At 37.9% G+C, this 72,089-nt stretch overlaps 1 protein-coding gene and 1 long non-coding RNA gene across 2 annotated transcripts; both read left to right on the top strand.

Annotated features, from left to right (window-relative positions):
- The first annotated feature begins 2,465 nt into the window (after positions 1–2,465).
- Positions 2,466–16,309, top strand: LOC122489976. Its single transcript, XR_006299056.1, has 3 exons — positions 2,466–2,477; positions 14,665–14,670; positions 16,191–16,309. It is a non-coding gene; the product is annotated as an uncharacterized LOC122489976 (long non-coding RNA).
- Positions 16,310–45,992: 29,683 nt separating this feature from the next.
- TMEM244 (transmembrane protein 244) lies at positions 45,993–71,848 on the top strand. The gene is made up of 6 exons (XM_043592310.1): positions 45,993–46,274; positions 61,198–61,283; positions 62,830–62,903; positions 66,368–66,493; positions 68,051–68,095; positions 69,879–71,848. The coding sequence occupies exons 1-6, from the start codon at positions 46,242–46,244 to the stop codon at positions 69,971–69,973; spliced, it is 459 nt and encodes a 152-aa protein (XP_043448245.1). The 5' UTR covers positions 45,993–46,241; the 3' UTR covers positions 69,974–71,848.
- Positions 71,849–72,089: the final 241 nt, after the last annotated feature.

The raw sequence follows: 72,089 nt of genomic DNA, 5'->3' as shown, positions 1-72,089 counted from the left end.
CAGGTGGAGGGAAGGCCTTTATTTTGACACAACCTGGCAGCTAGAGAGGGGGTATAAATACCCTGACTTCCTTTCTCTCCCACACTTGATTTCCTGCTGATATCTCCCTTTAGCTGAACTTAGCTGGAAGCCTTTGGTCAAAGACTCCAAAGGACTCCAAAGGGACTCCATTTGTAAAGTCTATATGATTCAACTTTCTGGGGCACAAAACATGGTGGGGAAAGGTGGAGAGTGGGTCTTGAAGGTCAGGCAGAAGATATCCAGCATATCCCAAATGGTTCTAATGAAGAGATATTTAATGAGACCACTTAGAGAAATTTTAGTGAGGTTAAGAGACAGAAGAGATGGTAGAGTGTGGAACATGAAGTGGAAATAGTGTTATTGGAGCTCAGTGAGTATTGTAGTCATTGTATTTAGGGAAGGGGTGAACCATCATTTTAGGAAAATTCAGTCCTTGTCAAGGATGTGGCCCTGAAGCAACCAGGAAGTAGAGAAAGAATACTCTGGTCTCTCCTATTCTTGAGTCTCTTGCCAGTGCCCCCCACTGACCCAGCCCAACCAGAAACCAACCAGGAAGAGACCAGCATGTAAAAAAAAGTCCCACAGGGGTCAGCTTCCCAAGACACAGAGCAATGCCAGGAAGGTTGGGAAATGCAACTGAGGAAGAACAATTAACACAACACCCCGATAATATAAATTATTCCCTCTATTTTATCATCTATCTCTTCTTTTCTTTGGAAATTATTCATTCACTTGTACTGAAAAAATATTCGCTGAGTACCTATTATGTGCCAGCCACTCTTCTTAGCTCTTAGAGATAGAATATGAAAAAGACAAGCAGGGTCTTAGAGTTATGAGAGTTTATTATACAGTGGAAGAGACAAAGAAAATGAACAAATAATAAAACAATATATATAAAATAATTTTAGATGGTGATAGGTGCTAGGAAGGCAACATGATGCACTGGGAGTGAAATGATGCTTTAGATGTGGGGGAGGGCATGTCTCAGAGAAGGGGTCATTTGAGCTGAGACTAGATGATAAAAAAGAGCCACGTAAGGAGCCACAGAGGGAAAAACATTCCAGGCAGAGTGAAGAGCAAGTGCAAAGACTGAGGAAGGTGGGATAAGTTTGATATGTTCAAGGATCAGAGAAGAAGACACTAGCTGGAGCACAAAAGTAGAATTTACCGTTATGAGGGAGGCAGGGGCCAAATCAAGGAATGCTTTGTAGGCCATGGTAGGTAAACACAAAGCAAAGCTACTAGGAGGCATATTGTATCATAGGGGCATGTTCTGATTTAGATCCTAAGAGATGTCTCCATCTGCTCTGTGGAGAATGGACTGGGGGGAGGACAAGAAGGTGGGGAGAAGAGCAGCAAGACTGGAAGCAAGGGAACAAGTTAGGAAGCTATTACAGGAGTCCTCGTGGAGAATGGTAAGTGGAAGTAATAAACTGTGATTGTATTTGGGTTTATTTTGGAGGGAAAGACATCAGAATTATAGATTGGATTGGATTATAGATTGGATATAAGGGGCAAAAGAATGGAAGTACACCTGAATTATTCCTAAGCTTTTGGTTTGAATAAATAAGTGCAGGACTCTGCACTTACTGAGCTGGGAGAGGTATCAAGAGTCCCCACTTAGAAACGTCTACACAGACATAAACACACATTCCAATATCCCTCGGCTCACATCTCTATAGTTATGGCTGTCTCCTTTTTCTCCTTCCCATTCAACTTCTTAAAACATGTTTTCTATATCCACTGGTTCCATTCCCTTTGTCTCCTCTTAATGCTTGCACGCATGATGATTGATCAACATTCTCTTTCCTAATATCTTTGTGCCACTAATGCAGAGGACACAGATTAATTTTAGGGTTTTGGATTATTGGATGGCTGTGGTGACTGATCTTAACTATCAAGGATTGCTACTACACCACAAGGGGTGGAACAAGTACGTCTGGGATGTAGGCGATCCTCTAAGGGTACCTCTGAGTACTCCCATATCCTGTGATCAAGTCAATGGAAAATTAAATCAACCCAATACAGGCAGGATTTCTCATGGGCCAGACCCTTTAGAAATGAAGGTTTGAGTCACCCAACAGGCAAGGAACCATGAAGTGCTTGATGAGGGCAGAAAGAAGAGAGAATGGGGACTGGAAGAAGGTAGTTATACATACCTGCTATGACCATGTGCTCAGTTGCAGAAACAAGGACTGTAATAGTTTTAAGTACTTCTTCCTTGTTTTAATTTTTTCCCCTTTACCATTCCTCTACCACCTAAAATAAAATGTATTGATAGTAATTAACCTTACATCCCAGTATTAAATGATAAGATATCAAAGGAAGAGTGGGGCTTAGCTGGAAGAGGTATTACCCAAAGGTAGAAAAAGGGCTTTGCATTACCTTTTGGGAAAAGAATCCACGTGTCTTTTTGTTGCATAGGGAATATTTGCATTAGGTTAGGTAGAAGCATGGTTTTATTTGTAAGATGACCATGACCAAACAAGGGACATATGGATGCCACCTTGGTAAAAAGTAGATCATGGTAGCTTTGTATACTTTAACTTAGTTAAGATGGAACTAGAATTTCTCAGAATTCCCTTTTCTGTGTGGTTCTGATTTAGCATTGTTCAGAAGAGAAACTTGCGGGAGATTTAGAAGATAGACGTGGAGCTGCAGCCATTGTGTATCTCTCTGAAGGTCAGTGTTCAGCACCAGGCACTGTGGCAATTCACACACATCGTCACTGCTCCGCTAGCTCACTTTGTGTGGGGCAACACCTAAACCCGTTGACCCTCCAGCCCCTGCCAGATCGCCTCCTTCAGTTTTTCCAAGTGCATGTGTATCTCTATGGTGAAGGGGCTAGCTTCTCTTGCAGGTCTTCCACTACACAGAGGTCGCGCGTGGTGAGGAACAGACTCAGATTCTGGTTTGTCTTTGCTGTCGTCCGCATCCATCTTTCCTTCCTGACAGCTAGGCTGGCCAACCCAAAACAATTTTTTGGCTTAACGCTAAACCCAGAGACACTGGCCTGCTTAGACCACTCCATCAGCTTCCATATTGCATAGGATCTAATCTCCATAATAAATCACTCATAATGGCTCTGCTTCTCTGGTCAAGCCCAGAACTGTAAATCCTGTATGTCTGGGCATTTTTTTGAAAAACCCAGAAACAATCTAGGTTCATGCAACACGTTTGGTTGTCATGTATCTTTAGTCTCATAAATTTAAAGTAGTTCTTCAATCCTCATCCCCGTTGTCCTCCTTCTCCTCTTTCATGACATTGACATTTTTGAACTTGACCTTTTGAAGAACCTGGGCCAACTGTTTTATAAATCCTCAGTGTGGATAGGTTATTGTTTCCTCGTAATTAGGTTAAGGTTTTTGGCAGGAATACTGTAGGAGAGGTGATGTTTTCTCCTCAGTGTTCACCTCAGAACACACTTGATTCAGTGTCTCATTATTGTAGATGTCAGGTTTGATCTCTTCATTAAGGTGATGTCTGCCAGATTTCACCTTTGAAAAGGTAACTTTTCCCTTTGAAATTAATAAATAACCTACTGGATAACATTATAAAATTGTATGCACATCCTGTTCTCTGGTAATCTTTCACCTAATGATGTTGGTATCCATTGGTGATCACTTACTACTGTGGAGGTTACAAAAGAGTGACTTCAAATTCTATCATTTAAAAAAATTAGAATTCTAATTTGGCATTCTTTTGTAAAGAAGAGCTTTCCATTCTCACCCTTATTTTTAAATATTTTTGCTATCAGCCTGGAGTTAAAGATTTTTTTTAATGCCCTCCATTATTATCTGTCATTTTTTCATCTTGTGTTCAAAATTGTTGAAACTGTAACCAGAAGGTGATCCTTTAAATGAGTCATTGTGTTCACTAATATTCTACAAATTTCTTGAAGAGAGTGTATGCATCTTTTAACATATTTAATTCTAAATTCTTATGTTTTTTATTATTTAAATTATATCTTTAAAATTCACTTTAATATGATTATTGCAGATATGTAGTCATATAGCATAAGTTTTGTATATTTAGTTTGTATTCATTAATCTTGTTACATTCTCATTAATTTTAATAAATTATATCTAGATTATTTTGGGCTTTCTGTTTACTCAACTATATTGTATGAAAATAATGACACTGGTGTTAGTTCTTTCTAATACTTCTATATTATCTTCATTTTTGTCTACTTGTACTGGTTAAAACATCCAATAAGATGTTAAATAGAGGTAGTGCCAGCAGGAATTTTCATCTTATCCCCAGTTTCAAAGAGAAAGATATTAATATTTCATCATTAGAAATTTCTGCTGTAGGCTTTGGTTGATGCCTTCTACTGTATTAATGAATTTCACTTTTATTAATAGTTTGTCAAGTGGCATTAATATACGTATATACATATATATGTATATATATGCATATATATATGTATATATACATATATAAATATAAATGAATGCTGGATATAATTAAATATTTTTAAATCTATTAAAATACTCATGATTAGTCTTCAATCTGTTATTTCTGATAAATTGTATTTACTTCCTAGTGCTAAAAAAATATAACTCTTATAGGTTAAACTTCACTTATTTATGATCTATTATCTTTTTAAAGATTTTTCTAACTATGTTCGTGAGTTGAATTGACCTTTAATTTTCCTTTCTGGTAGTGTGCTGGTCAGGTTTTTATATGAAGTTTATGTAAGCCTACTAAACTGCTTTGGGGAATCTCTTTCATATACAAAAATGTGTGAAGATGAAAATGATTTCTTCTTTGAACATTTGATAGAACTCATAATAAAAGTCATATGTATCTGGGGGATTTTTTGTGTGCGTATGTGGAAAGGTCTTTATTGCTTCACATTTGTTAGACGAACTGTATATGAGAACTATTTAAGTTTTCAATTTCTTCTCTAGTCAATTTTAATAAGATGCATTTGTCTAACATGTTAAGTGCATTGGCATAATTTGTTTATAATATTTTCTCATTAACTTTTTGATGTATCTAGTAATGTTTCCCTCTTCATTCCTGATAGTAATAATTTCTTAATTCTCTCTCTCTCTCTCTTTCACACACACACACATTCACATTCACATTCAGTGGTATCAGAGTTTTGACTGTTTAAACTTTTTGAAGAACCAATTTTTGGTTAAATTGGCCCTCTTTATGTTTTATATTTAATTAATTTCTGTTCTTATCTTTATTATATTTGTCCTCCATTTTTTGAATTTATTTTGCTGGATTATGTCTAACATCTTGTAAAGTGTTAAACTTCAGCCCCCCTTTTTTTCTAATATTCACACTTAAGGTTATAAATTTTCTTCTAAGAACAACTTAAAAAATTTTTTTTAATATTTATTTTTGAGACAGAGAGACAGACAGACAGAGTGTGAGCTGGGGAGAGGCTGAGATAGAAGGAGACACAGAATCCAAAGCAGGCTCCAGCCTCTGAGCTGTCTGCACAGAGCCCGACACAGGGCTCAAACTCACAAACCATGAGATTATGACCTGAGCAGAAGTAAGATGCTTAATGGACTGAACCACCCAGACGCCCCAAGAACAACTTCAATTACATTTTACAAGAGTTAGTTACAAGTGATCCATGGGTTAATTTGAAGTATATTTCTTAATTTATAATCATGGGAATATTTTACATATACTTTTTATTTTTTTTTAATTTTTTTTTAACATTTTATTTATTTTTGAGACAGGGAGAGACAGAGCATGAACAGGGGAGGGTCAGAGAGAGGGAGACACAGAATCTGAAACAGGCTCCAGGCTCTGAGCTGTCAGCACAGAGCCCGACACGGGGCTCGAACCCACGGACTGCGAGATCATGACCTGAGCCGAAGTCGGCCACTTAACCGACTGAGCCACCCAGGCGCCCCTACATATACTTTTTTAAAAAATGATGTTTAGTTCAATTGTGTGTGATCAGAAAATATGCTATTATTTCAGCCCTTTAAAATGTGATGAAATTTGTTTATGGCTTCATATATGATCAATTTTTGAAAATGATTCATTTGTGCTTAAAAAGACTGCGTATTTAAGTGGTTGAATTTGTTCCTTAGGTCAATTTTACTAATCTTATTTTTCAAATCTTATATAATCTTACTTGTTTCTTTTATCAGTTGTTAAGAAGTGAATTAAAATCATGCACTATAATTATTGATTTCTCTTTGTATTTCATTTAATTTTTGTTTAGAATAATGGAGTCTGAAGTTCTATTATAAGTTGAAGGCCAATACAAAATTGTTATACCATCCTGGCAAGTGAAACTTCATAATAAATATGAAGTAATCATCTTTTCTCCAGTAATGCATTTTGCCTTAAGATTTATAGTGTAAGTACTTCCATGATTTCTTTTTTGTATCTCTTCTTTTTCAATATTTTGTGTATATATATTTGAGTTACGTTCATTACAAACATCATGCGGTTGTATTTTTTGTTTTTCTGACAATCTTTGTCCTTTGGCCCATTTAGTCCAGTTATGTTTAATATAGTTACTGCTGATATACCTGGTGTAAACCTAGCATCTTATTTTGTACTTCCTATTTGCCTCACCTATTTTTTTTTTTTAGTTTATTTATTTATTTTGAGAGAGAAGAGAGAGCACGAGCAAATAGGGGAGGGACAGAGAGAGAGGGAGTATCCCAAGCAGGCTTGGCATTGTCAGCACAGAGCCCCACACGGGGTTCAAAACCACAAACTGTGAGATCTGGACCTGAGCCAAAATCAAGAGCCCCACACTTAACTGACTGAGCCCTCCAGATGTGCCTGTCCCCCCTATTCCATTTACTTTTTCTCTTTCCCTGTTTGCGTTGGGACTGGTTGTGCGAAAGTGTGTGTGTCTAAACCACTCACTTTTAAATTACGTGTTTGAAATTTATTCCCTATTTTCCTCTTTCTTTAATGGCTGCCCAGAAATTTTAAACTGTGTGGTTAAAATTGACAAAAAAGGTGATCACTGCTTTTACCTTCCTTTCAGACAATCCACAATCTTTAGAACATGCTAACTCAGTTCATGCCATCCTGATCCATGCATTTTAGTTATCATTGTTTTTTACTTTTACCTTTTAAAAATTCCACTGTTACTATTATCATTATTATTTTATACTGTCAATGTTTACATGGACTTACATATTTACCTTTATCTACATTCTTTATTCTTTGAAAAAAAAATTTTAATGTTTACTTATTTTTGAGAGAGAGAGAGAGACCGAGTGCAAGTGGGGGAGGGTGAGAGAGAGAGGAGACCCAGAATCTGAAGCAGGCTCCAGGCTCTGAGCTATGAGCTGTCAGCACAGAGCCCAACGCAGGCCTTGAATTCACGAACCGTGAGATCATGACCTGAGTGGAAGCCAGATGCTTAACCAACTGAGCCATCCAGGTGCCCTTCTTTATTCTTTTTAGTATCTGGGTCTATTTTCCCGCTGCCTGAAGAATTTTTTTTTTTTAGCAAATGTCTACTGGTAGCAAACTGACCCAGCATTTGTATGAAAATGACTCTATTTTGCCTTTGTTCTTAAAATATATTTTCACTGGGCTTAGGCTAAAAATTACTTTCTTTCAGCATATTGAAAATATAATTTCTTAGTTTTTAGCTTCTACTGTTACTGTTAGAAAATAGTCTACTATTTTTCTTTGGAGGTAACCTAATGGCCCTCAAAAGATCATGTCTACCCAGAACCTCAGAATGTGACCTCATTTGGGAACATGGTCTTTGCAGATGTAATACATTCAGAATCTCAAAACAGAATCATCCAGGATTTAGGGTAGGCCCTACATCTAGTGAGGTTTGTCGTTAAAAGAAGAGGAGAGGACACACAGAGACACAGACAGGAAGACGTCATGTGAAGCAGAAGGCAAAGATTGGAGTGATGCCACTGCAAGCCAAGGAATGCCACAGGTTGCCAACAAGCACCTGAAGCTAGGAGAGAGGCATGAAACAGATTCTCCCTTGGTGATTCTGGAAAGAATCAACCCTACCAACACTTTGATTTCAGCCTTCTGATTGCTTTAACAATTGTTTTTCCTTGTCTTTGCTGTTCTATAGCTTCACTGTGATATATCTAACTATGGGCTTCTTTTGACTTATCCTGCTTGGAATTCACTGGGTTCTTTGAACATCCAGGGTTCCCCTTTTTTGTTTTTGTTTTTTTCCTGGACGTTCCTTATTCATTTATTGTCTTTTCAGTGTTTTAAAGAAATGTTTTAAAAATAGTTTTTCCAGAAGTTTCGATGGTTTTTAGTAGGAGAGTTGTATAATTCACCCAGCTTGGCTTTGTACCAGGAAAAGATATCTGCCAGAGTAATCTTCTAATAACCAAATCTGATCATGTCAATATCCTGCTTAATATTCTCTAATGGCCATTTATTATCCTTAGGATCAAATCTCAAATCTCACAGCCGACCCTGGTGATCATGCGTGTGTCTAGCTCTTTGTTCTCCTGGAACATTCTCTCCCTGTGGTGTTATTGCAGGGATTGTTCCCACTGTAGGGAATTATTTCTGTCCTCTCTGTTGTGATTCCCCCAGCTAAATCTTTGTCATAATATTTCATTTTTTAATATTAGGATTCCAGGGGACATGAAATGCTTTATCAAAGGAATTAAGAATAACTGGTAGAGTTAATATTTCAGGGCAGAAATTTTTTTTTCTCTATTTCTCACATCACACCATGCAAATATGATTATTTCTACTTCGTTTGGTGCAGTTCTTTTCAATGCATATTTATTGAGAACTCTATATAACAAGTACTGGCAGAAACTGGAGGTTCAAAAATGAATATGACACAATCCTTTCATCTCAAGGACTTCACAATTAGGTGGGGAACACCGATGATAAGAAAATGATTTTAATATATTTTTACTACATAAAGGTCTGCAGAGAGAGTTATGGATGCCCAGAAGAGGGGAACCCAGTCAAGCCTGAGATTTCAGGGAAGGCTTTCTCAAAACCTTTCCACCTGGCTCTGTGCAGTTTAGGGTCCCTAGAATCCAGCGTGTTGAAAGGTACTTTTAGAACTAAGGATGACTTTGTCCTTTGGAGAGACCATGATCATTCATAACTTAATTTAGCCAAGAGCTTTCTTTTTACACACAATAACTAATGAGTTGTCCATTCTGTCTCAAAAGGGCAACTTGTAAAATAATGATATTAAGTCTATTGACTGGGAAGTGGACTTTGATAAACTTGTAAAGCAAAGCCCCCTTCATCTATCTCAGGAAAGAACACTCTCCTGACAATAGAGCAGTAACCTTCAAATTGAGGTTTGTGTACACCTGGGAGCACCTGGAAACTTCCCAAGGCCTATATAAAATCCTGTGATTCTAAGGAAATCAATTTCCTGATCTTCAACTTCCATATGTATGCTCCCTTAAAACTGCTAACATTGTCCTCTGTGTTTTTCCATTTTCTACGTCTCCTTTTATAATCCCCCATGAACCACTTTCCTGAGCTGAATTGTACTGTATTGTATTTGCCTTGGTTGAACAAACTTCACTGACAAAAAAGAACGAGAACAATTCCAAATATTGGTGATGGTGTTGAGAGAGTGAGTAATTCAAATCATTGGTTCCAAATGAGAAGTTCTTTTTTAAATTTTTTAAATTAAAATTCAATGAGAGTCTGAGTTCTTAACCAATAGATGATTAAAAATTAATTTTTGATGATAGATCGCTATAGATTTTTGTTATGTAACTCAAAAGGAGTTCAAAGAATTGAATAACAGGGCCATAACAAATTCCTTCCAGTTCCATCAACTTATTTAGATGAGCTGTGTTTCTCAGTGCTTACATCTGTAATAATGAAACTTGGAAATATAATTTTTTATTTTAATAATAAGTAATAGTCATACATAGATATAGCCTCACTTATCTCATTAAAAGATGTATTTCCAATTTTTTTTTTACGCTTAATGCATATTTATCAAGGTTTATAATAAATGCTGTGTGGGTCAATTGTACGCTAAAAATCATAATGCTAACTCAATCCACGTGAAATTTTTAACAGAGTCTCTGTTCACAGAATTTTAAAATTCAAATTATGTACATAAAGTGTTAGAGAATAATACAAGACTTTCAAGCATAAATATGCATCATAAATATATATGTTAAAATTCTCATGAAAGAATTAGAAATATGTTTTGAAAAAGAAAAGAAAGATTTAAAATGTCTTACATTTGAGGGATGCCTGGCTAGCTTAGTTGGTAGAGCATGCGACTTTTTTTTTTTTAAGAACTGAATGATTTTAGTTAGTTTCAAGTTTTCATTTCAATTCAAGTTAGTTAACATCTAGTGTGATATTGGTTTCAGGAATAGAACCCAGTGATTCATCACTTTCATACAGCACCCAGTGCTCATCCCAACAAGTGCCCTCCTTAATACCCATCACAATTTAGCCCATCCCCCTGCCCACCTCTTATAATTTGCCTCCCTCTCTGTTTTTATATTATTTTTCCTTCCCTTCCCCTATGTTCATCTGTTTTGTTTCTTAAATTCCACATATGAGTAAAATCATATGATATTTGTCTTTCTCTGACTGACTTACTTCGCTTAGCATAATACATTCTAGTTCCACCCACATTGTTGCCAATGGCAAGATTTCATTATTTTTGGTCGCTGAGTAATATTGCATTGTATATAGTAAAACCTTGGTTTGCAAGTATAATTCATTCCGAAAACATGCTTATAATCCAAAGCACTTGTTTATCAAATTGAATTTCCCCATAAGAAATAGTGGAAACTCAGATGACTCGTTTCACAACCCCAAAATATTCATATAAAAATTATTACAATACTGTAAAATAATACAAAATAATAAAATACAAAATATAAAGGAAAATAAGCAATTAACCTGCACTCACCTTTGAAAACCTTTGTGGCTGATGTGAGGGAGACGAGAGAGAAGAGGGTAATTGTGTAAGATGACTTTTACTATCACTAATGAATCACTGCTATCTACTGGCTCAATGGAATCTTTCTTTTTGTGAAACTTCAACAAGTAACTTACCCAATGCCAGTTGCTTTGCCTCCTTTTGAAGATTTCATGGAAATGTGATGTTGGATTGTCATTAAACAGATTCATCACTTGCACTGCTACGGCCTTATTTGGGTGCTGCAAAATTTTGCATTGTTTCCCACATTTTACACATCTCCCTAATCTCATTTGAAGTGAGGGATTCTTCTGCCCTTTTCTCCTCCTCTTCTGCAGATGAGATCTCCTCCATAGCCTCTTGCTGTTGCTCGTGATGTAGATCTATCAGTTTGTACTTCTCAATGATTTCCTACTTAACTTCCACCATAATCATCTCCTTCTTACTGCCTTTCTTTTCAACCTTTTTTCTGCATGGGGGCCATTGCATATGCTGCACGAATGTTAACTATAGTATATTATTAATAAACTCTTGTCATATACCATATTTAATGTAACCAGCAATAAGGCAGCAGAGGAAAGGGTCTAGCCTGACCTAGAAAGACACAAAGCATTCCTAAGCTTATTCATATATGGAAAAGCAAGAGACTGTCCATAGGTGCTTTGAAGTGACAAAAATACATTCGTGCCAGTTGTGGGCACCTCCCAACATTCTGAAAAGTCATTGATTTCTGCCAAACACCGTGGCCCGAGACAGAGCATCTGAGTGTGGGAGATGGTCACCCACAATCCTGCAGAGAGAAAGAAAGAGAAGAACCATTGACTCAGTTGTGATCATGTGACATTCAGCATCATGTCACATGACACTACTCATATTCAAGACATCACTAATTTAACAAGTTAAACTTTATTAGAAAGGTTTCCTCATCTTGTGGAACACTCACAGAACAAATTATTCACAATCCAAGGTTTTACTGTATATACCACATCTTCTTTATCCATTCATCACTTGGTGGACATTTGGGCTCCTTCTATAATTTGGCTACTGTAGATAATGCTGCTATAAACATCAGGGTGAATGTGTACCTTTGAAACAGTATTTTTGTATCCTTTGAGTAAATATCTAGTAGTACAATTACTGGATGTAGGGTGTTCTATTTTAACTTTTGAGGAACCTCCATACTGTTTTCCAGAGTGGCAGGCATGTGACTCTTGGTAGCAGGGTCTTGAGTTCAAGACCCATATTGGGTGTGGAGCCTATTAAAAAATAATAAAAATAAAATCATTTCTTTAAAAAATTAAAATACAATGCCTTATATTTGAAGGGAGACCTTGTTTATATTTCTTTACATTTATATGGGTAGATGAAATTGCTTTGATGAAAAAAATTATATTGAATACAATTAAAAGAGCAAAGTAACTTATTTTAAAATGCGAATGTTCTCAACCTACAGGTATTATATTGTCTGCCCTTTAAATTTTTTCTTGATCTTTATTTATTTTTGAGAGAAAGAGAGAGGCAGAGTGCGAGTGGGAAAGAAAGAGAGAGAGAGGGAGACACAGAATCAGAAGCAGACTCCAGGCTCCAAGCTGTCAGCACAGAGTCCGATGTGGGGCTCAAATTCATGAACCACAAGATCATGATCTGAGCCGAAGTCAGACGCCCAACTGACTCAGTCACCCAGGCACCCCTATTCTCTGCACTTTAAAAAACGTATAATATCCAATAGAATAAAAAGAATTTTAAAACATTTGAAAGGATAATGTACAGTATGATGATTATAGTTAATAATGCTACATTGTATATTTGAAAGCTGCTAACAGAGTAGATCTCAGAAGTTCTCATCTCATACCAGTGGCCAGAGCACACACATGGTCAAGCTTAAGATCAGTAAGATGGAAACAAATCACTGTCTTATAAGAAAGGAAAAATATTTGGGAGCAATTATATAATCTACCACAATTATACAACTTGTTAGTAGTTGTGCTAATATTCAAACATGGCAGTCTAGTACCAATGTCTACATTATTCAACATAACATCCTATTTTTCCTATTTCCAAGAGGGTTGAATCAAATGGTGGAAGAAAAATCCCAACAGGACTCCTCTCCTATATCCAACATGGTATAAAAACTGAGAACTACGTAGAATCCATGAAGTCAGATAAGAAGCCCTAGGACACCTCAAGGTCATTCAGGGCTATAGTGTTCCATCATCAATGTGTCTTCAACCACAGGGAGATGCCTTACCTAGAGAGCACAGATGAGTTAAATAGTAAATGCCCATGTGCTAGTTCCACAGTAAGGACAAACGTTAGATGCAAGGTGAAGTATATGTTATCCTCATTCTCCTAAAAAATTTTTTTCACTCAATTTTTCACAAAGTACATTTGTTACTCTTTGCACCATTATGCTTATGTTTCCAGGAAGATGTTATTAACAATGCATAGAGGATACTGTATTAACTGTATATTTTTTCACTGTCTAGTATAATATGCATATATGATAGTGTATTTATAATTTTCTCTTTTGTATAATTCTATGTGTAGGTTGTTTGCCACCTAGTGGCAGATGTTTTCAACTCAAACATTAATATTCATGACCAATTTTAATTAGTTTGACAGTGTGTTGTTTTTTTTAAGGAAATATTCTAAAGTCATAAAATGTTTAAAACTGTTAACAATGACACTATTCTGCTCTAGCAAACATTAAAAAAATACCTTGCAAATTTGGTTCATATTTAATCCTTGACAATGACAGATGAGGCCATGTATTCAGAAGCCATTTCCTGTTACAAGAAGAATGTAGAGAATGATAAAATGGACATTTAAATTTTTAGCAAATAATGCTATGATATTCCTTGGATGTTCTGTTTTTCACTCAATATTACTTAGCAAAATGTACACACTCAGTCGCAATACTCATTGATTTATCATATGCACATTTTGCCCTGTGTGACTCAAATTTCATGGTTGTTCCTATTTGACTGTGTAATGCAGTCAAAATCTCATAAAACTCTGGGCAGCAGAGTTGGAAAAATTCTCACAAAATTGCAAATAAAAGTGAAGTATTAATTCATATCAATTAGACGCAAAAATTAGAATCTGGCTGATGAATATTTGGCAAGGGGGAGGAGCCAAGATGGTGGAACAGCATGGAGGTTTTTTTGTGTGTCTCGCGCCCGTGAAATACAGCCAGATCAACACTAAACCATCCTGCACACCTAGAAAACTGATTTGAGGATTAAGACATAATCTGCACAACCTGAACCACAGAACTCAGCAGGTACGCGGTGTGGAGAGGTGAATGGGGGGAGAGAGAATCTGTGGAGGGCAGGGAACTGTTTTTGTGTGTGGAGAGAAGACAGAGACGGGGGGTGGGGGAGTGGAAAGGGGAGTATGAGAAAAGCTGCTGTAGAGAAAGTGTAGAGCCCCCAAAAGCTGCTGTAGAGAAAGTGGAAAAGTGGAAATAGCCGCAGGGACTGAACTAAAAAGGGAGAAAGGAGAAAGGGGAAAGGGGAGGGTTTAAATTCCATTAAGACTATAAAAAGGGGAGCACAGAGTCTGAGAATCTGCAGCTTGATACCTGGCGGTGCTCTGGTGTGAAGGGTGAATCCCCAGGAGCAGAGTGAAGTCCAGGGTCTTCAGGCCACACGGGAAGAGGCGGTTCTCCTGCTGGGAGGACTCCCCACAGGCAAAGGCATCAGTGGACCTGGGAGAACAGCCACATTCGCTGGTGCTGGAACAAGGTTAAGGGTGAAGCCTGGTGCCAGATGTGTGTTGAGATTTTCCATAATCCCTGAAACGCTGCTGCTACACGATTGTGTGAACTTTTTCTGGGATGGACTGGCACCCAGCCACAGTCTCTGGGCATTGGCAGCAGCATGGTCCTGCAAACGTTGCTGGGTGCGGCTGGCACCTGGACATTGCTTGGTGAGACCCTCCCACAGAGGGTCAGAATGGGTCAAAGCCACGATCACTCAGAAGTAAGGGGTCAGGAAAAACAGCCACATATAAGATAAAACTCAGGAGCAAGGTGCTGGCAACCTGACGGCTTGGTCATGGACAGTATAAAAGTGGGAGGTGGATGGATGCTGGAGACAAAGGACAGGTGGGCGATTGCTGATCGGGGAGAACAGAGCTCCGACACTAGAGACTGGGTAGGTGGGTAACGGCATTTTCATCCCTCCCACACATGCACACACATACCTACAAGCACCACAACAATCCACCCCAGTAAGCTAAGCTGTGCCATCTAGTGGAGAACGGAGCTGTTACACTAAGCCCTGCTCAAATGGGCAAACCTTGCTCTTCAGGAACACCACAAGTTTCTCTGCCTGCTTAGTTTACAGACTACAAAGTGCTTAATAGGTTGACTTCTAGGGGAAAATAATGTAAATTCAATCATATTTCAGTATGTTCACTGGTCCATCTATTCCATTTTCCTTTTTTTCTTTTTTGTTTCTTTTCTTTTTCTTGAATACAGAAAGAGAAAAAAATATTTTTATTTTCCATTTTTATTAAAAAGATTTTTCTTTAATTTTTTATCTACTATATTTTTTACTTTTTTGTAAATTTTTAAATTCTATTTCACTTCCATCATAGCATTTTATTCTATTTCATTGTATTCATTATTTCAAATTTTCAAATGTTTTCCTTTTTTTCCCCCTTTTTCCTCTAATCTCTCAAGCCCCTTTCAACACCCAGACCAAAACACACCTAGGATCTAGCATCATTTATTTGATTTGTGTGTGTGTGTGTGTGTGCTGTTTTTAGTTTCTTATTTTTTTTAATTTTAATTGCTTTTACCACATTAATTCCTTTTTTTCCTTCAAAATGATGAAACAAAGGAATTCACCCCAAAGGAAAGAGCAGGAAGTAATGAGAGCCAGGTACTTAACCAACACCGATACAAGCAAGATGTCTGAACAAGAATTTAGAATCACGAAAATAAGAATACTAGCTGGGGTCAAAAATAGATTAGAATCCGTTTCTGTGGAGATAAAAGAAGTAAAAGCTAGTTAGGATGAAATAAAAAATGCTACAACTGACCTGCAATTTCGAATGGATGCACGGTGGCAAGGATGGATGAGGCAGAGCAGAGAATCAGCATTATAGATGACAAACTTATGGAGAATAATGAAGCAGAAAAAAAGAGGGAGACTAAGGCAAAAGAGCACGATTTGAGAATCAGAGAAATCGGTGACTCATTAAAAAGGAACAACATCAGAATCATAGAGGTCCCAGAGGAGGAAGAGAGAGAAATAGGAGTAGAAGGGTTATATGTGCTTATATATAGGCAAATCACAGCAGAAAAGTTTCCTAACCTGGAGAAAGACACAGACATCAAAATCCAGGAAGCACAGAGGACTGCCAACAGATTCAACAAAAACCCACCATCAACAAGGCATATCATAGTCAAATCCACAAAATACTCAAGCAAGGAAAGAATCATGAAAGCAGCAAGGGAAAAAAGTCCTTAACCTACAAGGGAACACAGATCAGGTTTGCAGCAGACCTATCCACAGAAACTTGGCAGCCCAGAAAGGAGTGGCAGGATATATTCAATGCGCTGAATCAGAAAAATATGCTGCCAAGAATTCTTTATCCAGCAAGGCTGTCATTCAAAATAGAAGGGGAGATTAAAAGTTTCCCAGACAAACAAAAATTAAAGGAGTTTGTAACCACTAAACCAGCCATGCAAGAAATTTTAAGAGGGATTCTGAGGGGAGAAAAGATGAAAATAAGTAAGCAAGTAAATAAATAAAGACCCAAAGCAACAAAGACTAGAAAGGCCCAGAGAAAACCAACAGACACTCCAACTTTACAAGAAACATAATGGCAATAAATTCATATGTTTCAGTACTCACTCTAACGTCAATGGACTAAATGCTCCAATCAAAAGACCCAGGGTAACAGAATAGATAAGAAAACAAGATCCATCTATATGCTGTTTACAAGAGACCCACTTTAGACCTAAAGACACCTTCAGATTGAAAGTAAAGAGATGGAGAACTGTGTATCATGCTAATGGTCAACAAAAGAAAGCTGGAGTAGCCATACTTAGACAACCTCGACTTTAAAATAAAGACTCTAACAAGAGATGAAGAAGGGCAGTATATCATAATTAAGGGCATATATATCATATATATATAATATATAATTATATATAATCATATATCATTATATCTATCTACCAAGAGGACCTAACAATTGTAAACATTTATGCTCCAAATGTGAAACATCCAAATATATAAATCAATTAATTGCAAACATAAAGAAACTCATTGATAACAATACCATAATAGCAGGGGACTTCAACACCCCACTTACAACAATGGACAGATCATTTAATCATAAAATCAACAAGGAAACAATGACTTTGAATGACACACTGGACCAGATGGACTTCACAGATATATTCAGGACATTTCATCCCAAAGCAGCAGACTATACATTCTTCTCCAGTGCACATGGAACATTCTCCAGAATAGATCACATACTGGGACACAAATCAGCCCTCAACAAGTCCAAAAAGATCAAGATCATATTGTGCATACTTTCAGACCATAACACTATGAAACTCGAAATCAACTACAAGAAAAAATGTGGAAAGATAACAAATACTTGGAGACTAAAGAACATCCTGCTAAAGAATGAATGGGCTAACCAAGAAGTTAAAGAGGAAATTAAAAAGTACATGGAAGCCAATGAAAATGATAACACCACAGCCCAAAACCTCTGGGACACAGCAAAGGCAGTCATAAGAGGGAAGTATATAGCAATCCAGGCTTTCGTAAAGAAGGAAGAAAGGTCTCAGATATACAACCTAACCTTACATCTTAAGGAGCTGGAAAAAGAACAGCAAATAAAACCCAAAACCAGCAGAAGACAGGATAATAAAGATTAGGGCAGAAATCAATGCTATTAAAACCGAAAACAAAACAAAACAAAACAAAACAAAACAGTAGAACAGATCAATGAAACCAGAAGCTGGTTCTTTGAAACAATTAACAAAATTGATAAACCACTAGCCAGTTTAATAAAAAAAAAAAAAGGAAAGGACCCAAATACATAAAATCAAGAATGAAAGAGGAGAGATTACAACCAACACAGCAGAAATAAAAACAATAATAACAGAATATTATGAGCAATTATATGCCAATAAAATGGGCAATCTGGAAGAAATGGACAAATTCCTAGAAACATATACACTACCAAAACTGAAATAGGAAGAAATAGAAAGTTTGAATAGACCCGTAACCAGTAAGGAAATCGAATTAGTAATAAAAAAAAAAAACCTCCCAAAAAACAACAGTCCAGGGCCACATGGCTTTCCAGGGGAATTCTACCAAACATTTAAGGAAGAGTTAACACCTATTCTCTTGAAGCTGTTCCAGAAAAATACAAATGGAAGGAAAACTTCCAAACTCTTTCTAGGAAGCCAGCATTACCTTGATTCCAAAACCAGACAGAGGCCCCACTAAATATGAGAACTATAGACCAATTTCCCTGATGAACATGGATGCAAAAATCCTCAACAAGATATTAGCCAACTGGATGTAACAATACATTAAAAAAATTATTCACCACGACCAAGTGGGATTTATGCCTGGGATGCAGGGTTGATTCGATATCTGCAAAACAATCAATATGATTCATCACATCAATAAAAGAAAGAACAAGAACCACATGATCTTCTCAATAGATGCAGAGAAAGAATTTGACAAAATACAGCATCCTTTCTTGATAAAAACCCTCAAGAAAGTAGGGATAGAAGGAACATACCTCGAGATCATAAGAGCCATATATGAAAGACCCAATGCTAATATCATCCTCAATGGGGAAAAACTGAGATTTCCCCCTAAGGTCAGGGACATGATAGGTGTGTCCACTCTCACCACTGCTATTCAACATAGTATTGGAAGTCTTATCCTCAGCAATCAGACAACACAAAGAAACAAAAGGCATCCAATTCAGCCAGGAGGAGGTCAAACTTTCACTCTTCGCATATGCCATGATACTCTATATGGAAAACCCAAAAGATTCTACCAAAAACCTGCTAGAACTGATCCATGAATTCAGCAAAGTTGCAGGATATAAAATCAATGCACAGAAATCAATTACATTCCTATACACCAACAATGAAACAACAGGAAGAAATCAAGGAATCGATCCTATTTACAATTGCACCAAAACCTATAAAATACCTAGGAATAAATCTAACCAAAGAGGTGAAAAATCTATACACTGAAAACTATAGAAAGCTTATGAAAGAAACATAAGAAGACACAAAAAATGGAAAAATATTCCATGCTCATGGATTGGAAGAACAAATATTATTAAAATGTCGATACTACCCAAAGCAATCTACATGTTTAGTGCAATCCCTATCAAAATATCACCAGCATTCTTCACAGAGCTAGGACAAACAATCCTAAAATTTTTGTATGGAACCAAAAAAGACCCCAAATAGCCAGAGCAATCCTGAAACAGAAAACCAAAGCTGGAGGCATCATAATCCTGGACTTCAAGATGTATTGCAAAGCTATAATCATCAAGACAGTATGGTACTGGCACAAAAACAGACACTCAGATCAATGGAACAGAATAGAGAATCCAGAAATGGACTCACAAATGTATGGCCAACTAATCTTTGACCAAGCAGGAAAGAATATCCAATGGAATAAAGACAGTCTTTTCAGCAAGTAGTCCTGAGAAAACAGGACAGCAACATGCAGAAAAATGAACCTGGACCATACACATAAACAAACTCAAAATGGCTGAAAGACCTAAATGTAAGACAGGAAGCTATCAAAATCCTCGAGAAGAAAGCAGGCAATAACCCCTTTGACCTTGGCCTCAAGAACTTCTTACTCAACATGTCTCCAGAGGCAACAGAAACAAAAGGAAAAATGAACTACTAGGACCTCATCAAAATAAAATCTTCTGCACAGCGAAGGAAACAATCAGCAGAACCAAAAGGCAACTGACAGAATGGGAGAAGATATTTGCAAATGACATATCAGATAAATGGTTAGTATCCAAAATCTATAAAGAACTTATCCAACTCAACATCCAAAAAATAAATAATCCAGTGAAGAAATGGGCAAAAGACATGAATAGACATTCTTCCAAAGAAGACATCCAGATGGCCAACAGACACATGAAAAAATGCTCAACATCACTCATCATCAGGGAAATACAACTCAAAACCACAATACCACCTCATACCTGTCAGAATGGCTAACATTAACAACTCAGGCAACAACAGTTGTTGGCGAGGATGTGGAGAAAGAGGACCTCTTTTGCACTGCTGGTGGGAATGCAAGCTGGTGCAGCCACTCTGGAAAACAGTATGGAGTTTCCTCAAAAAATTAAAAATAGAACTACCCTACGACCCAACAATTACACTACTAGGTGTTTATCCAAGGAATACAGGTATGTTGTTTCGAAGGGGCACATGCACCCCAATGTTTATAGCAGCACAATCAATAATAGCCAAAGAATGGAAAGAGCCCAAATGACCATCAATGGATGAATGGATAAAGAAGATATAGTACACACACACACACACACACACACACTGGAGTATTACTCGGCAGTCAAAAAGAATGAAATCTTGCCATTTGCAACTATGTGGATGGAACTAGAGGGTATTATGCTAAGCGAAATTAGTCAGAAAAGACAAATATCATATGACTTCACTCATATGAGGACTTTAAGACACAGAACAGATGAACACAAGGGAAGGGAAGAAAAAATAATATCAAAATAGGAAGGGGGACAAAACATAAGAGACTCTTAAATATAGAGAACAAACAGATTGTTACTGGAGGGGTTGTAGGAGGGGGGATGAGCTAAATGGGTAAGGGGCATTAAAGAATCTACTCCTGAAATCACTGTTGCACTATATGCTAATTTTGATGTAAACTAAAAAAAAAGAAATATTAAAAATATGAATAATGAAAAAAAAATTTGGGCCAGAATGTGGTATCAGGGATGCCTGTCTGGCTCAGTCAGAAGCACATGTGACTCTTGATTTCTGGGTTGTGAGTTCAAGTCCCATGTTGGGTGTAGAGATTACTAAAACTAAATAAATTAATAGAAACTTAAAAAAGAGAGAGTGTGGTATCATATAAAGTCTCACGAATCAGTTGTGGAAACGTAGAGTAGTGGGTAGTCATTGAGACCAGCTATCTGACAACAAATCTATCACACAGATCCATAGGGACGTACAAGAAGACGATCATCACAGTGCTGTTTGTACAGATAGGAACCTGAATGATTTCTAGATGTCTCTCACCGGGCGAGTGAATAGGCAAAAAATGAATGAATTTTCACCATGAACTGCTACACAGCAGTTAAAAGTAACAGCTAAGTGTATTCAGCAACATAATGAATCTTAACAGTGTGGAGGGGACAAGTTAAGACAGAAAGAAATTATGCAACAGAAACTGTTTTGTAAATTAAAATAGTCGATATAAAACAATCCAATCCACAACTTAGACAAATGTAAAATTCCCCAAATTTGTTTAGTGTATTTGAATACTTCAGAATGGTTGGACACGGGAAATGAAATTGGGAAGTGGATATAGAAGAGAACAAGTGAAAGAAGGAATTGATAACCAACCTAAGGAGAAAGGACCTTGTGGGGTTCAATGAAGATAATGTACTTTAAACGGAGGGCTCACTGCTGACAAAGATCAGCTCAGTCTCTGAACACGAGGCCCAAATAACAATGACAACGTGCCAAATTTAAGAATCAAATATAAAAGTATTTTTTTTAACACAAAAACTTTTTTCCTAAGCAAAGGAGATATTTCTCCCAGAGAAAGGAGATACATACTTTAGCTGGATGACTTTTGTGTGGTGCTCACTGTAAACACCCTGAAGTTATTTATGTTTCAGGCTCACTGGGCTTTCAGATTTTGACTATAGTTGTGAAATGGACAAAGTTTTGAGCTTCAGTGCAACAGTGTGATACAAATCCTTGGCAGGGTGTTAGTGGGAAGAGAGTAAAAGAGAACAAAGATAAAAATAGAGATATTTAAGGAGAGAAATCGTTGAGGTCAGCATTTCTCAAATTTGGTGAGTTCCCTCTCCCCTAGGAAACCCATGCTGGGCTCACTCCCTAGAAAAAGATGTTGCTGTCAGGACATCACCTCCTCGTCACTGCGCAGACTCATCGTGAACATGAGCGCATTACAGCCTCAGAGGTTTCCTACGCCAAACAAATAAATCTGTTGACTTCCCCCACCTCAGTATTTCTCAGGCTCCCTTGACTAGGGACGTTTTTGTGTCTATAAAAGAAAGCCATCAACATCCGCCAAGTATGCCTTCCACAGCCAGTTGGGAAAATAGTAGTTCAGCTGACTCCCTACCATCATCACTCTATTTTAACCTGTATTCTTCATTTCAGCAGTCTCTGTCATGCCGGTAACATACCAATTTCTTTCAAAATACACATACACAATGGCCAAAGTAGTACATGCTTACGAAAACATTTTGAATGATAGACAAGCAGGTTTTGTTTCAAAGCTGAGATCCTACCATGCATCCGGCACTGTACCTCACTTTTTCCATTCAGTAATAGATCTCAGACACTGCACCCTCCTCAGTATATTTGCATTACATATGTTGTGTTTTTTCAAAAATCCACCGAGTATTCCAGAGGAGGGATATACATGGGGCCTGAGGGCAGGCTTTAGTACTAGGTCGGGGGAACAGGGCACACTCAGCCCTCACATATAACCCATTACGGTAAGAAGCATGCTAAGGGGTGTAGGTACCTGGCCTGTGTGAGGGAATCAAGAGGCAGTTTTAAACACAGGTAGGGTGATGGTAAGGCTCTAGAAAAGGAAACAGAATAAGCCATGGATATCAGGAAAATATCAGGGAGGAAAATGATGACGTGTGTAGAAGCACAACAACATTAAATACGTTTTTGAACGTTTGCCATGCACCGGACACAAGGCTAAACGCTTTACATGTATTTTTTCTTTAATTTTCACTGCACATGCACAAAAGGCCTGTGAAATTGATATTAGTATCTTCAGTATACTTGTGCAAAAAGCAAAGACTAGACAATGCGAGCAAACTGGCAGAGATCACCACCACTAACACATGGCAGACAGAGTTGACTTCCCCATCCACCTGGCTTGAACAACAGCCCTCCCACCCCCTTATCACCACACAGCTAAGGGCCCAGTGCACACATGAGGCAAATAAAAAGGCTTTGTGATGATTCTTACCTGAGACACCTGACTATATGGCTGGGGACAAGCCATTTATGCATGTTGACAGATGTTTGTGGCAGCATGGCAACGGGGGGACGTCACTGTCAAGTTTGGAAAGATGCCTCCAAGCCCTTTGGCTTCTCTACCTGAAGGTGAGGGTTGTTTTCTAATCTCTGTCCTGCTAAAGCCCACCGAGGAAAGTCACAAAGCCACGTGGCCTGAGACCCTTACATTTCTTCTGGTATCTTCTCAACACTTCCTGAATAGCTTTCTCATACTTTCTCAAAAAATAATCACTGACCCTCCCCGCTGACACTGTCTTCAGAAAGGACTTTCTGGGGGTGCCTGGGGGCTCAGTCGGCTAAGCCTCCAACTCTTGGTTTTAGCTCAGATCATAATCTCACGGTTTGTGAGCTCAAGCCCCACACTGGGCTTTGTGCTGACAGTGTGGAGCCTGCTGGGGATTCTCTCTCCCTTTCTCTCTCTGTCCCTCCCCTGTTCTCTCTCTTGCTCTCTCTTTCAAAATAAGTAAATAAACAAAATTTTAAAAAGAGAGATATATATATAAAGAAAGGGCTTTCTTTTCTTCACTTCCCCACCATTGCCGTTCTTTCTGCTGTACCAACACCCCACCCCAAACATGTCTCATCTCATTAAACTGTGAGTGCCTGAAGCAGACAGTGACTTCATGCCTGCACGTGCACTGCTTCACCTTGCTCCACTGGCAGAGTGACTGGCATGACGATGGAGCTCAGAGATGTTTGTTGGGTGGACGATAAGACATTTGACCACATTGAAGAAGGAAGAGGAGACAAGTGTGTCGGATGTACTTCCTTGGTTTCCACGGGGATAACAGGATTGGGAAGGCACAATCATGTGAATGGTTATAATGCTAACATGATTCTCCAGGAAAGGAGCTGGAAGATGGAGAGCTCACTTTACAAAAATCTTAGTTATCATTATATCAGGTATAGATCAGAGTAAGAGTCCAACAGTATACCCTTTATATATATGCATATGCATACATGTATTTACAAATATGTATATGTATATATGTATACATATCATCCTGTATATGTAATATCCAGATATAAATATCTACATGAAATGTACTTTGTATGCCTCTAAGAAGCTTAATTATCTATGTCAAAAATCCAGCTATTGCTGGCATATACAGTTATAGTCATTGACATATCATGGTTTTATTTTATGAAACACTTCATCATAAATTAGTCCTTTCCATATTGAGGGAAGATTTCCAGAACAAAAAGTTCTCACAATAGAGATGTTGGTGAGTCACCCCGTTTTGGTGACTCATGCTAGTTTGGTTTTATAACCTTTTTAGTAATATGATAATAGTAATGCTTAATCTGCATGTGCCTCTTCAGACCTCTGAAGTCTGGAGCAGCAGATAGGAGCCTTAGAATTTTAATTCCAGCTGTGCTCCTCTTGAGGTTTGTGCCTTTGGGCAAGCTCTAAACTTTAATCTTTCTGTATAAAGTATCTAACTTAAATAGCTATTTGGAGGATTAAAGGAGGTAACCAACCAAAGAAACTAACTCATCATGTTCTCAGAAATGCTTGATATGTTTTTATCTTTCTGTCTCTCTTCCCAGTGATGGTGAAAGTGTCAGACAATAGGCACAAGAGGGATTAACATTCAACTTAAACCATTGATTTATATATTTTAGCCTATATCTATTGATTAGCAGAGTGAAGTTAAGTTGCCCACCTAGGTTTTATGCGTTCAAGACAAGACTTGAATTCACGTTCATCGTCAAGGGTTTGAAGTGCTGTCTACTTGGACATCCAACCTTCCCTGTGAGTCGAGGGGAGGAAAGGATGAAAGCTAGAAGCACCGAATTGCATATTGTGGGAAATGAGTTCTGGCGACATCTCCATAGGGTCGAACGTTTTGTGCAGATGATAAAAGGGAGGCACAGAGAAGTTGAATAAACCCGTCCTGGGTTATAGCAAAGCTAAAAAACGTGAGTGGACAAAATTGGAAAAGAGGTATTTTATATCCCAGAAGTCTCTTGTTTCCTCTTACTGTTGTGCCTTGTTTGACTTCCTATGGTTTGTATGCTATAGTGATTTGCAACAATAAAGGGAAGACATATTGAAGGCCTAATCGTGCCAGGCTCCGAATATTTCAATCCAACCAACATTTACTGAGTCCAAACTGCAAACGGCAATTCTAAATGTTTCCTCCACTCCACTCAATCCTTCCCTTACTCTTCTTGCTGATGACTGAAAATCTACCACTGAAATGAAATCTTTGGATTAATTGTTTGTTCCTTGTTAAAATGCAGGGTTGTTTTTTTTTTCCTATCACTATCAGGTTTTTTTCCAACAACTAGTAATTTGCCTTAAAGTGAAGTAGTTTTGACAGATCCTTGCTGCATGTTTATAATGACTTGGAAGGAATGTCACAGGACAGTAAAAAAATAAAAAAGAAGGTTATGTGGATACATCGTACAGGTCACAGGATACCCTGACTTGATTCTCTGCTCAACGAGGCTCATTTAGTCCCTTAAAACCATTCAGGAAAAGATGTGGTACATGTACATGGTAGAACACTGGGCAGTTGTTAAAGTCATGTTTTTCAAGAAAATTTAACATCATTACTTAAAAATAGGAACAAAAATTGTATTTATTTCATGACCCTGATTTTGTAACACATGGGCACATGTGTGCATATGTGTGAGTTTATGCACGTGAGTGCGTGTGAATGTATGTGCGAGAGAGAAAGAGACAGCATTTTGGTCAAGGCTGTGTGTGTGTGTGTGTGTGTGTGTGTGTGCACGCACACACGTGTGTATGTGTGTTTGGTGTGTGTGTGAGAGAGACAGAGACAGAGACAGAGACAGAGACGGAGATAGAGAGACAGAGACAGTAGTTGGCTGTGTCAGAGGCAAGATGATGTGTGAGTGTGGTTTGTGGCGTTCAACCTACGCCCTGCAGAGGTCCTTCGTGAGCTCAGGGCAAACCAGGATTCTGCCTGTCATAAAATCTTCCAGGAGCTGTTGCCACAGTCTCCTTTTATTTCCTCGTGAAATAGAAACAGAAGCACTTCAAAGTGTGCAGAAGGGTGAAAATGCAAGGGCCCTGAGATCATCTACTTCCTGTCCATATCACAGAAGTAAACTCAACATTTCTTGTGGTGGTTCCAGAAATGCTGTATTCTCATGCCAACCTGTAACCCACCCCCACCATTTTTGTAGATATATGGAATTATACTGTTCTGCATCAGTTCATCTTCTACCTCAGGTATTATAATCAACTTTCCATATCAGTATTTATTTTATTTTTAAAAAAGTATGCAATACTCTCTTGGGGCCAAGCCCACCTCCAAGCACTTTGCAAACACTGCGTTTAATCCTCACAACCTATGAGATGGCTATTGTTCTTGCGTTCACCTTGCAGATAAGCAAAGTGAGTCATATGGAGATTACGATATCTTGCTATAGAAAACCCCAGCTGTAAGTGGTGGGGCCAGAACTCAAACTCAGGGGTGGTTCCCAAGTCTGCACTAAGGCTCTGAAAGCTATTCCTAATCACCAAGCTGCTGCTTGGCATGCATAGTGTATATGAATCTTGGTATATATACAGATGTCATCCTTCTTAACAATTGAGCGATATTTCATTGTATGAATGTCCACACTCTATAAATCTAACCTCCTGTTTATAAGTTGGTAGGCTGTTTGCAGATTTTCATTATTATAAAAATTGTTACAAAAATCATTTATCATCTATCTCTTTGTAAATGTGCAACATAGCCTCAGGATAACTGCTTAGCAGTGACGTTGCAAGATCAAAAGGCAAATCCTTTAAATATTTGATCAATAATGCCAAATTATTTCACAAAATATTTGCACCAATGTTTCTCTTGTTAGCGGTTTATGACAGGAGCGCCTGGGTGACTCAGTTGAGAATCTAACTCTTGATTTTGGCTCAGGTCATGATCCCAGGATTGTGTGATCGAGCCCCATGTTGGGCTCTGCATCTGCTTAGGATTCTCTCTCTTACTTTCTCTCTCTCTCTCTCCCCCCCATCAACCCTTCTGCCCCTCTCCCTAGCTCATGCATATGTGCGCATGCTCTCTCTCTTTCTCTCTAAAAGAAAAAAAATCAGTTTATGAGAATGTTTAATTCCCTTACACCCAAATGCTTTTGCTTGCCAATTTATCAACAGGGAAGGGAGGAAGCTGAGATTGGTTTCTTGCTATTTGAACTTACATTTTAAAAACTAAAAGCAAGATTGAGCATATTTTTGCATGTTTATCAAATAGTAACATTTTCTAAGAACTGGCCTTTATGCCTTTATCCTTTGCCAATTTGTCTAGTGATTTTTCTTGTTGATTACTGAGTGCTTTTTGTTTTTTAAGGCTATTAGTCCTTGTCTGTCATATGTAGCAAATATGTATTTCCCCAAACTGGAAGAAGTCAGTGTCAGCTAAGTGAGCATTGTAGAATCAGTAGTCTAGAAACTTTTAGCAACTGGGCATCAATATGAGCAGTAATACATAATGAGGAAGTAAGTCATGGTAGCCTTAGAGTATAGAACAGAGCTGAAGACAGAGGCTCTGAATATGTGCAAAAAATGTATCATACCAAATCTTCCCAGAGGGACGATGTCATGAGATGCACCTCAGGGAGAAACTGAACTTCCAACTAATCAAGTGCATCGAAGGAGGCTCGGTACACTGAATCTAGAAGGATTTCTCATAAATGTGACGCTTGTTCTCAATGTAGCACCGAGCAGTGGTAAGGCACACACTTTCAAGTTAGTCTGCCTGGACCCAAACAAGAATGTTAATATAATTAGCTCTCAGCCAATGATATGGTCTCTCTGTGTCTCAGTTTTTTCACTCATGGTTGGTGGGAGAAGGGTAGTACCTACTCCTAGGTGTGAGGGTGATGTGATATTGTACGTGAACTGCCTAGGTCAAGAGCTTGCACATAGTGAGGGTCCATCTGATGCATAGCCTGTGTGGACACCGAATACCGAGGAGAACTACCCCAAAACATGAACAGCAGATGTCTCGAGCAGGTGACGCTGTGGGAATTCTCTTTTCTTTTTTTAAATTTGTCTACATTTTCTTTAATGACTGTATACTTTTACCATCTGCATAAAATATTACTTTTAATAACCCATTCCCTCCCAGTAGACCTTGTTTATAAATCTCAGCCAACTAGGATTCCTCTCGTGCTCCTCAGATCGATCAATCATAGCTAGCTAGCTAGCTAGCTAGCTATCCAGCCATGACCTTTTTCCTCAAAGAGTTTAAAACAGCATACAGAAAATATTTAGAGAAAATTAGGAATTACAAATACTAAAGTGAAAACAGGTCCAGGGGATGAAAAGAGAGAACACCATGTGAAAACACATGTAAGCATGTCCTAAGATCCAACAGAGCTGTTACATTTTGAGAACAACTTTGGCTCTGAGCTTCCAAGAAGACAAAAGAAAAAAAGAAATGAAGATCTCATTTTCAACAAGAGCAAGGAACAAGAAAAGGCTCCCCAGGGAGAAGAGCTTTCCCTATCCGAGCAGGCAGTAGGAGATAAAGCCAGCAGCACTTTCAGCAATGGTGTTTCCTACCAGTAGTTCTGGAAATGTCTATCAGTGAAAAGCAAGGTAATAATAAAACCCAGGTAAGACAAATTGTGGGTCAGGAAAATAACACGGCCCAAGCACATGGCTTTAGGATGATCAGACATGATTAGAATTAGAATATATAGTGAAATGGAGACATTGCTCATTCTTCAAAGGATCCCATTTATTGCAGGAAATTCAGAAACACTTTACTCTCAAAAATTGGGATTGAATGTTGGTTTAATTTATGGCTTCCAATTACTTTGCATATTTAGAAAACACTTCAAATTGATGAGGTGCTATCCTCATCAGAATGTTTGATGTTAAAATTTAGTTATTTCTCTGATTTCCCTACATTGTGTGTTTTCAATCTGAAATTTAAAATAATCCCCACGTTTACTTAGATATGTTAAAAAGGGAGCTAACACAAAGTCACCTCTTTTTACATTTGGATAGAACCAAATAATCATAAATTACAACCGCTTCAATAATTCATCTTAAAAACGAGCATTACAATACTTCGAAGAAAAATCTAATCTTCTCTAAAAAGTGGGAGCAAGCAGGGTTGATTTTTTTTTGAGAGTGCTTTTGTTTCTTTATCTTGTTGATATAAATCTAGGAAAAACTACAACTTTTTGAAATGTCACATATTTGAGGTAGACACAGATTTATCTTTTTATCTCTGGTAAGATAGATAGACGATAGATACAGATGATAGATAGATAGACAGACAGACAGATAGAGAACATAGATTGCTTTTGCATCTATTTTATTACTTGCCCCCCTTTCATGACCTCAAGTAATGGAGCCTTTTAACATCTTGCATGTTTTAACATATTTGCTTTTGACATGGAATCTACCGTCCAAATACTCTAGCCTGTGCAAGGTCATATATGACCTTATGCTGATAGTTTATTTAATTTTGCTTTTATCACATGAGAACAAAACTAATCTGATATGTGGTATTAAATTCTGAATACTAAGAAAAATTCTTTCTACAACAATAACAATTCTTTTTACCTAAAGCCTTGCCGGTTAGTCTAATTGCCCTCCGGGAACAGCTGAAAGTCCGCTTCAGGGTAAATTGTGTTGCAATGAGGTTTTTCTGCCTCTCTAAAAACTAACCTACCTTAGAGGAGGAAGACCCAAATGAAGACACACAATCGACTGTAGTCGGTTGCCTAGTCTACTACATTTTTATTCAACAGAATAACTGATGTGACTCAAAATAACTTCTAAAAACCAAGGTTTTAAGCTTTCATGACATTTGAAGCGTATTTTAAAAGCCAACTGAATACCATTAAATCGTCAATATAAGCAACTCTTTCAGTGTTTTTTTCTAAAAGCAGGTCCAACACAGGAAGATGAAGAGGAAATGAAGGCCTCTATAAGTAGAAAAAAAACTTATTTCGAAAATGAGGGAGATTGAGTCATGATGAAAACAAACCATCGCTGCTGGAAAGATACTGAGCTAGACTAAAAAGTGCTCAAATAGATGCAATAAAAATATTAATCCAAGGATTCCTAAACTAAGTGAGTGGAAGGGTCTTATGTAATAAATGTCTGCCACATTATGAGAAGTATGTATTATTGACTGCGAACAGTTAGTGGGTGCTTAACCATAGACAGGCAAGAACCATATTATTGAGTTCTTACAGGAACTGTCAGAGGTAGGTGTTATTATTATTCATGTTTTACAGATGAAGGCACAGACACACAGAGAGGTCGAGCAAATCTCCCAAAGTCATGAGGCTATTAAGTGGTATACAGCCAGGGTTTGAACCTGTGATTAGGCATCATAGTCAAATACCTTAATCACCATATAGGCTAAACTGGCTCATATCTACATTCATTAGTGGTCTTTGCTGATTATAAATGTTACTGCATGACAAATAAGGAACTGCGGACCAGAAAGGTTAAGGGAATTATCCCAAGTCTTTGGTTAGTTAGTAGCAAAGCCGAGACTCCAGGTTTTCTGTCCAGTGTGCCTCTCAAAACTGTGCTGCCTCCCAGTTCTATGATAAATGAAGAAAGCCAGAAAGTAAATTGAGAAGATAATCTGTGGCAAAATGACCACAGAATAATTAAACATGACCAAATTGATTTAATCATTCAATTTACATTGCTGGTGTGAGTGCTTCCGTGCGGCTCCCTCCTCCCCCTCTGGCTTTCTATTCATCAGGGCTTTTAAAAAAGTCTCAGGATATTGACTTTACTAAATTTCTTAGACACATAATTCTGCCTTCATTCTGAGTTATGGCCAAGGAGAGGACACAATTTTAACTCACTTGTGAATGATGTTATTAGAAGCATGCTATTGTTTGGATCATAGATTAAGAAGGTAGGAACCTTCTGAGCTATTCATCTGACATCTTTTATTAATTTTAAATTAACCTAGAAATTAAACTGAGTCACTTTTATTAGGAAAAAAATTGGTTTGATAATTATCTGAATAGTCACTAGTCTGTGCTTTATTCTTAGGTCACGTCTTGAGTTGCTTGTATAACCTTCAGAAAGTCCATAAATCTCCCCCAGTCTTAAGATAAAAATTATGAAGCTTAATTTTATCCTGCTTTCTGCCACTTAGCACTGCCCAACAGTGCTCCTATGTGTAATGTTTTCTCCTCAGAAGATGATATGAAATAAGCAGAGAAAGCTGACAAAACTTGGTTGAGCCCAGGTTTAACTGGGCTTTCTCCTCTTCTCGAAACCTAGGCCCAGGTACTGTCCCTCCAAGACCTACTAAGGCACACTTGCAAAAACTGGGTCTGAAGGCTTAAAAAGAGTCCCATCTTGCCTATACTGCTGGGTATCAGTTATATAATCTTTCTAGAGAAACACTCAATACTCCACAGAGGCCTGGAAAATATGCAAACCCATAGGCCCAGAAATTCCACTTTTAGTTATCTACCACATACAACAATTTACTCATAATCAGAATCCACATCACGGCATCATTTAAAATAGTCTAAGAGCAAAAATTCCAACCACATCTGTACATGGTAAATCCAGCAGTAAGGGATTTGTTAAGGACAAGGAGACTTCCAGACCATGTGTATTTCATAGCCATCTAGCCATTAGTTCTTGGCTCATGGAAATGTCGATAAGAAGTTTACAGAATGTGGGTTCAGGTATATCTTCTTATAAAATAAATAACTCATGGGGGTGTAATGTACATTCATGATAACTATATGTTAATAGCACTGTATTGCAAATTGGAAAATTTCTAAGAGGGTAGATCTTAAAAGTCTTCATCTCACACAAAAATATTTTTTGTAACTATGTGCGTGATGGACGTTAATAGACTTACTGTATTGTCGTGATCATTTCACAATATATACAAATATTAACTCATGTTGTACACCTGAAACTACTGTTATATGTCACTTATACCTTAATAAAATAAAGGTTACAAAATATGATATCTATTTTTAAGACAACAACAAAAACCATTATATTAACATCCTGAAATTTAACCAAGAGCATATCTGAGGCATGAAACTTTTGTGTAGTTTTACATTCTTCTTTGTGAACTTCCATATTCCACATTCCCCTAATTTTCTAAATGAATGGGACACATTTCCTAGTCTTACCTCTTTCTAAGTACTCACTCTGAGTTACTATTAAATTTGGTTTCTATCTCATCTGGATTCCCGCCCCAGCCAGCTGCTGCTGCCATCACATCTGTCGTAGGCAATGGTGACCCATCCCTCTCTTTCCTGCTCTCGGTTTGACCTGTTTTGTTTGGGTTTGGTTTTGTTTTATGTCGGGGCGCCTGGGTGGCGCAGTCGGTTAAGCGTCCGACTTCAGCCAGGTCACGATCTTGCGGTCCGGGAGTTCGAGCCCCGTGTCGGGCTCTGGGCTGATGGCTCAGAGCCTGGAGCCTGTTTCCGATTCTGTGTCTCCCTCTCTCTCTGCCCCTCCCCCGTTCATGCTCTGTCTCTCTCTGTCCCAAAAATAAATAAAAGTTGGTTTTGTTTTATGTTGTTTCATCAATTTTCTGTTGGTAAAGTCAAGGGGAAGTCCTGACAAAAGTCATTTTCCTTTCCAGTAATCCTGGAGCATCTTACTCCTCTCTGTGTGGGGAGTAATTAATAATTTATTCAAACCAAAACTTTGGAGTAACTGAAAAGAGGACATATCAAATCATTTTTACTAATGCTATGTATGTCAGGGAACATTATGGCAGGGGGATGACCAGTCCCGTGAATGAACATAAACAATGACAAAGAGACTGGTGTGTATAATAATAAGACTCTCTCTTTCTTACATGATAAACATGTTCTCCCAAATGAGCAGGCATAAAGAACAAAATATGACCTTGCAATTGAAAGAAGGAACAAAAAGCCTCTTAAGGGGCTAAGCATTTATTTTTAAGTTTTCTGTTTGGTAAGCTGAAATCTCATATGTAGTACTAAGCATTTAATGTCTTAGAGAAGGGCATGGTAGAGTTTTCTTGGAGGAAATTTTGTTTATCTGAATAGCTTCGGTTTTGTGTGGGTTCAGTTTCATGCAATCAGGTTTCACTTCCTGGAATAGATCATTATTTTTTTTTACCCCATGATGAAGTAGCTATGTGAGTTTATAACATAGCAGTTCATTCGAGCTAGCTTAATGTAATTAGTTTATCAAGTGTTATCTCACCTGAGGTTTTTATGCAAAACTTCGTATTTTGCAGGAATGCCATCAATACCTACAAACATAAATATCCCATGTTGGCACAAAACTTTCTACGTAAATTTGTATATATTCAACTATGCTCCACTGAGTTGCTGGACTCAAGAGCCATTATGGTCGAATTTCACAAGAACACCAGGCAAGAAATGTAAATACAGAGCTTATGGACTTATTTATGGAACACCTGTCTGCAACATGACAGTCTCAGATGGTGTTTTTGAATGGTTCTTTTCATGAATTTTGAATATGCTCAACTCTGTAATATAGCATCTATCATAAATCCAATGGTGGTTTGGGCTCATTTATTTCTAGGTCGTTTTCAAATTCTTTGGGTTTGGTAAAACTCAAACAAAACCTCCTCTACCTCCCCGCACCTGTTTGGAACTATTCACACTTTAAAGAGCAAATGAATCCTTCCGCATATGCATGCCAAATTAGCAATCAAGTTGTCGGGGTGTTGTTTTATTTTCACTGTTTAATTTCTCAAGAAATTGCAGAACTGACTTTATGAACCACCACTGCCGTTTCTCCTCCTCTCCTTCTTGTAAGTTGCTGGACAGACACACTCCTCAGTGAGAGGCAAAGCAAAACCTGAAGAGATTTGGACAACTTGGTTTATTTAAATGTGGATTCCATGAGGAGCTGAGTGGTTCTAAGTTTGGTAAAACCTGTTCTCTCACTCTTACGGTCAGCTCTTTTTTAGAGTCATCTGGACTTGATTTTCAGAAGGGAGAACCTGAAGGTTGAAATTCAGCTGTACAATTTAATGTCAGCCCAATACTTCGTGGGGATGTGCATGTGGGGTACCTGTGTGTGTGCACTTCTAGGTATGTACATGTGAGTATGTGTCTTTAAATAAAAAACAAACTATACGTTAAACCTAGGGATTATTCCAATCAAGTTTTAAGGCTCCCACCTCACCTCCCAACACTGACTGTGGGTTTGCACTGGAAGGAATAGTGGAAAACTATTAGGAAATGGATCTAAATGTTCCAAAACTTTTTTTGGAATTATTTTTTTAAGGCAGCAATCTATGCAGAGAATCATTCCTTTCCGTAATTTCTTGGTCAAAACACCAATACCTTTGTTGGCCTAAGTTGCTTTAAAAAAATCATTCTTTCATCACTGCTTTCACGGGACTATGTGTGTGTGTATATATATATATATATATATATATATATATAGCAGTTATTCAATAAATTTTAGTAAAATGAATATTTGGATAAATGAGTAACTGATGATTTTGTCTACAAAGATGTTTGAAATTTTCCACAATTAGTACAATTTTATATTCTCATATACAACTATGTGGTTTTATTTTAAAAATAATTTTTTTTTTTTAGTTTATTTTGAAAGAGAGAAAGCATGAGTTGGTGAGGAGCAGAGAGAGAGGGAAAGACCATCCCGACTAAGGGCTTGAATCCACGAACCATGAGGGCATGACCTGAGCCAAAGTCAGACGCTTAACTGACAGCCACCCAGGTACCCCTAAAAATAAAATTCTATTTAAATTTTTTTTATGTTAAAATTAAAAATATGCAAAATATTTGAAAAATTATATTTCTAAATGCTACAATTAATTGATTTTTCTTAACTTTTGTCATGGAAAAATCCTTTTTTGGTCCTTGGGCATTCTATAATCATATTATTTACCCCAAATGTTAATATTTCATGATGTGTGCATTGGCTAGCTTCCAAAGTGGCCCTATATCATCCACACCCCTGGTATCTACACCCTTGTGTTGTCCCCTCCCATAGTGAATCCAGGCTGACCCTGTGTGACCAATGGAGTACAGAAGTGTGATAGTCAAGGTTGTGAAAGCCATTATACCTTCCACCCTGATCTCTTGGATTGCTCATGCTAGAGGAAGCTGGCCACCATACTGTAGGGACACTAAAGCATACCTTGGGAGAGGCCCAAATGGAGAGGAACTGGGGCACCGGTTTGCCACACAAGTGAGGGAATCCCCTTGGAAGTGGATTCTCAATCCCCAGCCAAGCCTTCAATGACTGTCACTCCAACCAAAATCTGACTGTAACTACATGAAAGTACTAAGCGAGAGCTAACAAACAGTTCTCTTCTGGAATTACTCAGAATTTGTAAGCATAACTTGTTATTTTATGGTATTCATTTTTGGAGTTATTCATTACACATAGTAAATAAAGTGATATCCAACTGTATATGTATTCAGCAAATTTATAGATTCAACTCTCACTTTGAAGGATATGAAAATCCATAGTGATTCTAGGATCAAGTAGACACTTAGATCCTCCAACAATCTTCTATCAAATTTATCTTCCTAGGAAAGTTTCTCTGTTGAATGTATTCAATTCTGGGCCATTAAGTTCCCTGATGCCTTTGATATTATGTAATACTGAAAGCTGCAAAGCAGCCAGTTCCAAGCCCAATTATTCTACCTTTAAAAAATTTTTTTTAATGTTTGTTCATTTTTTTTAGAGAGAGAGAGAGACAGAGCATGAGTGGGGGAGGAGCAGAAAGAGAGGGAGACACAGAACCTGAAGCAGGCCCCAAGGTCTGAGCTGTCAGCACAGAGTCCAATGTGGGGCTCAAACTCACAAACCGTGAGGTCATGACCTGAGCTGAAGTCAGACACTCAACCGAGCCACGCAGGTGCCTTGCAGTTTTTCTACGTTTTAACTGCTTTGGTGAATTTATTTGTTCTCCCTCTTGAAAAACATGCCCCCTTTGCAATCAACATCTGCTGGTGCCCTCTGGGGGTGGTGAACCAGATCCGGTGAGTGAATCAATAAAGGGATTAGTGAATAGTGGTTGGAAAATATATGAACCAACGAACAACTTTTGGTGCCTAATATGTGACAGGTACTGTGTGAAATGTTTTCGGATTACGTTCCGTGCTTCCACTTCCATTAGCTTGTATGTGTGTGGTGCGTTTGGTAGCACTTCATTCACATGCATTTAATCTTCCCAAGAATCCATTGTACTCAGGAAGAAAGGAATCTCATGGACAAAGGGAGTTCGTTAGTATCGAGAATCTTCCTGGCATGATTTTCTTTTTAAAGTGATACTCAGCTTTTGGTTTGTGGAAAGAAAATCTGAGAACTATCCATTAACCCATAGCTTCAACTTCCCCAGAAGACAGAGGCCTCTTGCTCTCAAAGATCTTCATTCTTGAGAGGAAACTGATCATCACCAAAAAAGGAAAAAAAAAAAAAAAAAGAAAAGAGAAGAAAACAAGAAAGAAAATTACTACAGAGCAGTGGCTTCTACAGAGAGATGCAAAATAAGATCATACATGAGAGTCGTCAGATGGCTGCTTTAAAGGACAGGTAGCCAGAGATCTGAAAAAAGGGCCAAGATGAAAGGCAACCTGGGCAGAAGGAGCAGAGCATAGAGGCCACGAGGTGGGACAGAGCTTGGTGTATTTAAGAGGAGATGAAGGCCAGTGGGCAGGAAGAGAGTACACAGGGTGATACAAGATGAGGTCAAGAGAGAGAGACCAGCCCAGTCGGGGAGGCCTTTGTGCAACAGCATAAGAAATCAGAATCTTCTTCTAAAAGCAACGGAGAAGCCAATGAGGATTTTAAACCAGTTATTTGACTTCTATTTCTAAAGGATCTTTCCTGCTGCTCTGTGAAAAATGGGGTACCCTCAGGGGCAAAAGTAAGAGCAGGCAGTTGTTAGGAGATGGGTACCGTGGGAGTGGGAGTGGGAGGGGTGAGGGAGGCCTGGCTGCGGAGGTGGTAACGCAGAGCGAGGGAAGCTGGTTTAGGCAAGGCGTGCTTTGGCTGATGGATGGCAGGCAGGGGTCTGTCACTCTTCTGGCTCCTACAGCACTGTTTCAACAGTCATTTTCATCTTCACCTGCCTATCCCTTATTACTTTAGAAAACAATAAAAATGGAAAAGTGAAAATGTCAGCGTCAATGATAAAAAGCATGGGTCTCTCAACGGTGATATCTGAAGACCAAGATGGCAACGTGAAAGCCACAAGTTTTAGAGTCCGCTGTTTTGTCAATGAAATCTAAAGCGGTCAACAGGGGGAAGGGAAGAACATTAAAGACTGTGTGGAATAGGGGCACCTGGGTGGCTCAGTCCATTAAGCATCCGACTTCGGCTCAGGTCATGATCTCGTGGTCCGTGAGTTCGAGCCCCGCATCAGGCTCTGTGCTGACAGCTCAGAGCCTGGACCCTGTTTCGGATTCTGTGTCTCCCTCTCTCTCTGACCCTCCCCCATTCATGCTCTGTCTCTCCCTGTCTCAAAAATAAATAAATATTAAAAAAAAAAAAAGACTGTGTGGAATAGATTACTGTATTGTTGAGAACTGTTTCTAAAGGAAAAGATACACTGAAAAAACTTTTTTTAATGTCTTTAGTCTGGAAACCTTTGCATCATGTTCAGGTCTATTGTTCAACTTTTGCACGGTCTTGATATTCTTCAAGGTTTCATGCTTTCCAATGTATATAGTCCTTTAGCAAATATCACATTTTATTGAAAGACTATATATGTTTGAATGTAAATCAGTATGTATTATGGACTGTTATGTCCTGGGCACTTTTCTACGTGCCTTGGTTACAGACATGAACGAACGAGGTCAGATACAGCACTTGCCTTTGTAGGGATTACAATCTAATGGGTATAAAAATAAGTACACAACTAATCACAATGGAAAGACAAGAGCTATCATGGGCAATGGTCAGGGTACCACAGAAACACACAGGTAGAAGTACTAACTAACAAGGTGGGTCACTTAGGGTAGGAGATAGTACTGCAGGCCCCCTGGAAGAGGTGACCTCCAGGCGGAGGCCCCAATTTAAGTGGCAGCACTCCGGGGCTCAGTTGTAAGCACTGGCCACCTTGCTAAGGTGTCAGCCAGCCATTCATTCCACAGCCACACCTCAGTGTAGCATCTTTTCTTTCTCTAACATGGTATACGCGGGAAGTTTGGTAAAAAGATAAAAAATCATGTCTGTTTTGGGGCACCTGGGTGGCTCAGGTGGTTAAGCGTCTGACTTTGGCTCAGGTCATGATCTCGCAGTTTGTGAGCTCGAGCTCTGCGTCGGGCTCTGTGCTGACAGCTCAGAGCCTGGAGCCTGCTTTGGATTCTTTGTCTCCCTTGTTCTCTGCCCCTTCCCCACTGTGTGCTCTCTCTCTCTCTCTCTCTCAAAAATAAATAAACATTAAAATTTTTTTTTTTTTTAAATTGTGTCTGCTTCTTTAAAAAAAAGGACCTGGAAGAAAAAAGTTAATTGTTAAAGGCCAGTGATGGAAGTGAAGATGAAGTTAGCTGATAAAAGAAATTAATGACTTTTAGCCAGAAAAACAGACATCTCTGATATATGGAGAGGCGGTATACTGGGGTTCACAATGGCTTTGCTCTGTGAGGCAATGGAAGTTTCCCTGTGGGTTCTATGTGGAAACAAGTCAAAGCAAATTGTAAAAGTAATTCAGAAAGTACCAGAAATAGTAAAAGTATGCTCACTGAGAAAGATAAATCATTATGTGTCTGAAGAAGTACATAGATGTTCACTTGTGTTTTTATTTTGTTTTGTGGGAAAAGCATATATTATGGTGGAATTCACAAATTTGGACACTCACAAAGGGTTCAGGACCCCTCTCTGGAAACATAGAGGTCTCTATCCCCTTTGGATGGGTATGAGTTTTTCTCTAAAAGAGACTAATACAAACCCAACACTTGCACTTTGGGTCTTTCTTAACATCTTCTGAATAAATCCACCTATTTCTGCATTGCTGCTGGCCCTTCTTAAAGTTCCCCTTCCCTGCGTATGATACTGCCCGAGTTAAGAAGCCAGAAGGATTGACTCTCACCTATTTCAAATATTATTTATATAACCAATTCAGTTTATTCAAGTAATAATGTATACACCCAGTGGGATCTGCTCTATAAATAGCTCCCAGTTCATCTTGGGTTTCACTTAAAAATTGCCCTTATTACTAGCTTATTAGTCAAAAGGTGAAGTGCTTTTGACAGATCTGATGATCATGGGAAACTTCCTTCTAGGGAGCTAGAGCCCATCTGCAAAGTAAGGAAATAGCGAATCCACTCACTGGGTTCAAGCGTGAAACTGGGGCAAGTCCATGTTTCTGACATCCTCGCTTGTGTCCATAGTAGAAGTCTAAATTTTAGGTCAGTGGATTAAATACTACAAAGATCGTCATACTTTCTTGTCTCCATCTCTGTGAAAGCTCTCACTATGCATTCCATTCCTCTTTACCTCTTTTTTCAACCAAACAGTGAATATTTGGAAAATGTCTTTCTCTGGACAGCCACTTTCTAAGTTATTACATGAAAAGTCATAGAATAGGATCTTATAAGACTCTCCTATTAGTATTAGATCCACCAGAAAAAGGCATTGGGGAAAAAAATCTTACACTGACAACTCTTGTAAGGCTGAAAAATGTTTAGCGCAATGAAGACAATAGAACTGAGTTTTTTTTAGAAAACATATTTTTCTCATAAATCATTTGTAAATGACTGTGTAAATGCTTCTAAAGCAACTTGAAGCTTATTGTGACTTGCTAAAGTGCCAAAGTTTTGTATAAATCTGGCTCTGTCTCACCTGATATTAGATGCACCAGACGGCCTTTACAGCAATCTCAGCCCGAGTGTCAGCTTACTGACATGCTGTGTACTAAAAAAATGACAAAGTTAGTAAGGCATACAGATAAGCACTACCATGTGTTTTTCTTAAAATCATGCTTTAGTTATCGTCCCCACTGATTTTAATTTCGTTTAGGTGGGAGAGAAAAATGGCCAGCAAATAAAACACCCTCTCAGCATCAGGTGTGTACCCACCTCGTACCCATGGCACGGAGCATTTGTAGTCTCAGAACTACTGTCCCCATTTGATTTAGACTTGCTCTTGAACACCCTTCCCTGATCCCTTGGAAAGCTGGCGCTTCTATGTAGAACTTGCTAGCTGCTTTACGGACAGTATTCCGTATCTTCATTAAATTACAATTAGGTCATTTTTATTCCTTTTTTTTTTGGAGTGCAGTTTATAAAAATGAAAGAATTTGGAACAGTTTTGCATACACCAAAGCACCTCAGATTATTTCTCAAGTGTTTTTGGTTGGGTAAAATCTCAAACGCATCTTGCCAAGTGCCCTTTTTTCCATGACTTCCAAATCCATGCAAATTCAGGGAAAATTTAATCCGTATGTTTCTGATTCATTCACTCTTAACTCATCATATTGTTGTTTTCAAAAAACAATTTTATATCCAAGAAACCCTAGGGGCAGTTTTTAATATAATCTGTTCTTAGTCAAATTTTTCCCCAGTTGGAAGTTGTGCATTTTCAAGTATTAAGCATTGAACTTTAACTTCCTCCCACCCCCATTTTAACTTCAAATTATTCACGTAAGAGGTAAGTTCCAGTCAGAATATGGAGAATGTGAAATGCCTGCACATTTCTGCCAGCAGCTGCCTTGCCAGGACCGAGGCTGACTCAGCCCGAGCCTGCTGAACAAAGCCAAGTGCGCCCCTTAATCGCCCTCAGCGCTCTCAGGTCTCAGGCAAACTTCCCTCCGCTGAGTCACCGTTAAAAAAAGTTGCACTTGTGGATCTGAATCTGCCATTTTGCAAAAAGTACAGGCTGATGCACTTCTGAACTGTTTTGGAACAATGGAGTATCACACTTCGTAACCATTAGCTTTGAAAGGAGGTGGGGAGCCTATCTATAGTTCCCTGCATCTACCATAATATTGTTTGTCTACTCTTTTATACATCATTTTAGGGTCATCAAATCACATTACAGAGGATTTCAAATTTCTTGCAAAAAGACAAAAATACGTAAAGATGCTGAACACATTAACAAGTAAATAACAAATACATGTTTATGCATTGGCTTCTAGTTGAAGCAATCTGGTTGGCATTTTCTCAAGGGAGTTATTTAAATTTTAAATGGAACAACATCTCATTTAGATTTCTGCAAATATGCTAGGGCACAGAAGTAATTTATATGTACATGAAACTCTTCACTGGAGCACCTGGGTACTTGACAATAATTAAAATACAAAGTAGACTTATTAACTTTCCTTTCAAACTTTCTACCCTTTGGCTTCTTCACAGGGAGGGAGAGGACATTTCTAAGGTAGATTGTCAAGTACGTAGAGGTCCTTTTTCCTACCTCCACAAAATGCCTGACTGCAATTTGCCGCTGAATCTCTTTCCGTTGCATCCTTCAAAAGTTATGTGTGGCTCTTCCCTTCTACATTCATTGTCTATTTTCAGAATGAGTGTTTTTATTTCTTAAACTTTTGGTCCCTTGTATTCCAGCTGCCAGAGACTGAACACTTATTTCACTTTAATGCTAGCGATATAATTAAGGAAACAGATGATAGAGAGCATAACAATGATGGAAGGGGCTGTAAATCAGAAATTCCCCCAACATAGTTTCACCAATAGCCTGGGTGTGGATAATTCCCATATTTACGCCACTGGCCCCAGACCCCCCATCCTCACCTTCATCGTCACTGTCTTTGAGTACATGATTTAAAGCCATGGTTCTCCAAACGTGGTTACCAGAAATGCAAGGGCTGAGTCTGTCCCAGACCTACTGAATCAGAAACTCCTTCAATCTGTACTGCAACAGAGCCTTCAGGGGATTCCCACGCCCCCTGAAATTTGCCCTGGCCCCAAACGTAACGTGTTCACTCTGCCAGTTTGCTTCTTATTTCCAATTTTCCTTAACCTTACCCTTCTTTTAATTTTTTTTAAATCAATTTATTTATTTTGAGAAAGACAGAAACAGCCCAAGTGGGAGAGGGGCAGAGAGAGGGGCGGACAGAGCATCCCAAATAGGCTCTGCTCTGTTAGCTCAGAGCCCAATGCAGCTCAAACTCACAAACCATGAGATCATGACCTGAGCAGAAATCAAGAGTCTGGCACTCAACCAGCTGAGCCACCCAGGCGCCTCTAACCTCACTATTCTTATCAACAGCTTGGCAAACACCTTAGTTTGTTGTCAAAATCTGGAGGCCATTTTTCCTCTTCATCATTTTGCCTTCTTCCTCAGCGCCTCGCAAGAAGACTGGCCCATTTTGTCACCGAGGTGTTTTTAAACATCAAATCCTCCTCATTCACTCTAGGTCCACAGAAACTCAAGTCCCAAGCCTTTTCCAATAAGCCATACTCTCCGTAGTGCTTCATGCCATACTACCATTAGAATAATTTTCCTTCGATGCTAGTTTTTACCTGTCTTGCTGCTGCTCAAAAACAGCACTATTTTATTTTGAACCCAAATCCAGTTCTCTGCCTTGTCCTTTGTAGCCTCCAGGGATCAGCATTTCTCTGCTGCCTCGGGCTCATTTCTCCTTCTCTAACAAAGCAGTTCTCATTGGCTCACTTTCATTACCTCCATATTTTCTGTTTCTCTTGGTTGGAATGCCCTCCCTCTCCTTCTATAGCCTCTTCCGATTGAAAACCCAATTCACATTCTCCGACTCAGCACTCTAACTTTATCCTTCAGTATTTATATTAACTCTGTGATCACTGTACTGAGTTTGCTTTAAGTCCTAGGTTTCTTTCCCAGGCTTTATTTCAAGTTGATACAATGTATCGACTCTATAGATTTTTTTTTTTTTCCACTTGTATCTTCCTAATGTCCTTCCAATCTGTAATGCCATTTCAGGCCAGATCTGTGGTCAACTGACTTAAAAGTAGGTCAAGTGACATACTGAGACTCTAGTGTCCACGTTTACAGTTACTAGTAGCCCTGGCTTAGGTTTATGTGAGAGAGTATGAAAATTACCGTCTGATTGGGGTTTGGATATACATAACTACTCGCCCATGCCAACTATTTTTTTATTCTGTGCTGTAACCGTTTAGAGGTGCTGTCCCTTATTGTGACTTTACCTTTCAAGACATAGTTTATTACCCAGTAAATCTGAAACAATGAAATCAGTGTGTACTTATACGTACATACATATATCTTCTCTTTAACATAGACCCAAACCTAAAGGAAACTCCATTAAGGCTATAAACAGAAAAAAAATTTACCTCAACTCTGATTGGTATTTCGGCTCCCTGAAATAGAGTCTTTTTGTTCCTAATATTTTTTTTTTCTGATTTAGTGATATCCTATAGAGTATTTTAATTTCAAAAAGGCACTGAACAACAGATGTGGTAGAAGGCCATGAAAGGGAGAAATGGGTTAGAGAAAATCAGTCGAACTAAAAATACACAGCACCAGGCTTCCAGAGCAAAGCCGGCTATAATGGAAGGAACAGAAAGCATTAATGGGAACCAGTTTCATTTCATTCGGGCACTGAGAGCAAAGGAATTTTATTTTTTTACTTCTTATGGATAATCAGACTACGTTAACACAGCATATTCATCTTTATAATTTCATTTAACATTATATGTGGAGTTCTATCATCAATAGCAATCTTCAGGTTTTTTTTTAATATTTTATTTTTAAGTCGTCTCTACACCAAATGTGGGGCTGGAACTCACAAACGTGAATCAAGAGTCACATTTCATACTGAATGAGCCAGCCAGGCGCCCCTCAATCTTCAGCTTCTTATTATTAAATTGGTACACGTCCAGAATTTATCTATGAACCCTAAATCTAAAAGCTCTGAAAACTATTTTTAAAACTCTTAAGGTGGTAGAATATTACCTGCCCTGAATCAATTTGGTGTCAAAACCTTACATAAACCAACATAAAATTATTTACGGTTTTTTGTTTATCCCACTTGGGGTGAATTTTCATACCTTTAGCTGTTCAAACAAAATGTGTGAATACAGAGTGAAGTCCCAGACCCCTCGGACGTATGATGCAACATATTATATGGATCCTATTATCTGTTTAAAATTTAAAAATTTCTGAATTTGGAAACATATCTGGCCTGGAAGATTTAGGATTGTGGACCTGAACTCATTTTCTCCTCTGACTTTATCAGGAAGCAGTTCTAAATTATGTACTACTGTCTTGAAAATATCTATTTAATACCCTGAAGTTTCTGAATGTCTCTACCATGAAACAAATAGCTAAGCTGGGTTTCAAGAAAGAACTCTGAGTACAAGTTACACGAAGGGACTGAAAATACTTTAAAACATGATAAAACGCCAAGGGGCACAAGTCAGAATGCAGGAATGTGAAGAGATTTCCACATTTCATTCCTTAACTTCCATATGGATGTGCTGAATGAAAGGTATACACACGTACACCTACAATAGGTACATGTGCATGTATTGTATCAATCTAATGGCGAACTTGGCTATCGCCTGGGTGTGTGTCTGTCATACTCTACTCTCACAAGAGATTATAGTTGTAGCTAAAATAAAAGATATTTATTGTTGTAGAAGCAGCTACCCACACATACACACAGTCTCCACACAATATACTTCACTGACCCCCTAAGTTTTCCAGTGTAAGTATAGAAAACTAGTGCTTTTCGATATTTTATCCAGTGGAGTGGTTATCATGAAATTCGTGTTGGCTCCCCAGGTGTGATGCCAGCTTCCTGAGAGGATCGGTTTGTTGTGACTACAGAGCTGAATAATTATGACAGAGTATGTATTGCACACAAAACTTGTCTTTTGGGTACGTGTTGGGAAACGTGTTGGAAAGCACAGGTCCTTTGCTCTGCACTGGGCTGTGACTCCCAGAGAGCTCTCCGGGGATTTTTTTTTTTTTTTTTTTTTTTTTTTTTTTTTTGCAGGGTAGGGGGAGTGGGGGAGAAAGGCTGGCTTACTGCTGTCACAGACAGGGCAAGGCTCAGGATTCAAATAGTCCAACATTTACTGAGGGTTCCCCGTGGGTAGCGGAGGGGCGGGCTGTTACAAAGTTACTAGCAGGCAGGAGGATCTGTCCTCTACAAGAACTCACAATGGAAACAGAGATGCAGGGCAGCTGCCTACTAAAAGGATTATCAAAGTCCTATTAATACAAGAGCATTGATAATATTATCAATAACCATCATGAGAGTCAAATTTTAAAACATTTCCATAAGAAAACCCCCGAACCCTGGGTTTGCTAAAGACGATCTTTTCCCCCTTTCCCAGAGCTGTGCTCTGATGTATGGGGGTATGCATTACAGAATGTGATCAATAAGAGGTTATGAAGGTGCTGTACTAGCAAAAGGACTACAGAAACAAGTGAATTGCCATCTACACGTTGGAAGTTGGTGCCAATCAAAAGATGTGATGAAGTGTGGTAAGTGAAGGACTGGTTCTGGAGCCCTGGGGCACAGAGAGATACAGAGTTCTGGTACTGAATGCATCCTGGCAATTCGTGGAAACATTTCACTCTCTGTGTAAAGGCCTTTATTTTAGAGCATGAGGATCACTCTCCTTCCCAACCCCAAATCAGAATTTTTATATTGCTTTGCCGTGATGTGAAGGGTCTAATGATTTCTTTCCTCGGCAGGCGGAAGCTCCTGCAGGGGGAAGAAAGAACAGGCCATGCTTCAACATGAATGCCAGTAGCATCCTTTGGAGACAGTCTCAGGACCTCCTAACTGAAAATCCATGTTTCTAATTTAAGTATGAGCCCATAATTACTCATACAGCCAGGGAGAGTTTCAAATCCCTGCCCATTTGCCGTGCTGTCTAAAAACAATCAACTCATCTTTCAAACTTGACCAAACTACAAATGGAATGAGAACTCGGTCGTCTAATAAGGTTGTTCATCCCGGCGCTCAGCAGCTTACGTGTGGCTCACAGATGGCTTCTGTCTCATTCTGTGTAATCCAATCATCCTGCACTACTGTGTCTCACACTTAGTCTTCAGGAGTAATTGGGAAGCTCGCAGCGACAATTGTCTCTCCTTCCAGATGTTGTCAATAGAAAGAGAGTGTCTGTCACCACCGCTCTGACTAGGATGTGTCCATGGCTCTCCAGACCAGAGTTGCTGCAAGCAAGGTAAAGAGGAATGACTTCTTCGCATTGGCTTTCAGTTACTGCCTAGCACGGGTGTAAGCAAATATGTTCTATAAATGGCCTCTCTGTCAGCAGGCAACTTGTTTCACTTTTGGCTGGGAACTATGCAGAAAACATTCTGCGGCCATGCTTGCGTCCTGTGGTAATGGCGGCAATCTAGAGACACCCATGCCCAAGAGAAGATTCTAAAACATTCAGAGAATGGTTGTTTAGGAGAGACCGTTTCACCTGCTAGTATTAACACCTGCACCTCTGCTATCGGTTTCTGAAATCATGACAGTTTGGCCCTACTCTGTTTTTGGCAGGGGATGGCTTTCATTTCTCCCACTTCTAAAAGATGTGCAAGATTTTAAAGGAAAAGTATGGAAACATTTTAAGCTGTAGGTTTGTTAGTTTCTTTTTCCCTTGAGGCTAGTGTTAATAGTTGTGTTTTATTTCAGTATAAAAATACCCCTTTAAAAAAATCAAAGCACCTAAAACAAGGAAATATGCAAAGCCTCAAAGCAGCTGTGTAAATTCACACAGGCTTTGGGCCTATAAAGATCCAGCCTTAAGGGAATGACACTCTGGAAAGTCAGATTTTTACTTAAAAATTAAATTATGTTTTATGAATTAGTGCTACATTCGTTTTAGTAAAATATCAGCACTGTGTGTATTTCCTCAAGCTTTTTCTGCTCACTGCCATCATCACAACGTACATCATCAGTTAGAAATGTTAAGTATGGCAACAGCTAAGAAAAATTTTCTAGGTCAGTGAAAATATTATCTCAGGGAAAATATTTTTTTAAAACTTATTTTTAAGAGCATTTCAAACTATTCATAATTTATATATAGTTTGGGGATTGAACAAGCAATAATAACTTTTACTGGAGAGAAAAAAATTAAAAGGTAATATCCTTTTCCTTAAGTAGCTTACATAAAGAATGGGGACTCTATATTTAGTCTGGGCTTACACACACACACACACACACACACACACACACACACACACACTCCTTCCAGGGTAAATATTCAGGTAATTGCTACAGGTCTTCCTTTTTTATAATCCCAGAGCTTTAGGTGTTAGAATCCCAGCTATAGAACATTAGGCCAACAGTGAATACATTCAAAATAGGTGAGTTGTTGAAAATCTGATACATACCTGTAAGTTATGAGTTAACTTTCCTTAAGTCCTTGTTCATTGTCAATATCATCATCACAGGAACTATTCAAATGCTCATAAATTAATACTAATGGCAAAAGTGACCTTTATCCGAAGAGAATTTCAAGACTTAACAAACATTTATTGAGTGTATGCAATGTGCCAGCCATTGGGCTAATTAAATCCCCCCTGTCTCTATACTTTAAATGAGAGAAAAGCTGACTCAAGGGAAAGAGCCATGGCCAAAGGCCATTTAATTAATTTGCTGTCTGGGGAACTAGCACAGGAACTGGGAAGAAAGCCCAGGTATGAGGACTGCTAAATTGTTGTTCAGAATACAATGTATTGTTATTCAGAACTCTAGTAGGATACACATTTCATAACATAACTACACTGAACTAATGTAAAGTTACAATTGTAAAACAAACACTGAATTTAAAAATCTCAGGGACACACCACATTCCTGTGTGTGGTTATTGACATGACCTAGAGAATTTCATCCATGCAGACACTTTCAGAGGGAACCACTATCTGAAGGCTGGACTGTGCTCCGTGGTACTACAGGCTAGAGAGATGTATTTCATGATTGCTCTGGAATTGCCCAAAGAACTAAGAAGTAAGCTTTCATGTGGGGAGTAATAAGGCAAGGTATTATCTGTGGAGCACATATAGTACTTAATGCTAGGAGTTTTACACGTGTTCTGAATACAAAACCCCTATGAGATTTTACCTATATTTTATAGATGAGTAAAACCAAACACAGAGTTAATTGGCCAATGTCATAGCCTTGCCAGTGAGAAACTGGAAAAGAAACCCTAGTGTCTCTCACCCTGGAGCCTACATGTTTTACGAATAGACTATGGTTCATACTGAAGTGAAATTTTGTTATTATTTTTACTGCTCTTCACTCATCATTATTGAAAACATATTTATTGCATACTTACCACAAACTAAGCAATAGCTTTGTGGCTGGAGAATTAAACATGATTAAATCTGTGTCTCTCTCCTGGAAAGTCTGGAGAAAAGGGAACCTCTATAAATAAGTATGCTACAAACAATGTGATCGGATCTGTAAGACATATACACAAGGCTATGGATGCAGAAGAAATAAGAAAGGATTGATTCTGTCCTACAGTAGGAGATGGAGTGGTAATAATGATACTTGAGCTACACCTTGAAGAATACACATATATTTTCTCTGTAGTCAAGAGTAAAGCTCTTCTAGTTAATGGGAGCATTCTGCTTTGCAAAATCACATAAGGGCTCCCAGTTTTCATAGAATAAATAGAGCAAGTTATTATAAATGGACTAGACCCAGAATTCCCACAGGGGACTTCTATACTCCAAAGATCATACATTCCTAATGCTACTTAAGATATTTCTGAGTAGAGAAAAAAAAGAAAAGCCACAGATATTTTTATGAAATAATAATTACATTGTCATCTAAACCTTATAAAGATAGCAAAAGAAATAAACTACAGCTCAATCTTACTTATGGAAATAAAAGTGAAAAGCAAAATAACATACATTAAAACCAAATAATATTTATTCTAAAAATGTGAGGGTGGTTCAATATTGGGTAATCTACTAACATAATTTATCTTGTTTATAAAACTAAGTAGGAAATTGTAGAATCATCTTCATAGATGCTGAAATGGCCTTTGACAAAAGTTAACAATGATTCCTGATTAAAATATTGAATAAAATAGGAAGTGATTATTTCTTTAGTGATAATATATATCTATAACAACATACACACAAACATTGCAATCCTAAATCCAGTGTATTTCTTTCTTTTAAAAATTTTTTTAAACATTTATTCATTTTTGAGAGACAGAGCATGAGTAGGGGAGGGGCAGAGAGAGAGAGGGAGACACAGAATGTGAAGCAAGCCCAAACTCATGGACTGCGAGATCATGACCTGAGCTGAAGTCAGATGCTTAACAGAATGAGCCACCCAGGCACCCTCAAGCCCGTATATTTCTTGATAGAGAATGTTAGAAGCACTCACAATAAGGCCAAGAACAAGGCAAGTATACTCACCAACTCCACCATTATTTGAAAATAAATTAGAGGTACTAGCCAATGCAATCAGACTACAATAAACAATGAAGACATAAGAATTGGAGTAGAAGAGGGGCACCTGGGTGGCTCAGTCGGTTAAGCGTACGACTTCAGCTCAGGTCATGTTCTCACGGTCCATGAGTTCGAGCCCCGCGTCGGGCTCTGTGCTGACAGCTCAGAGCCTGGAGCCTGTTTCAGATTCTGTGTCTCCCTCTCTCTGACCCTCCCCTGTTTATGCTCTGTCTCTCTCTGTCTCAAAAATAAATAAAGGTTAAAAAAAATTAAAAAAAAAAAGAATTGGAGTAGAAGAAGTGAAACTATATTTACAGGTGATATTATTGTGTATTTGGGCAATCCAAGAGAATCAATAAAAACACTAACATAATTTTTAAAAACGATTCTGGGGGCCCCTGGGTGGCTCAGTTGGTTGGGCCAATGACTTTGGCTCAGGTCATGATCTTGCAGTTTGTGAGTTTGAGCCCCGCATCGCGCTCTGTGCTGACAGCTCGGAGCCTGGAGCCTACTTCGGATTCTATGTCTCCCCCTCTCTCTGCTCCTACCCTGCTCACGCTCTGTGTCTCTCTGTCTCTCAAGAATAAATAAGTGTTTAAAAAAAAAAAAGATTCTGTAAAGTGATAGAATGTTAAATTAAAAACAAAACCCAGAAACCTTTATGTACATAAACAATACCAGTTAGATGGTACCATAAGATAAATCTTTGGTAACATTAGTGGCAAAAGCAGGATTATTTTAAGAATAAATTTCGGGGTGCCCAGGTGGCTCAGTCGCTTAGGCGTCTGACTTGGGCTCAGGTCATGATCTTGTGGCTCATGAGTTCGAGTCCCGCGTCGGGCTCTATGCTGACCGCTCAGAGTCTGGAGCCTGCTTCAGATTCTATGTCTCTGTCTCTCTCTCTCTGCCCCTCCCCTGCTCATGCTCTGTCTCTCCTGTCTGTCAAAAATAAATAAACATTAAAAAACTAAATAAATTTAAAAGGGGCACTTGGGTGGCTCAGTCGGTTAAGCATCTGATGTTGGCTCAGGTCACAATCTCACGGCTGGTGAGTTTGAGCCCCTTGTCAGGCTCTGTGCTGACAGCTTGGAGCCTGGAGCCCACTTCAGATTCTGTGTCTTCCTCTCTCTCTGCTTCTTCCCCGTTCATGCTCTGTCTCTTTCTCTCTCTCAAAAATAAAATAGACATTGCAACAGGAAGTGTGTAAAATGTGTTATGAGGAAAAATTAAAATACTTTTGAAAGATACAAAAGCAAATTTGAATGAATTTGGAAACTTTTTTTGTTTTGGTTTTTGGATAGCAGGAGTAAACATTATAAAGCCATCATTTATTCCCATCTTAATAATAAATTTAATATTATCCCAATAAAAATAACATAAAGTTGTTTTATAGAGCTATTTAAGTAGATTTTGAAGTTTATTTAGAAACAAACATAAAACATAGTTATGAGACCTCTAACAAAGAACAATGAGGGGTGCCTATATTAAAACATACTATAAAGCTTCTATAATTAAAACAGTGTTGGGGCGCCTGGGTGGCGCAGTCGGTTAAGCGTCCGACTTCAGCCAGGTCACGATCTCGCGGTCCGTGAGTTCGAGCCCCGCGTCAGGCTCTGGGCTGATGGCTCAGAGCCTGGAGCCTGTTTCCGATTCTGTGTCTCCCTCTCTCTCTGCCCCTCCCCCATTCATGCTCTGTCTCTCTCTGTCCCAAAAATAAATAAACGTTGAAAAAAAAATTTTTTTTTTTAAAATAAATAAAACAGTGTTACATTTATCTATGAATAGACAGAAAGTCAGGGAAATCAATGGAAGTGAATAGAAAGCTCACAAGTAGACAAAAATGCATATAGAAATATAGTATAAAATAAGCGAGTGTCTCACTGGCATGTCAGGCTGTGACAGAAAGCAAGGATGTACGAAGAAAATGATGACGATATGTAAAAAGAACACGGGAGGTATAGTGCAGGTGCTCAAATCGGTCAAATTTGGGACAATTTTAGCATCAACAAGAATCATGATTATTAATGTGTTGTAACATATGGAAAATAAAAAACACTACAAGTTACCAAAAATAGATGAATAAATGATATATACATAAGTTCAAGGTAAGAAGGGAGATCTCTAGGGGCGCCTGGATGGCTCAGTTGGTTAGGCGTCTGACTTCGGCTCAGGTCATGATCCCAGGGTTTGTGAGTTCAAGCCCCATGTGGGGTTCTGTGCTGACAGCTCAGAGACTAGAGCCTGCTTCCAATTCTGTGTCTCCCTCTCTCTCCCCCCTGTTTGTGCTCTGTCTCTCTCTCTCTCAAATATAAATAAACATTTAAAAAAATGTTTAAAAAGAAGGGAGAGCTCTATGAAAGAATGTGCACTAATATGTAGAAGAAAAAATAAAATGAGAAAATTACTATTTTACAACACCAATGTAAGTAATTGATTCAGACAAGGTATATTGCTGGATGCTAAAGCCAATAAATACAAAGTTTTAGGGGAACAGAACATTCACATAATCTCAAGCATCACTCCACAGATTACTTATTAGTTATAAAGGATAAAGACTACAATTAAAACAGAGACATCAGCAGGCATCATCTTTACCAAGTGATCAAACTGATGAGACAAAATAGTATAATGTGTCTCCTCATGAGGTACAATGGAAATATACAATATTACATATGTAGAATTCTTCCCCAAAGATTCTAATCAGAAGGAACCCATCAGACCAATCTAGGGTATGGCACGGAAGAAGTATTACAACCAAATGTAATGTGAAAATGTATTTGTTTGTTTTTAATTGTTCGTTTATTTATTTTGAGAGAGAGAGAGAGCAAGTGTGCATGGATATGCAAGCAGGGGAGTGCAGAGAGAGAGAGAGAAAATCCCAAGCAGACTCCATACTCAGCATGGAGCCGGACACGAGACTTGATCTTATGATCATGAGATCATACCCTGAGCTGAAATCAAGAATTGGACACTTAACCAACCAAGCCACCCAGGTGCCCCTAGAATGTGAAAATTTAATTGATTCTAAGTTTGGGGGACAACTGGAGAAATTTGAATATGAATTCTGTATAAATAATATTATGTATCCATTAAACTTTCTCGTGTATGATAATAATTGTGTAATTATATAGGAAATGTCCTGTTTTGAGAGTTCAGGGAAAAAAAATACCTAAATTCACTGACAATTTTGTTTCCACTTTCTGTGCTTGAGAAATATGTTATAATTTTCACATTGCCTTTTTACGGTTTACCTGCTTGACTTTTTCTTGCAAAGGCTGTAGTTAAATTTTAAGTCATTTAAATGGGGCAAAACCTAACATAAAAAGATCTCTTTTGAAAGTATATATTTTATGTAAAATACAAAATACTCTGGTATAATGTAGTGTGAGATACGTGTGCATAGATCAAGTTTAATCTACACTCCAGTAGCTGCTGGTTAGCATCTGGAGTCCTTGTCAGGAGACTACAGTTGAAAAGATTCTCAGGCAGTTGAAAAGCTATTAGTGAAACCTATGCCAGAGACTTTGTCAATGAGCATAAGAAAGAAATTGTAGTTTTTACTGATGAAATGAGTATTGTTCAAAATAGTCAAAATTGAACAGGCCTCACTATCCTTACATGAATGAGACATCAGAATCTGGGAAGGTCAACCACCTAAATACCATCACAGGAGCACCCAAGATCTAGAGCCCATATTCTTGTGTTGCCCCCCATCTCACAACTCTACCCGCACCCCACCACACCCCCAACACACACACACTTCATGAAGAAATCTGTCAACTGATCTGGCCAAGATGGCTGACCCTGCCTTGAGGATATCATTGTGACATCCTCAGAGTAAACCTGGCAAACACAAAGTATTTGTCAAAGTGCTGGGAGACAGAGAGTGCAAACTCCCTATGTTTGCAAAAACAGGTTGTATAAGTGTTTTGGTGTTTGTCTGCTAATACATTTTTGTATATTTGGTGTGGGGTTAAGAATGACTTATTATGATTCTAGCATATGACATAGAAACCTGGTCTTTTCTCTTTCATTAAAAATTTATGAAATAAAGAAAAAGTAGAAGGAAATGCCATGATTTTAGCATCTAAAGACAAACACTCTTAAGACATTTATGTTTCCTTTCAGATTTATAGTTTTTAGATACTGCATTAAGGGTATGGGAGAGAGATGGAAAGCCCCCACTTACTTCTCGTCTCTGGAAACTACAGGGGTTGACCAAAAGAACCTACAGCTCTGGATAGCAGTTTAACTTACATTTGTGAGAATAACGGATTGTGGGTGATTTCACTTTTTTTGTGCTTCATGTTTTTACGTTTTCCAAAATTTCCTCAATGACGATTCAGTTCACAGATTTGTGTATACTTTTATCTTTTGTACTGAATACTTTGGGGACTGAATTAATGACTGTCCATTATTTTAGTAAAAGCTGGAATTTAGAAAATCAAAGAGGTAACTGGGGTCCTAGAGTATTTAAGACCCTTTTGAACTTTAGAGATTGGAGAAGAAAGAGTGGAGACCTGAACTGACCAAAAACTGTTAACCACTACCTGAAAACAAGAGAATCTGTCTCATCTTCTCCCACCTCCCGGAACCACCCTCATCCTCATAACCTACGCTATCATATTAGTTTTAATAGAGACAAGTCTCTGAACTTGTTTTCTACATGTTTGTCTTACAAACAGTCTTAGTTTAACAGCAGCAAATAAGCCAGAAGCCTTCTCTTTCTGAGAAGTATTCTGGGTACTGACCCTTACCTCAACCCTATTTGTGGGGTGCCTTTTACATAGGTCACCATGCTTTGTGTGAGGCGAATTCTATCATTAGACATCCCTGGCGCTTTAGAAAAGTTCATTTGACTGAAAGACAGCCACCTATGGTCCACTCAGCTGTCTACTAGCCCCTGTTAATAGCACTGTATCCACCCTGGAGGCCATATACCAGGTAGTGACTGGTTTATCGAACCAAGTTCTCTTTTTGTGTGTGAGAGAGTTCATTAATTGGGAGAAGACTTGAAAGAAGAAACAAAGAGAGAAACAGAGACCAGAAGAGGTTAGTCATCACGTGGAAGATTGTCGCAGTGTTGTTGGGTCTCCAGTGCCACCGTGTACTTAACTACTGAGTTGTGGCTCCTGAATGGTGGCTAAACAGCTAAATAGTTGCTGAGTCCATTTTCTAATTGATTCAGACATTATTCCAATAATCATCATTATGAAGCTTTTCTGTTCCCTTCAACTAGAGAAAGAGCCTAATGGACATATTGAAGTTTGAGATATAATTTAGAGTACTAATTCTACAAATAATATTTTTTTATCACTTGTAGCATCTGCCATTGCTGTAGATATGATGACTAGGTTGATGGTTTCTTTAGTTCTTATAAAGGGGATGGGGACACTATCTCCCCCATAGGATTCTATGTGCTCATAGTTAGACTTGGAGATATCCTTCAAGATCAGAGATTCTTAGCCAGGGATCCATGCATGGATTTTAGCAGTCCTGTGAAAACCCTGAAATTGCACACAATGCCTTGTGTATTTGTGAGCATATCTATTTTTCTGCATAGTCCATACTTTGCATTAGACATTCAACAAAATAATGAGCCCCTAAGGGTTAAAAACACCATTGTTTTATTTTACACATAAAAACATTACTCAGAGTAACTTGCCTACAATCATACAAGATGTGATAGCTAGAAACTAGGTCTCTCTCTTTCATTACAAATTTATAAAATACAGAAAAAAAGGGGGAGAAATCACCAATGATTGCACCATGTAAAGATAGACACCTTTAAGACTTTTCTATTTCCTACCAGAATTTAGGTTCAGATCACACTTTTGAAAACTACATATTGATTTATTCCTTCCTATTACACTTGTATTAAATTCTACTCACACCAGCAGTCTAGAACAATGTCTTTTATGTTCACCAGAACAAGTAAATCTTCTAAAGATATATATATATATATATATATATATATATATATATATGTGTGTGTGTGTACATATATACGTATATATGTACACATATATACGTATATATATATACACACATATATACACATATATATGTATATATATATATCTTGCCTATAGGAGAACAATGGTATCTTACTGTTGTTTCAGTGTGCATTTCTTTATTATGAGTGAAGTACAAGATTATATTTGTTCGTTCTAGTTGGAAATCTGTCTCTCATCCATCTTGTCCATTTTGCTCAGGAATCCAGTTTTCCCAGCTGTCCATCCAATTCCCATTTAGACATTCTACCTGAGGAGGAAACGATAGGAGAAACCTACCTTCTGTTTATCACATGGACTTGTTCCTGTGTCCTCAGATCTTTGCATTGCAATCATCTGAGAGGTTTGTTAAAATGCAGATACCCAGGCTCTACCCAATATCTAGAGAATCTTAATATCTAGATATGGAGTATGAGGATTTTGCACTCTTCACATGCAAACACTTGGTATTTCTTAAGAATAATAAAATTTGAATAGCATTTAAAGGGCACGTGGGCTGACACTGAATATGAAGAGTGTGGACCATTATGATTCTCATTAACAACAGCCCTCTATCATTGTGAATCCTGGGTTATCTCCCTTCTGAGGTAGTCTTGCCCTCATAATCAGAACTGCAAAGTTTATGTTTTGACTTGGAGTTAATAAACTTGATATAAAATTGCAACTTTTCCATTGATCAGCTTTGTGAATATCACTTCATTTCTCCCAACCTCTGTTTCTTCATTTGAAAAGAGGTGATTACAATCTTAGCTCAATTATAGTGCTTATTTTGAAGTATGAGATAATCTTTACAGGTATACTTTAAATGGTCATGTAAATATTAGATATATTTACTTGTTCTAATTGTTTACTGTGTGATACTTTTGTTTGTCTCACTTCCTTTGTCATCCCAGGAAGTCTGAAATAGCTTTGGGCACAGTGTCAACACTCAATAACTATCTGGTGATTGATTATTATCTTACCGTTCAGCGAAGATTACTTTTATATGAGGTGGTGTTCCATGTGGCCTAGGCTCTGATCTGTCATAATGGTTACTCCTTAACACATGTGCAGGTTGAAAATCAGCCATGATTCTCTCACTCCTAAAACTGTAATGAGTGAGTCAACTCATATTCACTGAGAGCCCACCTGTGGCAGGAACCAGGCCAGCCACTGTGAATACCTTAGTGAGCATAAAGGACGTGTCCCAGTCCTCCTCTAGATAAAATGGGGTGTCATAGAACAGTTAGACCCCATATCTTTTAGCCAATTGCTTGAAGAAAGTTATCCTTCTGGGGTGTTATGTGGAAGTTATCCTTCTGGGGGTGTTATGAAATGGTACAAGAAAATTCAAAAGACGAATGAAGACTAGGATGAAAGGTAGCTACGACTCCAGAAGGATGGAATGAATATGAACGTCTCCTTTTTTAATTATGCCCAGAGTTAGAAGGTGGAGGAAGGACAGTAAAAGTATCCTCCAGACTGAGAAGGCACTTTGAGACTGTCAAATGAAGCAAGCCACTCCATACCATTTTCACAGAGTTTTACTCAGGGTAACTTACTGACCGTGGGGATCAGGTGGGTAATGATCCACACGCTATGCAGCCAAGTCCAGACCTTAACCCACAGATTTTGTGGAGGAAAGGGTATAGTTATCTAAAGTGGGCAGATCCAACAAGCCTTCCCGCATTCTGGTCAGAGCATACATTAACCTCCAAGGTGCCTGGAACACATAGCCCCAGGGGAGGGCACGAACAAGATGCAGGACCAAAGATGGAGTCAGTATTGTTAACACTCCTGGACCCAGTCAAACCAGTTTGGAAACTGGAAAGAAGGTTGAGTGAGTTATGTAGCTGGAGCACTCAGTCTGCACTAAAGCTCTGAGATCTCAGAGCCACACCTGCATATAGTAGTTCTGGTCTGGGGGATTCTGAAATCTCAAACTAAAACAATTTTATTCCTTTCTAGAAGGTATAGTTGTTCCTTAAATTCAACGCATTAAGAAAGGCTTTGTTGTTTAGGGCAGTAGAAGGAAAACTGGCATCACAATGCTTTTCATCAAAAAAGATGATTGTGAAGGTCACGTTTAGCAGACGGTTTTTTTGAAAGCAACTTATAAAGTATTTGCCATATCCTAAATTTGCACATGTTCCAGACTTGTGCAGATAGATTCTACTCTCAAAATAGTCCTGCAATTATGCACAAATAAAACAACATGGGAGCTTTTTAATAAAGAAATTGCATTTATAATGATCTTGTATTTGCATATGATAAACCTCTAATCATTATAACACTGTGAATTATTAACAATAATGCTTTAACATCATCAAATATCCAGTCAAGTTCAAATAGCTAAATGTCATAAATGTCATATTTTTTTTACACTCTATTTGGTTCAGGATCCAAAAATGTTTTTTTAAAGAGTAGTAAAGGGGCGCCTGGGGGCTAAGTTGGTTAAGTGTCCGACTTCTGCTCAGGTCATGATCTCGTAATTCATGAGTTCGAGCCCCTCCTCAGGCTCTGTGCTGACAGCTCAGAGTCTGGAACCTGCTTCAGCTTCTGTGTCTCCCTCTCTCCTTCTTCCCCTTCTCCACTCCTGCTCTGCCTCTCTCTCTCTCCCAAAAATAAATAAACATTAAAAAAATAAACTAACTAAATAAAAATTATTTAAATTTTAATATTAACATAGAAATAATAGTTTTGTGTTTATATATTAGTATAGGGACCATATATTATTTTATTTAATTTTTTTACATGTTTTATTTATTTTTGAGACAGATAGAGACAGAACATGAGCAGGGGAGGGGCAGAGAGAGAGGGAGACACAGAATCCAAAGCAGCCTCCAGGCTCTGAGCTGTCAGCACAGAGCCCAACACGGAGCTCGAGCTCACAAACCGCGAGATCATGACCTGAGCCAAAGTCGGATGCTCAACTGACCGAGGCACCCAGGTGCCCCAGGGACCATATGTTATTTATCTTATTTTGGATTGAATTGAAACAAAGCGATCATCTAGAAATATTTCAACTAGAGGCTATTAATGCTCAAATTAAAAGACAAATTGATATTAATATATAGAATAAAGAGTAAAGCAAACCCAAAGACACATGACCCTTAAGAAAATTACAAGGCTGCAGACGCATCAATGTTTTTGCCTACCACATCAGCAGATTCTTACCTCAACATTTGGGAAAGAATCCAACCAACTTAAATGTGGACACATTATTTGGACCTTTGACTCAGGCAAAGTTTTCACATGTTCTCATAACCGCTAAATAATCTCTACAAATGAGGGCTTTTTACTACTTCCATATTGATTCTACCACTTGGAAGACACTACTAGCTGCCTACATTGTAGCAGACCCCACTCCCCTTTTTTCCTTCTTTGTTAATAATTGCTAATAATTTTTATTTTATTACAGCAGTAGGTGCCAATCCCCAGAGGCAAAGTCTCAGTGTTCTAAACCTACCATGGTAAACCCCTTTACTCTTTGCCTGTGCTCGTTCAGGAAGTGACCACATGACCCCAAGTGGTGGTTAATGAGAGAGACATAATGGGACATCTGATGGGGGTTTCTAGAAAATATTTTTATTCCCTAATAAAATAAAGAATAAAGAGAGCTATGAGAAGAAGGTCTCATCCTTTTCATTATTCCCTTATAAAGGATTGTGTCAGCTTACATGAAACCACAAAGCCATGCAAGTCTTAAAGAAAATTGAGGTGCTAAGGGTACAAACTTGCAGCTAATCATGAGTCCTAGAACTCTAATGCACAGAATAGAGAGTATAGACAACAATATTGTATTACAATCACCAACTTGCTGACAGACTAGATCTTAAATGTTCCAACCACAAAAAAGAAATGATAATTATGTGACATGATGAAATGCTAACTATAGCTGGAATGCCACTTATAGTACAATATACAAATGTATCAAATCAACATGTTGTACAACTTAAATTTACAAATGTACCAAATATATTTCAGTTAAAAATAATAAAATCCAAAAATAAATGAATAAATAAAAGAATGGGGATAGGAGGAGATTAAGGATCATGAGGGAGGGGAGATTAGGCAACAAGGAGTGGGAGATACTGAAGAGCAAAAAAGGAGAATGATGGGCAGAGGGAGAAGAAACTTGGGCTAGGGGAAGTCGACAGGGAAAGAGTAGGGGGGAAATGCTAGGCATGGTATGAGTGTGGGCGGGCGGAGGGCATGGGACCCTGAAGGTGCTAGAACCCTTGAGTACTGATTTCTTGTGGTTCTCTTAGGCCAGACAATCCATCCATTTTTAGGTAGTTGAAAAAAGGAAGTTCTTGGTAAGCCCATAAAGATGGTCCAGTTAGCAAATTGGTTGTGGTGTGCTGGGCGCTAACTCTCTTCTCTTCTTGTCTCTAGCAGAGGACTCCTCTGTGCCCAGGCCAATTAAAAGATTTGGTAGATTTGGTAAATTGGTGATTCAGAGAAGATGAATAATGCTCAAGTGTTATAAGAGTTGACCAAACAAGAAGACTTTTAAAAAGATTCAAAAGGGAAAAAGACAAACTAGAAAATTTCCATGTGAAATGCTGACATTTTTATTATATTCACAAGAATATATTTCAAAAGATTAATAGGGAGGTTCAGACATTTTCAATTGTTTATTGGCTTTTTAAATGTTTATTCATGTGAACTGCCTATTTATATTCGTTGTCCATTTTTCTCTTGGTTTGTTTGTCTTTTTTTTTAATTTGTGTGTGCTTATGTATTATGGGTATCATTTTTTTGCTCTTAATATATATTGCAGATATTTTCTTCCATTTTATTTCTTGGCATTTAAGCCTTTAGTCCATTTCCAGTTTATTTTGGTGTCTGGTACGAGACTGGGATCTAATGGGATTTTTCTGTCTAGAAGTTAGACAATTTTCACAACACTGTTGAATAATCCATCTGGTCCCCATTAATCTGCAATGCTTCCTTGGTAAGTCTCATATGTGGTAGAGGCCATTTCAGGCCCCTCTCTGGTGTTTAGTCAATTGCTTTGTAAATTCTTGCACACAGGCTTAATTATTATTGTGAGATTATGTACTTTTTTGTTCACACTTTTCAAATTTTCTTAGCTGTTCTCATATTGTGACTATTATGATAGCTGAGATTTAAAATCATTTTGTCAGGGCCTTCTGGGTGGCTCAATCGGTTAAGCCTCCGACTTCAGCTCAGGTCATGATCTCACGGCTTATAACTTTAAGCCCCGCATGGGGCTCTGTGCTGACAGCTCAGAGCCTGGAGCCTGCTTCGGATTCTGTGTCTCCCTCAATCTCTGCCCCTCCTCCTCTCTCTCTCTCTCTCTCTCTCTCTCTCTCTCTCTCTCTCTCAAAAATAAACATTAAAAAATTTAAAAAATAAAATCATTTTGTCAAATGAAACTATGAATGTTGGCATGAAGGAAGTATGTTATGGTAGATGGAAGGTAAGTGCTATGGATTTTTTTGTACTGCATTAATCCTTGGGGCAAATGTGGACCATGTCAGCCTTTCCAGTCCGAAAAACTTTCATTGTGGACTTTGAAGTCCTTCCCACCCGTGGGTCTCCAAGCAAAACAAAGGTAGCCAACACTATCTAGTGGTCATTCATCGTCTTTTGTTTGTCAGACTCGTTACCGACAACCGTGTGAAAAAGCCCAGGCTCTTGGACCTCACGCCTCTGTTCTCCGCAGGTTGTTTTGCAGAATCTCCTTATATGTGTCATTCTCTTCTACACTGTGTACTACGCGGTTCTGGGCATGTGCTGCATGATGCTCAAGTAAGTAGTGCGTTTCCTTCAAACAGAATGAAAAAGCTGAGATTGAATATGAAAGGAGTTTATATTTAATTCTTGACATGTCTTTATGGAAGAGAGGATACAACTTAAATATGGTGTATTTTCATGCCATTCTTAAGCAAAAATAAGCAAATGTGCCGTCTTCCAAAATGATCAAAGCACAATCTTGAAATGATGTGGATAGATAGGGCCAGACAGGACTGTCCCCCTTACTTCTTTGGAAGATGGTCGTGGAAAGAAAATGAAGCTATTACTCCCTGGGTTGGTATTGAATCAGAGCAGTTTGAATGAGAAGGGAATTTAGAGATAATCTACATCAAATTTAAATATTCTGATATATACTGAAATATCTCTTGGACTCAAGTCAGGAGACCTAAATTCTGGCCCAGGTTCTTACTAAGTTTCTGAAACATCTTAACTAAGCCATAGAACTTCTCTTATTTTAATTGTCTTCATTTGTCAAGTGGAAGTAATTGATCAAAAGAAGGTTATTATGAGGACAAAGTAAAACGTGTATTTTTAATGCTATTTCTATGTAAGTGGGAGGCAATTTTTTCAGGTAATTTTTTTAGTCTCGCTGTGATTTAATTTTGTCTCTACAGATTTAGGTTGCCAATACATTGACTGCCTTGAAATACATTACGTAGATTTACAAATAATTTCTAAGAAGCTGAGTGCTTATACAATTTAATTTTATTGTGCAAGCAAGGAGTTAGGACCCTTTGATTTCAATATGCAAATGAGTACCCAAAAATAATTATACCAACTTCTGCAATGGGAATAATGCTATTCAGCACGCTTGCAGGCAAACCCACCGAGGAAGCATCTGCTGCTCTAACAGGGTCTCAGCTGTTGCTGGGACTGGAGATGGTGAGGCCATGCCTGGAGCAGGCAGGAGCTGAGAATCTTTAGGGCTCTCTGAGCCTCATTTCAAGGATTTGTAGTTAATGTGAGTCAGAGGACAGGAATTTTAAGTTCTTGGGCCTTAAAGCTCCAGGAGGCGGCTAACTGATTGACCAGCTGCACACAACTACAAACAGGCACAGTAGAGGGGGTATATTTATAGACTCCAATTTTACAACAGGAAGAGGTCTCAGAGATTAACCTTTTCAGTTTACAGATGAGACACTGACGTTTGGCTCCAAATGGAACTGACTTGCCCACATTCACAGTTTCACAGCACCATCAGGATTAGAACCCGGGTCTTGTGTGTTTCCATGCCTATGCTTTTGACACAGAATTAGATTCTCCTCCCATATTTGATGTCAAAGACTGCCAAGATTACAGCGAAGACCCAAAATACAATGAAGTCCACTTGGTGGACAAAGTGGACTTAATTGGACAAATAAGACAATATGGATAAAAAGATTATTTGGTTGCCATGCAGGTCAGCCAGCTTCTAAATGTCCCACACACGGTAAAGCTAATGCATTATGTTGTATGTGAAGAGCGATATTCAAGGCCTTGATGTACGAAGCTGTGAACTGCCTCCTCCAGTGTAAACTATTTTCATTTGTAACATCTTCAGGGTGTATGAGTTGGATGTCCTGGCACCATTTGATTTCAAAACGAACCCCTCATGGCTCAACACAAATTATAAAGGTAATTGGTTTTAATTTCCAATCTTTGTCAATTAGTGAATCAAATGCCTCCAAAAATCAAAAATAGTTGTTGTTTCATAAAAATTTATAAAATATCAGGCTTTCCTCCCAGCCATCTGTATCTTATATCTGACTTACGAAATTAATGTAGAAAAAATGCCATCACAAATTTTAAAGTGGCTATTCCTTAAAGATGGGATAGGATGGAATGGTGGAATAATTGAAAAGAATTACTATATGAATTTCTATTTGGTAATTTTATAGGTAAATTTTTTGTGCATTAAATATTTTTCAAAGGAAAGGAAGAATGATTTAATATGTTGATGTAAAAATGCTCATGAGATGTGGCATGGAAAATGAAGACAATAGTGTTTGTGTAGTGTAATTATTCATTTTTGTGGAACAGAGTAAAATACATGGTGTCAGTGGTAAGAAATCTGGAGAATTATGCAACAAACTGTTATCTCCCAGCTGGGATGACAGAGGACTTTCATTTTCTGCTTTGTACATTTCTGCTTAGTTTGATTTTTCTTCCCAAGATAGGAAAAAAGGGGGGGGGAATGTTATGAAAGAGTATACTAAAGAAAAATTTATCTTTTTAAATTAATCATTTTTGTTGAAAAAGTAATTATTAATTAATACCTGCTATACTCATCACCCATATATATGTTAATAATAACAGCTATTTATATTGAATCTATGTCAAACATACTTATTTGGTGGGTATTCGAGGTAAATTTGTCTCATCTTTAGAAAAAGAAGATTTTAATGTTATTTCCATTATAAAATAATACACATAAATTAATGAAAGCTTATAAAATACCTACAAGTAGCAAGGAGAAAAACAGAAATTCAATCATAAACTTACATTCAAAATATAATCATTCTTAACATTCTGTTAAATTTCTTCCGACTTTTTTTTTTTAAGTGAATTGTGGATTCTTTAAACATTACAATTCTTTAGAAAACCACTGGACGTGGTTTGTTTGGAACAAATATGCAAATATACAAAAATTGCCTGAAGCCAAAGAAACCCGGTTTTGAATATGACTTGTACAGGAAACTTGGTCAGTTAAAATTACTGCATTCAAGAAGAAAAGCTTTAGAACAACTTCCTCAAATGGGTAACCTTGTTTGGTGCTATTATGGATTCAAGTTTGGATAGACAAAGAATAAGTTAGGAAAAAGGCTTTCATTCTAATGAGACACAAGAGGTCTAACATTCTATTTTAACCTTCTCTTTATGCACTTCCCTATTGAACACAGAATTCACTTGTTTTCTATCAAAACTGTCCACAGTTGATATCGTCACAGTAAAGAGTTAAGTAGGGGCTGTGTATGTGTTTTGGGGAGGGGATTTAAAACTCAACTGTTACTATTTAATTCTTGCCTTTGGGTCAGTCAATGAAAGATAGGAATGACACAGCTTATTGGAAAGGCTGTGTTTTTACATAGCAGAGATTAGTGAAAATCCCCAGGATGCCTGGCACAGTTTATATCGCTCTTTCCCCTCACAAAACACTAACATTTGTACAAAGATATCAATAAAACCTTAGCCTATTAGATCTTTAATTTTGGGCTTGGGGAGATAACTGCCATAACTCTTCAAAGTTGTTACTTTGAGAATTTAGACTAATCTCAGAGATAAAGTGTAAGAGTAATCTCAGAGCCTTGGGCATGTATCTAGGGTCAAGTTTCTTGTCTGTTTCAATGATTTTGTCACCCAGGAGAGTCGGTTTAGCAAGGACACTGGAAAGTTTAAGTCTAGTTAAAACATTTTGATTACTAATAGCTTTCCTTTACATAGCAGAGAATAGGTTGCAAATTGCTTTCATTTTAAGTTAACATCCTCCCAACATTTTTTTTTTGAGGTAGATAAGATAGCACTCCATTTCCCAATTATAGAGAAAGACTGACCCAGAGGTTAAAATTGTGCTCAAGGTTTTATAACTAAGCTATGAGGCAAGACTGTAACATTGGTATCCTGATTTTAAATTGTGTACTGCTTCTTTTACATCATGCTTTCTTTCATTTCATAAACAAAGCATAAGCCTTTTTTATCAACATATGCAAATATAGCTTGTTCAAGACAAAAATCAATGTCTCCAAGCAGCTGCAAGTTAACCTATAAAATCTGTAAATGCTAATAACAGAGGCATCTCTATTTCCCTATAATAATCTGGGGGCTCTGTGAGCCACTGACAGAGGCAGGTGTGGAAATGTGGTAGAAAGACGTGGAGTCACTATGACACAGCAATGCACTTCCTTCCACAACCTTGATTGTAGGGAATAGGACATACTGAACTGAACCTCATTCCCTTATGATAAAAAGGAGCTGGTGTGAATTCTCCATTCAACTTCTGAAACCTCTTAAGTTAAATTAAATAAAATCGAAGAGGAATAAGTGGAAGGCCTTTAAAAAGGATGGCAATTGGGACCTGCTTACTTGGTTGGTGTTTTGCTTGCCCATGAAACAATCACTGGCTCGTTGGTTAATAAATGACTTCTGCACAATAGCATATCATGTGATTATTTAACCCTTTGTTTTGAAAAATAGAGAGTTTGCCTATCTGGATTCATTGATTCCTGAATTATAAGAACGTATAATCAATTGCTGTGTTTGTTTTGTCTTGTTTTGTTTTCAGAAATAGAAAGGTAATTTTTATGGAAAGTGATACCATTGCAAAGGGACCTTGACGTGTGTCACGTATATTTGTCACATGCATTTGATGGATCTCTCCTTTGAAACCACTTTAAAGATCCATACCAAAGACAAAAGGCAAAGGTTGACCCTTCACACATTCAAGGCTCTTAGAGATTTGTGGTCCTGACCTATAAATAATGAGCTCTTTATACATGTTCAGGGAAAGCACTCCAAGACAATTGGGTGGATTTAGAAGAGTGCCTCCATCCACATGAGCCATTTATGAGGCTTCCTTTCATCCATGGTTATCAGTTATGTGTCCCAAATGACTATCTGGGCATGCCATTTTATTATAAAGACACAAAGGAATTCATTTCCAAGTTAGGCAATGATTGGTACCAAAGAAATGTTATAAATCAATGAACTCTTATGTTTCTTTTTTTCATTTCCTAAAACTGAGAACTGAATTTCTCATTAGTTTCTAATACATCCTAAATGGAGATTTGTAATCCAACTGTAGATCAGCAGGTATTGATTCCATTGTAACCTTCCTTTATTGTATTTTACCTTTTAAAATGGTAAGTACAAAGAAGTACAAAAGAGATACTGTTATTTTTCTATTAAGTCTGAGGATTATTAAGGAATAGAATATGTTAACAAGTTCTTATCCAAAGTTGAGGATTGTTAAAAGATGGGATATTTTAAAAATTTGTGCCAAAATGTCTTCACAGACATTGTTGTAATGGTCCTATTACTAATTGTGTTTCAGAGTTGTTAGTTTCTCTAGTTCTAAATAATTACATTCTCCATTCCATTTGCAGTCCTTTTAATCTCAACACAGGTTACCTACTTGGTGTGTGGATTGCTTTTCATTCTGGTTGTAGAAGAATGGGTCTGGGATTATGCTATTTCAGTAACCATTCTTCATGTTGCCATCACTTCAACTGGTAAGCAAGATAAAACAAAGGAAACAAAGTATGTTAAATCTGATGTTGTACCTAAATCGATTCATAAGAGTAGAACTTTGTTATATGCATATTGCCCTCTGATGGCTAACTAATAAAACTGGTTAGAGTTCTTTATTCCTTCCCACACTACTCCTCCCCACCAAGTTCTCTTACCACTTCCCGGGGAAGATTTTGATTGGCTACACCTTCTAATTCAAAATGGTACTGAAATGTAGATAGATGTGTCCTATTCTCCTCTCATATTCAACTTGCCAACAGCTTGTACAGGCTTTGCCTCTGTTTGGAATACTTTTGCTCCAAAACCCTCCCTTGAGGCAGAAATTGACCAAATCCTGGGACCTGGGACCTGAGGAAATTCATACTGGTAGGCTGGCAAACTTCCCAACAGTAGTTAATTTACCAAGAATACTAGGTTCTTAAACTAAAGGGTTTTATTTCTACCTGTGATCTTTGGAGTCAAAAGAAAATGGATTAAATTCCAATCCTACCTTTTTAAGAAGTGTATGGTCTTAAGGACAGTCACAACATCATTCACATTAGTTGTCTCCTGTGTAGATGGGGGAGACCCAGTGACATGTCAATGAGAATGAGAAATTTTCTGACTAGTGTCTAAGCATATATTTATTCAGTAAATGACAGTTCAAACATTCTTTCCTCTAGCCATTCAAAATGTACTCTTCTATTGTAACTTTTCTCCCTTCCTGTCTTCCATTGGAAAAAAAAAAATACTAGTCAAGGTATGCGTGGTAATCAACCACAAGTTATAATTCAAAGTTATTATTTATTAGCAACTTAAATCACTCTTATATTTTCAGTGCTGTGGTCTATTAATGGTTTAATCAGTCTCCATCTTAAACAATTTCCAAATGAATTGCTACATCCCAGCATCACTATTATTAGAGAATGCTGGTATATCAATATCCTAGCCCCCTGGCACACACCCTCCCTTAGTAACTTTTGGAACCCCTGAACCCCATAACTCAAATTCTCTGTCTTACTTTGGGGACTAAGTTCAAATGGAAGACAGTCATAGGATATTTGCAAACGGGCTCTGGAGCATAGGGTGGCTCAATCTTCAAGGCCGAGATAGGCAACAGGTTCTAGACCCAGAAAAGTTACAAGTTAATTGTCTGACACATGGTACAAAGAAAGTGCTTAACAAATATTGCTGAGTAGAATTGAGCTCAGAGCGAAGTGGCTCAGAACTCCAGGGTAAGTCAGGTTTTAAGGATGGTCTTAGGATCATCTCTGTTACATAACACTCGAATCAACTCATAATCAAATCAACACTCAATCAATTCAAAACATCATTCCTAGAAGAGGAGTTTCAGGTATCTGATTTCACAAATGACTTTCTAGACTACAATTCTTACTAGAATTAAATACAGCTTTGGGGATACCCAATTTTATGAATGTGGATAAAACTTCTCTTTGTTATGTGGATATGATCTGACCAAACAAGTATTTCTTCGTTGACTAAAAAAATAACATATATTTTAAAAATGAACAACATCCTTTTTTTTCTTTCTTTTGCAGTTATGTTGGAATTCCCCTTGACATCACATTGGTGGGCTGCTTTAGGTATATACATATGATACCATATGTTATACACATGTATGTATTAGGTACAACATAAATATTTATATATACAGTGGGGGCATCAAAATATTTTTTGTGTGGGTCAGGTAATTGGACCAGAAGACTGCTCAGAGTCTCCATCTTTCTAAAATTACATAGAGTAAAACACTGGATATAGATATGACATATTCTTTTGGTTCTCTTTCAATATGAATGACATTGCTGTTTTCATAGTAGCATTATTTCATCTATTTTTTTTCTTCCCACAAATCGAACAACTGAATTAATCAATTGTGTATCGAGTAAGAAAATTAGCCAATTTACAGTGGACTTCTCTAAAGCTTTTCCTTTAGCTTAAGCCATGTATGGACCACAAAAATTTTTACCTTTCCTCTTTTCAGTAAGTTTGGCAATAGTTTTATCTAAATATTGTCATGCTTAATAGTGGAAAATAGAAATGCAGCATTTTACTACATTGTTTTCCCCAAAGCCAAGTTATCTGTTTATAGTATCAGTATTATTTATATTACTCATTAGCTCCCTTCACTAGAATTTAATTTTCCACTTCCCTTACATCTCCATAAGCCTTAGTGTGTATTCTTCTCTAATATTGTTCAGTACATACAGAACACACATGAGAAAGTACTGAAATTTTATTTTGCATGAGGCTTTCAAAAAATGCACATTTTTAATAAATCAGAAAGAAAATCCTGAAAGACATGCTATAATTAGAAATGCTCTTATCTCTCCATGAAAAACAAGAACTTATCTCTTGGATTTTATTTGCAATACCACAAAATTTACTTTATTTAAAGCCCTAGGCATTTCAGTCACATAGCAAATGCCACCTGATGACAGAGGAAGTCTGTTGGTGAACTGGAATGGCCAATAGAATTGCTAAAATAGTTGGGTCACTATTTCAGTTTTAAGAACTAGGGTTGGTTTACTCAGAGAATGGTGGCCAAATGACGTTTGAGGTAACCTTCTTCTGTTTGCGTTGAGTTAAAAAATTTAGATATAAATGAAATGTGGCTACACAGCTTGGAAATTCTATCTCATGGTCCCGCACTAGATGTGTGTCTGAGTGAGGAAGTTGTCCAGTCCTGCTGAGCCTCTGATCCCCTAAGGGCTCTCACCTCTGGGAACTTTACCTTTCATGGGAGTTACACTGTTACCGGCATCCAAGGAATCACAGATTTATGGAAGCCCTGTTAGGCTGGATTAATATTAAAACAAAACAAAACAAAACACAAGAATTGCTGGGCCAATGAAATCAGAGCTAAAGGCATTTTCGTATAACCGAATAGCGCAGGTAGGTAGACTTCTGTTTTCAAAATCTCTTCTATGCTAAGAAATATTTTCCAAGTTAGAAAAGAGCATATCTTCCATTTATAATTAGAGAGGAAATACCTTATAAAATATTTTTAAGTAACAACAACACAAACAAATGGCAGGTCTGAAGAGCTACAAGAATTGAGAATCGTGAAATCCCTGGCATGTGCTTTGACTTCATTGTCTTTGAATTTCTGAGTTTTAAGAGCTCCTTACTATTAATTTGACACAACCACGCATCTATTCCCTGAAGGAAGTTTTGAATTTCAACAATTTATCAGCACAGAATATATACCTACTGTCTCTTAGCTGAATCTATAAACTACCCTATTTCAAATGCTATGTCAGTTTCAGGAACATTATTTTAGTCATGACAATTGTTCTTATTCATAATCTCACCAATGAATTATTCATTATTGGTAGTTAACCAAAACTTCCCTTTCATTACTTGCAGGATCCGGCTTAATTTCAATGATATGTGGAGGCCAGGCTTTCGCATACTGTTTGTTCAAAGACAACTTTATCTATCCAGATCTGGATGAGTTTTAACAAAACAGCTGAATTAATTCGCCTCAGACTTTCTGTATTATTACATACATTGTGTCAGAGCTAAATTGTAGTTTTTTGGTTCACACCTTATATTCAAGCTTGAATGTATTCTAGATACTTCATAAGTATGAAAAGAAAAGGAGAAGTTAATGGAGAGCAGAAGAATCCTAGTAAGATATTCATGAGCAGAATGTTGCAAATTCATAAAATGCAGTATTTACCAAAGAGTGTTCCATTGGACACTAGTTTCAAAATATGTTAATAGTGCCATGCAAGGAAAAAAAAGTTGCATGTTTAAGTATATTTGTAGAATCTTGGGTTTATGTAAAATATGTTTATTTTAGGACTTCTCAGAATCTTTAACATACTATTGAGAACAAGACGTGTCTAAGTAGTAGTATGCATTATGCACTGTTTCTCAGACATATTTGAGTAGGGACACACTTTATTTCTGAGACACAGAGAGAGAGAGACAGAGCACAAGTGGGGGAGGGGGAGAGAAAGAGGGAGACACAGAATCCGAAGCAGGCTCCAGGCTCTGAGCTGTCCGCACAGAGCCCGATGTGGGGCTTGAACCCATGAACCGTGAGATCATGACCTGAGCCAAAGTCGGAGGCTTAACTGACTGAGTCACCCAGGCACCCTGGGGACACACTAGAAAACGCTGATGTATTGTGTGGGTGTGGAAATTATAATATAGAAGAGAGTGGAGTTAAAACTACTACAAATCCCTATAAGCTGAATTAAATTCTATTACTGTCCCACAGTATTTGTTTTTGCAATAGAGCATTTCTTGTAAAATTGTTGCCTTTTAAAAAATATCAGTGTCTATTTCTTTCCTTAGACTATGTTCTTTTAATATAGTGCTCCTCAAAATTTTGTATGCATTTGAATCACCTGGAAATCTTATCACAATGCAGATTTGGGTTTGGAAGGGCTGCGATGGAGCCTAAAATTCTGTATTTCTAACAATTCCGAGAAAATGACTGTGCTGTTGGTTCATGGGCCACAGTTTGAGTAGCAAGGTACAAGTGGTTGGGAGCAGATATTTTTAGAGGTTATATAGCTCTGCACTGCCAGTCCTATGTTGTTGTTGTTTTTTATATCATTGTTATGCAATGTTTGTTGAATTGGATTAATACTGAGACTAGTTAAATTTATATAATTGTCTTAAATATTTACCACTTGTAAATGTAGATTAAAGTCTCTTTTGATATAAAATTTAAGTGCATACCATGGTTACAGCTAAAATATAAATATAAGGAAAAGGATAGGAAAGTAACATATACCACTTCCCCTCTATCCACATATTCCCACACACAAACATTTTGGGCAACAATTAGAAACTAAGTTAAACCAGCTCTAGAATTGTTTCCTAGATGACTCTTTTTTACTCTAAAAATCTAATTCTTCCATAAAGGTTTGCATTTAACCACTAAGAAATGTCATGCTAATTATATGTATTCATACTTACACAAAAACTACACTGTGTTGATCAGTTACTGGTTAGATAATTCAAGCTTCTCATGCACATACAAGCACAAAAGTATTCCTACTTTCTTCCTTGCTTCTTTCTCACATTTACTTATTTCCACGAACTTTTGCCTTCTATCCATTATTCTCAATCTTTCCATTAATTTCCTCCAAAATATTTAGTTATGGAATTAGCAAAATATGTAATTCATCTAAATCAGTCAAAGGATTGTGAATTCCAATTCTTAATAAAGATTTTTCTTTCATCTTTAAAGGAAGGCAGCATAAGGTAGCTATGAACAGGTCAGCATTATGATCTTTGATTCTCCAAATAAAACCCTACTGAAGCACCCAGAAAAGAGTGTATGGTTAAATATATAACAAAATTCAATCCTGCTCTACGAAAAATACAAATATCAAACAAACTGTGAATTACTAATGAAAAAGTCTGCCCCTATAGAAACTCACACATGGAAGAAATTTCCAGAAACATTAAAGCTGCCTAAATAAATTTGATAATTAAAAAAAAGATTTGGTTGATTAAGTGCTTTTTAATATATTGAGAATTAAGTTACACTAGTAAATTAGAATAACAATCTCCCCAGACTCAGAAGACCCTAATATCTTATCATTCTGTAGTGTA

This window comes from Prionailurus bengalensis, chromosome B2 (genome assembly GCF_016509475.1).
Source record: "Prionailurus bengalensis isolate Pbe53 chromosome B2, Fcat_Pben_1.1_paternal_pri, whole genome shotgun sequence".
Classification (NCBI taxonomy): Eukaryota; Metazoa; Chordata; class Mammalia; order Carnivora; family Felidae; genus Prionailurus; species Prionailurus bengalensis.
Note: the sequence above shows the minus strand (reverse complement) of the source record. Positions and strands in the feature narration are given on the sequence as shown.

Bases quoted from the DNA above. Each gene is read 5' to 3' on its own strand.
- TMEM244 (XM_043592310.1), top strand. From the start codon at position 46,242: ATGGCTCTCCAGACCAGAGTTGCTGCAAGCAAG. The intron at 61,284-62,829 runs GTAAGTAGTGCG...TAACATCTTCAG, and splicing joins ATGTGCTGCATGATGCTCAA to GGTGTATGAGTTGGATGTCC. The intron at 68,096-69,878 runs GTATATACATAT...CATTACTTGCAG, and splicing joins ACATTGGTGGGCTGCTTTAG to GATCCGGCTTAATTTCAATG.